Below are 71289 nucleotides of genomic sequence, written 5' to 3'. Positions count from 1 at the left end.
TTTTTTACAGATAACAAAGTAATGGAACAAATCCTTATTCATTTGTTGTTGCAGGTTCTGAAGCCTCTGCTGACTGTCTGAGGATCGCACTGATGGGAAAAACTGGCTGTGGAAAGAGCTCCTCTGGAAACACAATCCTGGGCAGAGAAGAGTTCATGGTCAGGATGAGTTTCTCATCTGTGACTCGGAGCTGTGAAAAAGCAGAGGCTGAAGTGGACGGGCAGCGTGTCGCTGTGGTGGACACTCCGGGTTTGTTCGACAGCACATTGTCTAATGATGAAGTCATTAAAGAAATGACTAAATGTGTCAGTTTCTTGGCTCCAGGGCCACATGTGTTTCTGCTGGTGATACAGATCGGACGGTTAACACCTGAGGAAAGGGAAGCGATTAAAGTCATTAAACAATCATTTGGAAAAGATTCACAAAAATACACCATGATTCTGTTCACAAGAGGAGATGATTTAGATGGTGAGTGCTCTATTGAAGAGTATATACAGAATAGTGACAGTTCTCTGAAGAAGCTCCTCTCCGACTGTGGAAACCGCTACCATGTGTTCAACAACAGAGATAAAACAAACGTCTCTCAGGTGAAAGAGCTGATAAAAAAGATCAATGTCATGGTTCAGGAGAACGGAGGCGACTGCTACACCAACGACATGTTCCAGAACGCAGAGGCGGCAATCAGGAGAGAGATGGAGAGAATCATGGAAGAGACACGTAGGAAGGAGAAGGAGACACTTTTAAAGGAGGAGATGGAGAGAATTATGGAAGAGAAGGAGACGCGTAGGAAGGAGAAGGAGACACTTTTAAAGGAGGAGATGGAGAGAATTATGAGAGATCAAAGGAGACGAAGTTTGAAGGAAGAGCTGTCATGGTGCTCACTGATGTAAAACTAGAATAACAACGGGACCATAATAATGTGTTAACAGTCACATAGCACTAATACTAATCAATCTCTTCTAATACATTTTTTTGATGTATATTACTGTTTTATTTGGGGTGTTTTTGTTTTGCAAATATCATATGAACAGAGGTCCGTCTCCCTCAGGTTCAAAACTAAAGGCAAATAAATTGTAATTTCCCCCCCCCTGACAGAAAGTCACAAAGTTGAAAGTGGTACATCCTGCATTGATTGGAGTTGTCTTTCAAGTGAGGATGTCTTGTACACTATGAACACAGACACTCTCCTGAGTAATGTCTATCTGCCAAAAGAGGCTGTGCTGAGATGGCAACTGCAATAATTCTGATCACAAATCTGTCATCATGTAAAGCTCTTTGTGACCATGTCTGTGAAAGGCGCTATATAAATAAAGATCTTCTTCTTCTTCTTCTTCTTCTTCTTCATCAGTTCTATGTATGAGGATATTGTTAAAGTGTTGCATGAATCATGTAAACCCCTTCAAAGATCAAAATCTAAAAAGAGGCCAGGATGGAACGACCATGTGGCTGATTTTTACACTAGAGCTCGAGAGGCTGCTACAGAATGTTTACTGGCAGGAAAACCTAGATATGGGCCTGTTTTTGAACATTAAAGGCGAACTAATATGCTGTGCGTTATGTCAGTGAGAACGAGAGAGCGCTGAGATGGCCAGGAAACTTTCCTGTAACAATACATACGACTTTTGGAAAGAAGTGAAAGGTATAACTTGAGTAAAACATCTCTGCCCCGTGTGGTGGATGGTGCCTCTGGTACTGAGAACATTTTAGAACTGTGGCGGCAGCATTACCGCAGTTTGTTTAATTGTGTTCCGAACGAATCCGATACTGTAAATAATGTTGACAATGTTGACGTCATTACGACAAATGAGGTCATTCAGGCAATAACCAACTTGTCTAATAACAAAAGTACAGGACTGGATGGTTTCTCTGCTGAGCACCTAAAGTTTGTTAGTGTGAGGCTTGTCCCACTGCTTTCTATCTGTTTTACTGCTTTTCTTGTGCATGGTTTTATAGCAGACTCCATGTTAGCTGTGTTATTGGTTCCAGTCATTAAAAACAAAACTGGGAACTGGCTGTTCAGAAAACTACAGACCGATAGCCTTGGCTAGTATAGTGTCCAAAATTACTGAAACTGTCCTTTGGACAGGATTTTAAACTTATGAGATCTACAGATAACCAGTTTGGATTTAAGACCAGGTTAGGCACTGACATGTGTATAAATGCTCTTAAAGAGACAATTGCTGAACATAGAAGTCAAAATGCATCTGTTTTCATGTGCTTTTTGGTGCTTCTAAAGCATTTGAAAGGGTAAATCATAGAAAACTATTCTTGAAATTAGCTCAAAAAGTTGTACCCAGTTATGTTGTGCGTTTTTTAGCAGACTGGTACTCACAGCAAACAGTGCATATTAAATGGGGGAACAGTGTTTCTGGCCCTTTTAAAGTGAGCAATGGGGTCCGACAGGGGGGTGTTCTGTCCCCAGTGTTATTTAACCTGTATTTAGACGAACTGTCGACTAAACTCAGAGCCTGTAACACTGCCTGTGTCTCTGGAAATACTGTTCTGAATCTTCTTTTGTTTGCAGACGATCTAGTCGTGTTTAGTCCAAGTACGGCTGGTTTACAGCAGCTCCTCAAGATCTGCTCAACCTATAGTTGGAACATGACCTTAAGCACAATAGTTTGAAGAGCATGGGTTTGATTTGTAAAACCAAGGAAGACGAGAACATGACTTTTCCAAACTTTAATTTGTGTAATGATATTTTGCATGTTGTCACCAAAGTGAAGTACCTCGGGCACATCAAATCAAAACAACTTTATTCATCCCAATGGGCAGTTCTGTTCACTGCTCTCTGGTCACAAAAAACAGTAAATGGAGACACAAACGACCATATACAGGCGTCATGAACTGTAAGTGCATCAGGACACAAAGGGGCCGGGAAAAATGAGGGGGGGAAAAAGTACAGGATAAACACTGCCTTCCTAAATGTTGTCATTTCAATTTCTGACAGCAGTCGGCACATCATCACTGAGGACATGACTGATGATGATGACGTCTATAGACAATGCAGAGTGTTGTCTGCCCAGGCTAATACTCTGGCTGTTGTACAGAGAGAGTAAAGCTGACTTTATTTAAAGCGTACTGTACTCTCTGGACTCATTATAAGAAACGTGGTCTATAATGATGCTCTGCGTGTGCTTTTGAAGAAGCCGAGATGGTCAAGTGCCTCAGAAATGTTTGTCACTTTACAGGCCGTACTACGAACTTTGATATACAGCTTTATGTGTCGACTGAACATGTCTGAAAATGAGATGCTCGTGTCCCTCACAAATATAAAATGTGCGACACGTCATCAATCTGACCTGTGGAGACACTGTTACTATTAGACCGGGAGCCAGACCCGCTCCTCAGGCACATTTACCTTTTCCAAACTAGTATCTTTCAATAGAGTATATCTTGGGTCATCACCAGTGGGGACCCCCCATTGCAACTCGGTCCCGTTCGGCTGTGGGACCCCAAAAACAATCAATCCTTCATGATCACAGGCGTCTCTGATCTGAACTTCATGATTTGAACACAGTAAATGATCGTCTACCGGGAACTCACCGCCCACAACATAATCTTTAGAAAATATGATTATTATTCCAGGAAAAGAAAACAGACAGGAAGTACTGGTGCTCACACCTTCAGGTCAGAGGAACTAGCATAGCCACACCGTGCAACAAGCCTATTCCAGTCCAGATCCCTCAATCCACATTCCAGTTCTACATCTGAATAAGATTATTATGATACTTCACAGTAGGGCTGCAGCTAACGATGATTTTGATAATCGATTTATATACCGATTATTTTCACGATTAATCGATTAATCGCTTGGCTGTGAAAGGTGCATGGAAATTGTATTTTTTTCAATTTTTTGACCACATAAGCTAAAGTAAAGGACATGTTGATGGAGTAAACTTAAAGTAACCATTTGTAGGAGGCTCTTTGTGCTAATTCTGCTTTCTGATTGGACGAGGCAAAGACAGATATCTATGAAATTTACAATGTTCAAAACACTGCAGACCCTCACTTTAAAAACAAAGTAGGTTTTCATCCAAAATACATCATTGTCATGTCTTTTTTGCTCTATTTTAGTCTGTGTTTGCTAGAAAACGATTAATCGATTACTAAAATAGTTGACAACTATTTCAGTAATCGATTAGTTGTCGATTAATAGATTAGTTGTTTCAGCCCTACTTCACAGTCAGTAATAATCCTGGATCCTGGTCCATATAACCCTGAAACCTACAGCAGTGACTGAATCCTGAGCTTCTGTTCATTTGTTTGGGACCGAAAGTAAAATGGCGGAGTCATGACGTCACCATAAAAAGAGATCATAATACAATAAAATAAAACTAGCCTTTCCCACCTCCAAAGTGTGTCCAAAAGGATTGGGATAAAAACACAGATTACTGCTGTTTGGGTCAAGAAAACTCAGCTTAAATTAAAGAGATTAAAATTATTAATGATTTTCTTTCTCCTGTTTTGTTTAAATATGTGTTTTTTTTCCGCGTTCATTCATTTCATTGGTCAGTTTGAAGCTCGCGCCCTCATACTCGATGGTGATTGGCCGCTCGTGCGTGAGGGGGCGGTGCTCTTGACCTCGGGAAAGATCCAGCAGACGTTTCTCTTTCCCGCCGGACCGAGCGGAGCCTGGAGCGGGAGATCCGTGTCCTGGAGCGGGAGATCCGTGTCCTGGAGCGGGAGATCCGTGTCCTGGAGCGGGAGAGCCGTGTCCTGGAGCCGCAGACTTTTCCTCTCTGTCCCGGAGACATAAACGAGACGAGCGGGACGAACGACACGCGGCCCGGGGACGTTTCCCGGAGCCCCGGGAGCCGCGGGGTGAGCTTCGGAGGCCGGAGGATCTGAAGAGCGGCTGTGGACGGAGGCGGGCTAATGCTAAGCTAATGCTAAGCTAATGCTAACGCTCCATCGCACCGAGAACAAGCATCCGGACCGGGATATTTCAACGCACTCAATGTTTTGCAAGAGCCAGACCTGGACCAGGACCTGGACCTGGACCAGGACCAGGACCTGGACCAGGACCTGGACCAGGACCTGGACCAGGACCTGGACCAGGACCTGGACCAGGACCTGGACCAGGACCTGGACCAGGACCAGGACCTGGACCAGGACCTGGACCAGGACCTGGACCAGGACCAGGACCTGGACCAGGGGTTTGTGGTCAGAACTTTGAGCTCCGGAGCCGTGAGTAACAACTGTTAACTGTTAACCTATGAACGTTAAAAACTGCTGTTAAGGCGACACTGCAGGTGAACAGGGGGGGGGGAAATGTAGAGATGTCAATTTGAAACTTCTGCTGAACATCACAGATATAAATATGAGAAAAAAATGTATTGCACTTTTTCTGTCATTTTATGTTTTCACATAAAAATAAGGCATTTTGAGCATTAAAATGGCAAAAATTTCCTATATTTTGGGCAACGAAATCAAAATCATGAATTGACATTGATATTTTATTGACATATTAGTAACTAAGACAAAAATGTGACAAAAAAATGACAAAAAATGACAAAAATGTGACAAAAAAATGACAAAAATGTGACAAAAAAATGACAAAAAATGACAAAAATGTGACAAAAATTACAAAAAAATTACAAAAAAATGGACAAAAAATGGACAAAAAATGACAAAAAAATGACAAAAAAATTACAAAAATATGACAAAAAAATGGACAAAAAATTACAAAAATATGACAAACAATTGACAAAAATGTGACAAAAAAATGACAAAAAATTGACAAAAAAGTGACAAAAAAGTGACAAAAATGTGACAAAAAAGTGACAAAAATGTGACAAAAAATGACAAAAAATTGACAAAAATGTGACAAAAATGTGACAAAAATGTGACAAAAATGTGACAAAAATGTGACAATAAAGTGACAAAAAAGTGAAAAAAAAATTGACAAAAATGTGACAAAAAAGACCAAAAAATGACAAAAAAAATGACAAAAAATGACAAAAAAAGACCAAAATTTGACAAAAAATGACAGCGCAGCAGCTACTTCCGGGTCGCCCCCACCTCGCAGACAAAACATCATAAAATAAACATCATGCGGGTGAGTTTTGTCATTTTTATACTGACATGAAAACTAAGATGTGAAGGGAGGAAAACAGAGTTCGGGAAACTCCACAGTTACCATGGAGATCCGCCATCTTTGCAGCTGTTAGCACACATTTCCATTGACTAACATTAGCTAAAAACAGTGTAAAAAGTGGAGAAAAAGTCGGGGGAACAGCTCCGTTAGCTGCTGAGCTACTGCTGGTAAAAACATCTAACTCACTGTGTTTTAATGTGAACAATAACTTAAAATCTCCATTAGTTTATAATTGCTGCTAATCCCATAATGCTTAGCGATATGACCTCACATTCCCGAACTCTATATTTTTTCAGCGACGAAATCTAAATACTGGACCGACCCAGATTTAAATGTATGGTTTTATTTTGTGGTTTTGTGATTAGAAACACAGATTTTTTTCAGAAGGATTTTGGATATTGTTTAGTTTTTGAAAAAACTAATGAAAATCTCTGTAAAAACTCAAATTTCTCCTTGTTTTTTTGGTTCAAAGCTGCATAAATCAGGCTGGAATAAGATATTTAAAAAATCCCTCTAAAAAAAACTTTAAAGGGGGGGTATTCTGCAAAATGGACTTTTTCCAGCTTCCCATCCTGTTATTCTGTCACTCCCTCATTAAAAACATGGCTGAAGTGTTGCCTTGGCACATTCACGTATTTCTGAGTAATCTGTAAAAACTCTGATGGCGGCCATTTTAGGGATAGGTTTGCCTGATGGCGGCCATTTTAGGGATAGGTTTGCCTGATGGCGGCCATTTTAGGGATAGGTTTGCCTGATGGCGGCCATTTTAGGGATAGGTTTGCCTGAGTCCTCCTAGGAACGCCCCCACCTCCTGGAGACGCCTCCGAGCTTTGGTCACCAGCCGAGTAACCAACCACTGCTCCTCAGCAGAACCCCCTCCCCACTGATGCCACAGACAGCGTGTGGAGGGGGCGTGTCTAAAGGCTCAGAGGTTCTTAAAGAGACAGAGGCCTATTTCAAGACATTCACTACAGCCATTTTGAGAGAGACATTTTATACAAGGCAGTTATTCTAATTTACTGCATTTACAGACCAACAGAAGGTTTGTCATCATTGTAGTGAGACATAGACTGGTGCTGTGGGACTGACAAAAGCAGAACACCCCCTCTTTAAAGCAGAACACCCCCTCTTTAAAGCAGAACACGCCCTCTTTAAAGCAGAACACGCCCTCTTTAAAGCAGAACACGCCCTCTTTAAAGCAGAACACCCCCTCTTTAAAGCAGAACACCCCCTCTTTAAAGCAGAACACGCCCTCTTTAAAGCAGAACACGCCCTCTTTAAAGCAGAACACCCCCTCTTTAAAGCAGAACACGCCCTCTTTAAAGCAGAACACGCCCTCTTTAAAGCAGAACACGCCCTCTTTAAAGCAGAACACGCCCTCTTTAAAGCAGAACACCCCCTCTTTAAAATCTTGTCATGTCCAAGTCTGTAAAGTTCAGAGTCTGTAAAGTTCAGAGTCTGTAGGAGCTAAAGTGGAACAAAATCGTCATTTAGAGAAACCAGCCCTACACATTCCTCCTCTCTGACCATATCTGGATTAAAGTGACATCGCAGAGCCTTCAGGACACGAGGAGGTCAAATATGTCCATTTTTGTGAATGAAAACTCTGCCTCACGACAAAACGTCATAAATGTATCATCACACAGGGTAAGTTTGGTCTTTTTTATTCTCTGACATGAAAACTAAGATGTAAAGATTTACACTTCGACCACTGTGTGAAAAATCACTGTTTTCATCTGCAGCGTCTCGCCTTAAAGGGACCATTTGTATTGAAACGTACTCGGCTTTTTGCTACTTTTCTGGGGACATTCTTGAAATCTTTTTGTGTTCTTCAATTTTTCTCGTCCAGTTGATTATTAAAGTGCATGTGACAGGTTTTAGCCTCCTAACCCTTAACCCACCTGAAACGAGCACATTTTCTCCAGTTTGATTTTACCCAAATCTAAAAGCTTCTTGAACAAAAGTGGCAAAAAAGTTGCACAAATGAGATAAAAAGAATGTGAAAAAAGTGTCAGCATGTTTAAATCAGTTTCGTAGGTCTTAGCTTTCAATTGAGGGGTTACTCTGGCCTATAGGCTGAAAAGAACAGTCCAGAGGCAGTAAAGCTGAACTGGAGAAAAGGTGCTTGGTTAAATGTGCAGTCATTTTAGATTCTACTTCTATCATCCTGCGCTCAATAAGACAATGCAACAAGATCTGTTCTTTGATTACACCATACTCTAAAACAACAAAACTCGGGTAGCCCAGCTTTAATGCTTTTGATAATGACTTGTGTAGATGGGTAACATCTGTTAGTAATAATAAACCTTCTGCACCAGAGCTAAAGATACTTCCAGTGTAAAACCTCAGTTAAGTAACGACTTTCCAGCCTCCTTGACAGCTCTGTCAGAAAGAAGACTCTGCAGTGAAGAAGTCTGTATTTACCAGTCACATCTTCTCCACACGACCAAAACGACAGTGATGTTTAAGTCTCACCTTTTAACCAGGTAAGAGCCACACACACCGACACACACATGGCTACTGCCAGTTTCTTTAACTAGCTAAACTATGGATGTTTCCTGGAGGAATAATTTAACACAAAGTACACCATGGATTGATGGATATGTTTCTGTTAGACTGAGGCAAGGCAACTTTATCTGTAGAGCACAATTCATACACAAGGCAATTCAAAGTGCTTCACAGTTGCATAAATATAAGAAAACAAATACAATCAATAAAAACATCAACATAGAATTAATCAATTACAGTAAGAGGCGAGAGTGCAGATAAAATACTTTCAGTTATTTGCATTTTTAAGTCTTGTTTGGACTCGCTCTGTCTTGAGCACTATTTTTCTTGCTCGTTCACACAAAGTTACCTCTGTTTTTGTCGCTCCTTCTCCTCTGGACGTCAACATAGAATTAATCAATTACAGTAAAAGGCGAGAGTGCAGATAAAATACTTTCAGTCATGTACTCGGGCAAAAAGAACTGTTTTCAGCCTGGATTTGAACATTGTCAGAGTTGAGGCTTGTCTCACATCCTCCTGAAGACTGTTCCAGATTTTAGCTGCATGAAACTGAAACGCAGCCTCACCGTGTTTATTATTGACTCTGGGAACCACCAGGAGGCCCCTCCCTGAAGTTCTCAGGGCCCGAGATGGTTCATACGGCTCTAACATGTCATGAAAAGACTTGTAACAAGCAGAGGATATATGACTGTAACTCTGCAAATGGACGTCGGATGAAGGACTTAAGTTTTAGGACATTATTTCAAAGGATATAATGACAGAGCCTCTTTCCTATCAGTGCTTGTGCTAATAATACTCAGTGGAGTCGACAAGTGGATATGGATATTTTGATCACTCGGACTTTGGACTTGGGAGGACTGGGGAAAAGGGGACTATGCTCTGGACTGGGAACATCTCCAAATGGACTGTAGTTTCTGCGTGCTTCTGACTGTGATGTGTGTGCGCCTGTGTGTGATTATTATTGTGTTGCCTGTGCATGAATGTTAGAGATGCACCGATACTACTTTTTCTAAAACCGATACCAGAGTACTTTGATTTAAGTACTTGGCGATACCGACACGAGCACAAGGCATTTTCTTCAACAGACTTTTATTTATGACTTTTTCACAGCAGATTGTTGTTTACTCGTTTACATTTCCTTCAGTAAAGTAGGCGACACTTTTAAGAGAAGTTATATCAGAATTTTACTGATGCCATTTTATTTCATTATTTTCATTCAATATAGTTTTACATTTTTATTGCACTGTCCATCATAGACAGAAGAGCTCAGGTCTATGTCCGAGAGCTGGTACAGTCGTAATAACAGCGTCTTAAGGCGGCTCCTGGAGCAGTCTCATTAATCTGCGGGTAGCAACGACGTGAAAATATTTTGTGTCGTCTGTGGTAGTGCCCCGCAGAGGGAATTGAGTGTTGGCGTGTTGAAACCAGGGCCAAAAATCCGGAAGCTTTACAGTGGCCACAAAAACAGTCGGTGCAGCTGCAGCAGGAGCAGACGAACATGCGACATAGTTAAAACGTCGTCACCAATGTGGAGGATGAAAGAGACGAGCACGTGTGGAGTCTCTGCAAACTTTATTTACTTGTTCCATCAATCTAGACAAGCGGGAAACAACACTTGCCACATTTTAAACTTCTGTAACCGGACAACAGCCCTTCAAAATAAGAGAGGGCTTTGCCTACAGGCCAGAGTGATAGGACTCTGGACTTCCTGTTTGCTAATGTGAAGGACGCTTACACCTCCGCCCCTCCACCCGCTCAGACCACAATCTCGTCTACCTGAGACCGCAATACACACCCAAGGTGCGAAGGGAGCCAGCACAGAAGAGGTCAGTGAAAGTGTGGAGTGAAGAGGCTGAAGAGAGACTGAGAGATTGTTTTTGCAGCTCTCATGGAGATGACATCGATGCCATGACCCACTGCATCACAGACTACATCAACTTCTGTGTGGAAAACACTGAACCGACAGCACATGTAAACGTAAATACATACATACTCCACACCAAAGACACATTAAAATCTGCAAGACAAAAATATCAGGGAGTTTGGGAGTCTCTTAATATTGACAAGCAGATGGTTCTCTGAATAAGACTTTTATGCACAAGATTTTAGATTTCACCATACAAATTCCTGTTCCAAGATTCTGTTCAGATCATTTTAGTTCATTAAAGAACTGTTACATTTGATCATGTCAAATTGAAGGCCGTAAAAGCATACAATTTAACAAGAGAAGCATTAACATTTTAGTGGGTCATAAATTGTATTTTTCTATCCAAGAGTATTGCTGTAATAGGCCACTAGATGGCACCATCGCAATATAGTTGAGTTTATAATGACTTGATCTGACTTAGTAACTTTTTGAAGGAATTGTACTGAGTTTTATTGAAGTATCCGTATTCTTACTTGAAGGGGAAAAAAAGTTCCAGTGTGAGTAAAACTTTAAGCGACTAAAACATAATTTGTACCAGTTCTCAAACGATGGCAACAAAAACTATTCTGATTCTTTTACAAATATATATGCAGATCGTGCTTTTTGTACTGTATTCTTCATATTTATCATTTAATATTTCTACATTAGGATTTCTACATTATGTCACATATTGGATCCTAAATCACACTTTTATACTCACTCTGTGCTCAAAGTACTCTAGTAGCATTTTCTCCAAGTACTTTTTTTAACTCTTGAGTAATTGTTTGAATCACCACTTTTTACACTGGAAGAAAAAACATTTCATATATAACGTTACTCAAATTACATGTTATGTTGTTGTAGTTATTTCATAGATTAATATATCCTTCAAAACCACTGTTATGTGTTCATAAAATATATATGGTTTTGGGATAAATAAATAAATATATAAAAAGTTGCAAGTGACAGTTTAATAAGTCTGACCACCCTGATGTCATATTAGTTTTGTAAACAGAGACACGGCTTTTCTTATCTTTGTGTTGTTGCAGTTCCATAATGTACCACTGGGAGGCTGCGAGATAAAACTGTTGCACAATACAGTGTTTTAAAGTGAACTAACTTTCAATCAAAGGCGTTTATAAAAGGTTAACATGTTAAAGAATTTCAATATGTAATGAAGAGAAAAGGCAAAATACACAACAGCGAAGATGGACTAAAGACATGAACTTTACACACTTCACCAAACTAACATTTACCGAGTCCTTCAGTAAACTCGGAACATGGGGGTGTATACATATTTTGTTTCATAAATGTTTATAACAACGTTTATGTCTTTTTGCTTAAATTGTACTTAATGTAATTATATATTGTCCAGAAAGAATTAAATAACAATTTAAAAATAAAAAGACGTGATCTGCCTCTCGTGAGCTTTTAGTAAAGTCTTGTATTTGCTGATTGGCTGAGCAAGATTTAAAAGTACTGGTTAAAAGAAATCTCATAAACAAACACTTTTTAATTTGACAACACCGTTTGAAACCCACCATGAAGTGAGGTGTGATCGAGTTGGCTTAGTCTTAATGGCTTCACGGGCTGTTGTGACCACAGACACCCGGTAAGTAACATGAAAGCACAGCCTGTTGATTTAATACCATAGCTGATCAATAAATCAATCATTTGGTTTAAAGATAGTTAGTCTTCTTTTCATGTAACACAGATTCAGAGTAAACTGTGTCTTATCTAAGTGTCTAATCTATGGGCCCTGATAAACACTGAATCAAACTGCTGGCAATAACAGTAAGTTAATAATTGACACAGAATCATCAGACCGGATCAAACCGCACCTCTGTAACATCAGACACACTTTGGACCTTTATCGAGCCACATGAAGGTAAGTACGATTACTGAGCTAAGAATGAAGAATAGTTTTAGATCAATATTTCACTCTATGATACAGAGAGATGCATTTCATAAAACAGTGTTTCTATTAGTGTGACAATAACCTGTTAGACGACTGTATCTTATCCAACGCACAGACCTTTACAGAACTAATTTAGTGGATTATTGCCTAACACTTACACATGAACCAAATGTATTTAGAATATTATTTAAATGTTGTATTTTGCAAGTACTTACACTTATGTGATTGTATAACATGAGTCTATATATCATAGTGTATTCTAGTATTACATGGCCTTCGGTTCTATGTAGACCAGACACAGTTTGTGCCTTTACCTGTGTTTAACTTTTATTGTGTTTATTGTACTTATTGTTACTGTTCTTGTCCAGCACTTTGGTCGACTATGGTTGTTTTTAAATGTGCTTTATAAATAACATTGACATTGACATAGACATGAACTGCCATTCTGCTATAAATGTACAAAGGTCTCCTTTTATTAGATTAGAGCTGAACATGTCTCTGCCATTTTGTTTTTATTGTTGGCAATAAAAGTGCAACGAGTCGATGGGACTGTAGTTCCACCTCTTGACTGTTTTTCAAAGGTTTTAAACCAGGGGTAGGCAACATTAGGCCCGGGGGCCAAATCCGGCCCTCCAGCATAGAACCTTTGTCAAGATGATTTTGAGAAATATTATTATACAAATCAGAAGTACTTTAATCGTTCTAGAGTTTAATCTTAACCAAGCACATTTTCTCCAGTTCAGCTTTACCCAAATCTAAAAGCTTCTCATTGGGAGCTTACAGCCTATAGTTGTAATGCCTCATTTAAAAGCTAAACTGACAAAACTGATCTATGATTTTTGATTCACTTTTTTGTTGTGTTTTTGTCACTTTTTTGCCTTTTTGTCCCTCTTGATGCTTTTTTTGCTTTTTAAAGAAGCTTTTTAGATTTGGGTAAGGTCGAACTGGAGAAAATGTATTTGGTTAAGTACTGTAAAAATGTGAGAAACTGTCAATTACTTAAAACCAAATTAGGCCATAAATTATACACAGCACTGGCAATTGTAGAAAATGGTGCTTTACTTTTGGCTAAAATTGTCAGGTTCGACCCCTGGTCCTTATCCCCTATCCCTGTTATTAACCAATGATCTGAGATCTAAGTCCTTTGTTGAAAACTGGGACGACGGCGAGTAAAGAAACAGATACTTAATTTAAATATTACTCAAGTAGAAATAAAAAATACTGAATGAAAAAAACAACTCTCAAAAGTACAGATACTTTGAAAAGGTACTGAAGTAAAAGTAGTTGTGTACTACCCACGGCTGACTCTCAAGTGACTCTAGTTCATTATTGAAAAAAACGCTACTGAAAAACACAACAATCTTTTTTATATAGATGCCCACTTTTACAGATTAAAAAAATATTTATTCTACAACAAAAAAGTCAGGAATAGGGTATTTAATCTTAACACGAGAAACAACGCAGAGACACACAAAAAAGGGACAAACAGTATAATGCAGATAACTGATTCCTGAGCAGGGATTATAAGTCATACAAATTCAATATTATATCCTGGTCAATGCTCCTCTTTCATTTCAACTGTTTTTAGCTTTGTCTTTTTTTTCTTTTTTTCAACAGATGTAAAACTGACCTGTGACAACATGGCCGGGTAAGTTTAAGGCACAAATTCCTCTCTTGTGAACTGTAAACATTTTACTCTTGATACAGGCGGATTTCACGGTGGACAAACATGACACATGACTGATGTGCACGTGCAAACTCTGTGCAGAAACAATGTGTTTCCAATGCCACGTATTTTTTAATCTTCATTTGAATTGGGACAGTGCACATTAATGTAAATAAAGAACATCTTGTGCAGGATCAGCTGAGAGTTGGGTTGTTAGGACTTAGAACTACACAGGTGTTTTACTCACAGCGGAGAGGAAACAGCTCTGTGTGTTCGGGGCAAAGATATTATATGACGCCTTAAATCCAAATCAGGCTCTTTCTCCTTCTTCTGTAGGTTTGTGATGCTGTTAGATTTTAGAATCATTTGTGTATGCAACTTTTGTATATGTTTATTGTATAAAAGATTATATTTTAGTAGGTCTACTTTTAAACATCTTTTTTTCTGCTTTTACAGATCGTCTCCCCTTAAGAGAAGCAGCAGCTATGGACTAATACCACCTGACTGTGAGTTCATCTGGACAGTATTTCAGAACCGGCATTAGTGATTGTCAAAATGTTTTCAGTGAAATGCGTGTTAGTTCACTTAGCAGTAACAGTGGTGTCGTCTTCAGTTTTCTAGTGGGTATACTGTATTTTTTCAGGCACAGGGGGATGGCCATTCATATGCACTGAAAAATGATTTTTGGTGAGTGCGCCGTCATTCCCCTGGTGGAGAGCGGTATAGCTAAGCCACGTCTCCCCAGAGTCCTCCATGGAGTTAGAGTGCGACGCCGCTGTCGGCAAAGGGAGGCTTTTACGCAGGGCACAGCTGATCAGGCACACAGCCAAACTTACTGACACACAATGCCAGGTGTGTAACTTTCCTCTGCTTAGCTTATGGCGAGCGGTGCAACCACGTATCCACGCCGATCCTTCTCCCAGGGCTGCTTCTCGGCCTCTCACGCGTCCACGCTCCCACTTGTTCCCCGTTTCCTGCACCTCTCCTCTCCCTTCCACTTCCTTGCCGCCCACCAGTTCCTCCCTAAAGTCCCACACAACTTCTATGCCCCGGTAGTTTGGGCCCTGCCAATGGTAGTCTATTAAGGTGCGTACAGACCAAACGCGCGTCCACGCCCCATCTGCCTCTCGTTGGACGCCAAACAACGCCGCTTCACATACTTCACACTCGCGACAAACGCCTGTTTGCTGCGCGTGAAGTTTTGCAAGCGTCAGACATAGGAGGCGTGTCTGTTGACTCAGGGCGCACTCACACTTGACATCCGAACCTGCCACTCTCCAGCTCGTTTGAGGAAAGGCCTGGATGCCCCGAACGGCCCGCGCTCACACTTACACAAACGAACCGAGCCGTGGCCGCGAGGAGTTGTTTACAAGTGCACGTGAGCAGCAGCAGCGCAACATAATGCGGAAGGAAAAAAAACTAAACAGCTGCGTGAAATAATGTCTACTATGAGCCCTGTCAAATCTCTTCACTCCACTTTTCTTTGCATTTTACTACAGTTTAACAAAAAGGGCTATGGTGAAGATAATAGTCGATTTTAATAAAGCAGAGAAATAGAGAGTGCGGGTCCCTCTGTCCCGCTCAGCTGAGGCGGGGGGTGGGGTGGAGCAGCACCTGCCGCCCTGAGCCTTTCTTTGGAGTCAAATACAGCCTTCAAAAAAGGCTACGAGAACAGAAGATCTGACGCTCAGTTCATGTCATTCATTGCTGCTTCGGCCACTGGTTAAACAGCTTTATGTTGGTGAACTCCTGGAAGTCTACGCTTTACGTTACAACAAAGCACTTCACATGAACGCGCACCAAAATCACAAGCGATAAATGCACCCGCAGGTTTTATCTGTCCCACTAAAGCCTGCGGCTAAACCAGGTACAGCAGCAGAGAAGCTCGGACACAGGGCGTGAGAAGCGCAGCCGCTCCCCGTATAGTCAGCCCGAGACGAGCGTGAAGCGGCCAGGGCGTCGGGAGTGAGCGGTCGGGGAGACGAGCGGTATGTGGCCGGGGGTCCGGGGAACCGCCCGGGAGCGAAGCGGTCGGGGCCGGGGAGACGAGAGCGAGGCAGCCGCTGCTCTGTTTGATAAATACAGCCTTTTCTCACTGTTTTACGTGACAAATGCACCCGCCCATACAACCGCCGCTTGTATCCGTGCGTGTGCGTATACACGAGCAACCGAGCCGCGCTCTGGCCCCCCTCCTCCAAGCGGCCAAAGTCCGGAACCGAGTCCGACTCGGGCATGGTTTGTTGCAGGTAACAGGTCGTCTGAGCCCAGTCAGCCCTGATTGGTTAACAAGGCATAAATGAACGCACGTGTAGACTGGATTACTTGAGTGCATGAAGCAGTGGGCGTGGCCTCCCTGTTCGCTCGCCGCGCTCTTCTACCTGGCTTTCACACGCGTCCTTCCTCGTCCGCTCGCGTTTGCTACGCTTAATACGCGCGGACAGCTTTGCTTGCATTTTGAAGCGCGTTGAAGCACCTCTACATAGGGTTAACATGGAAGCTGGAGGCGTGGACGCTTTTGGTCTGTACGCACCTTTAGGGGTGTGGCCTATTCACATGGGATTAGAATGACCTCAGGTAAAAAGTATGTTACATCCTCTGAGTTTCTAGTCCCGTGTGGATCAGCTGTCAGTATTTTAAAAGGTCAAAATTCCTTTGATTTTTCCTTTTAGGGTAATTCTGCAAACTCCTCAGTCTCAGATGATTCTCAACATGTTGGAGTTTGGAAAGTTTTTAACTTGCGTAATGAAGTATATATTTGGTCAACATCAATTTAAACGTCTTTACCAATATATTTAAGTCCGCATTTAAGCTGTAGTCATAATATCATGCTACCAAAGCTTTACTCCGACCTTAATGCTGTCTCATATACATTTCACTCACATGGACCACAAACTCAGATAGGATGGAAGTGAAAAGGTTTATTGATGAATAAACATATGAAAGACATTTTGGGGCTTCGATGAGTGCAGCTCCCAGGCTCACGTCAACATACCTGCGGAAGAAGCAGAAAAAAATGAATGAAGAGAGGGATGAGTCGGCCACCTCTCGTTTTCAGGGGAGGAAATACCTGTTGTGAAGTTTGTGCTGGTCTTTAAACGGACAGAAGCGCAAAAGTAAAACTGCACAAATGAGTGATGCGTTTCTTTGCTCAGTTTGTTGTGGTGATACAGTAATCCTGTAGGCCAGTCATTCCCAAAGTCAGGGAGATCACGGCACCCTTATCGATCTGAAAATCATCTCTCACTAGACATTGGTACAATAGACTCCATCACCACATTCAAATCTCGACTGAAGACTGAGCTATTCAGACGCGCCTCCACATTGTCCTCTATAATTATAATAATAATAATGATAATAATAATAGAGATAGATTATTACCTATTCAGCCCCATTCATAGTAATGGTCCCGAGTCGTCTGTTAAACTAATGGCAGCACATTCTCCTCCTGTTCCTCAAAAGGGTGGGCGGAGCCTCCACAGAGCTCCAAAGCTTGATTGACAGGCTCTGGAGCCAGTCAAAATGCTTCCACTTTTTCAGGATGATAAACTAGTAGGATTACAGAGGAGCAGTAATCAAAGCACAGCCCATGATGGCCGTTTGATGCTGCCCGTAGCTTTAGTTTTTACTTATTTATTCATCTATTTATCAGGGAAGATGCCAAAAATAATGTCTTGTGAAGATACGTGAGTTTATATTTTGTCATTTTGTTGTTCCAGTGTCTGAGCTGAATGTGGTTCTTCTGGGGAACAGCTTGAGTCTGAAGAACTCTGTGGGGAACCTCCTGCTGATGAAGCCTGTGCTAAACACAGACACTGAACCACAAACCATTCAGACTCACGAAGAAAAGATGAATGACAAACTTCTGACCGTGGTCATGACTCCAGATCTGCAGCGCATCAACAGAGCTGAGTTTAGAAGCTACATTAGAACTCTGAGTGGTCCTCGTGTGTTCCTGCTGGTTCTACAGCCTGAAGACTTCACTGAGAACCACAGAGACAAACTCCAGTTACTCCTGGAGAGCTGCAGTGAGAAGGCCTTCGACCAGTCACTGGTGCTGATCTCAACGGCACAATCTGTTCCTTATGTGTGGAGATATGACCCACGTATTCTGAACATGATCATTGAATGTAAGAGCAGATATCTTTGCATAAACGCCAAGGAAGATGATCAGAAGAAAAGAGAGCTGAAGCGCAAAGAGATGTTTACAAGAATCAGCCAAATGTTGAAAGAGAACTGTGAACCATCTCAGGAGGAAAACGCTGGTCTGGCTGTCTCTGAGAGGAGGAAGTCATGTCTGAACCTGGTTCTGTGTGGAAGAGCCGGAGCAGAGAAGAGCTCCGTGTTAGAGTCCATCACAGGACAGAGCAGTGAGCGTCTGAGCCTGGACCCGTGTGAGAAGCACCAGATGTGTGGGCGCTGGGTGTCAGTGCTGGAGCTGCCTCCTCTGTCTGGGTCTGATAAACCTGTGGAGGAGGTGATGGAGCAGTGTCTCCACTGTCTGTCCCTCTGTGGTCCTCAGGGCGTCCAGGCCTTCATCCTGGTTCTTCCTCTGGGTTCTCTCACAGATGAAGACAAGTCTGAGCTGAAGATCCTCCAGGACATGTTCAGCTCCTCAGTCCGTCCCTTCACTGTGGTCCTCTTCACTGTGGACTCAGACCAAACTGTTCCTGCTCTGATTGACAAAGACCTCCTGGAGCTGTGTGGAGGAGGACATCTCATATTGAACACCAGGGGGCAGCAGCAGGTCTCTGAGCTGCTGGACTTTGTAGAGACTTTAAGCGCTAAGAATAGACCTCACAGTTTCACCACAGAGACGCTGATCCACGGCCAGAGGACGATGATCTCAGCTCAACTTAGAGAAATTCAAGATCTGAAGAAGAATCTGACAGTCAGCGGTGAGTCTGTTTTATAAACTGCTCAAAACAAGCCTCTAAAGAGGCTCGTAGGTTTGTTCATTGAAAGAGGATGTTCCAAAAATATATGACATTTATTTTATCATAATTGCTTCATTTAGAATCTTTTGTACACATTTCCATTATTTTAAGATCACGGAAGTCGTTCAGTCCATAGTTCATGGTTTAACATTTAGTTTCCAGTTAAAAGTAAAGTCCATACAAACCAGACAGTAAACAAAACAAGGCAGCAGGAGAACAAAAAGCAGCAAGGACATGATCAAACCCCTCAACCTATAAATTTAAAGATAATGTTAGACTATAACAAAAAAGTAGGAACACTTGCTGGTCATACCGTCACACGCCCGCACAAACTACTCAGCCCGAGGACCCCAGCAGACCCCGGACCGCCATCACCGAGCAGAGCCTTGTACGCCACGGAATGGAGCTATTCACCTTATTCCGGAGGTTCGCGTGGGCGCCGCCATGAATTGTCCCGCCCCTTTTCTCCTATGTGTTAACATGGGGCTGGAGAATCCACATAAAATCAGTCACTACAGGAAAACAAAGCCATTTTCAGGCCGCGCAGAGAAACGCTGCAGTGTCGACATGTCGGAGCAAATGAACATCGGACATTTTACACAAATCAATCGACTAAACATCAGATTTGAGCGGAGAATATTTTCCCTCGTTCTCCGTTAAAACGAACGGGCTTCGCGCTCGACCGGAAGTGTCAGGAAAAAGAGGCGCCGAGACGACGCAAACAGTGGCAAAAGTGGGCGGGGCGGAATAAGGTGAATAGATACAGACGCATCTCTGGAATCGCCCATATATGGTCATGTTTGAAAACAGTTAAGGGGGAAAACAATTTTGCTAAAAATGTAAACTTTCTCTAATTATTCAAAAACTACTTTAACAAACGCTGAATTATGAATATAGTTTATGCTAAATAAAGATACAAAGACATGGAGAGGAGCAAAGTGGTTCAACAGCCCATAAATACATGAATAACATGGAGAATGCTAACATAATGCTACATGTTAGCATCGTGCTAATGCTAAAGCTAGCTAGCGCTTGCTATGACTGCCGTTTTTTCACTTCTACTAATAATAATAATAATGTACTGGTTTTATACAGCGCTTTTCTGGACACTCAAAGACGCTTCACATTGCATTATTCATTCACTCCATACTCGGTGGTGGTAAGCTACTATTGTAGCCACAGCTGCCCTGGGGTAGACTGACGGAAGCGAGGCAACCAGTCTGCGCCATCGGCCCCTCCGACCACCACCAACCACTCACTCACTCACTACATTCGCTATAGGCTTCCTGGTGTTACCAAACGGTCTCCCATCCAAGTACCGACCAGGCCCTTCCCTGCTGAGCTTCCAAGGTCTGACGGGATCGGGCAGAGCAAAGGCGGTATGACCACAAGTGAACAATCTGCTGTGAGAAAATATCCATATGGGCCCGATTTACACTGGACTTTATTTCCAGTATGTGACAAATAAGTTCATATTTCACCAGAAAATGTCTAAAAAGAGTGAAAAATTGTGTGTTCCCAGAAGACTCTATTTTCCCCCTCAGCCCCCTTCTATGACGCGATGCAGTCTGTATCTATGAAGCCCTCAACCATCCGCGACACTACAGAAGAGCTCGTATTAGCAGCCATACAAAGTACGAAGATAAATGAACGGCAAATAGCTGCAATGTCTACCTGACAGGAGACGTAAACACAGAGCCCCGCGGACCAAAGGCGAAAGTGCGGAGCATAGCAGAGGACGAATTAATGAAAGGGAGGGGCTTTTATTTGATTTTCCGGGATTTGCGCCACCTGCTGATGTTCCGTATTATACACTGCTCACAAAAACTTAGGGCACACTCAAAAAACACATCCTAAATGTCAATTAATTTGATTTTTCGGATGAAAATCTTTATTCATAGTGTAGCGAAATGTGTTGAGAACAAAATAACATAAGAATGATAAATGTAAATCAAATTCTCAGCCCCTGGAGGTCTGGATCCAAAATTATAGTCAAAATCAAGGTGACAAATCAGGTCACTGGTTGATCCAAATTCTGTAGAAATTCCTCCAAACGAGTCTGTATCATCCTCAGTGGTGTGTGTGGCCTCCACGTGCCTGAATGCACTCCCTACAACGCCTGGGCAGCTCCTGATGAGACCACGGATGTCCTCCTGAGGGATCTCCTCCCAGACCTGGATTAGAGCATCAGTAGCTCCTGGACAGTCTGTGGTGCGACGTGGCGTTGATGGATGGACCGAGACATGATGTCCCAGATGTATCTGTTGGATTTAAGTCTGGGGAACGGGCAGGCCAGTCCAGAACATCAATACCTTCATCATGCAGGACCTGCTGACACACTCTTGCCACATGTGGCCTGGCATCATCAGGCATCAGAAGGAACCCAGGGCCCACAGCACCAGCATATGGTCTTACAATAGGTCTGAGGATCTCATCCCGGTCCCCAATGCCAGTCAGGGAACCTCTGGCTCGCACATGGAGGGCTGTGCGCATTACATATGTCACAACCAAACGCTAGCGAAAATCTGATCCAATCGTTTCAAAGGAGTTCACCTGATAACAGAGCTCAATTGAGAAGTTCCAGACCCTTATATGAAACGAGGGTCTGGTGAAACCAGGCTACTTACTGCATGGTGTCCAACAACAACAACAACAACAACAACAACAACATAGTGTCCAAACAAAGACATTTAAGGAGAAAAAAAATCCAAATAATCCAGACATTTCCCTTTAGTCTTATTTTATCTCAGCAGCTGTTTCTTAAAGCGACAGCAGCAAATGATCCATGTGGGTTAAGTTTCTACTAAATGAAACAAAAGCACAAACTGAAGTGGCTTATGGGACGGCACATAGCTCCTCACCGGTTAGTTAGCACCAGAGGTCCCTATGCTAAAGTGGCTATGATAGTTAGCATACAGGCTCTGACAGGCCAGTTCGGAGGCTTCTTGTCATGGCGGATGCTGACGCATATCCAGTTTGGCGCTAGACCTCTTACCTATTTACTGGCTTCAGACGCAGCATTTGCTTCAGTGGTGGTTGTGTGAAAACAGTGTAACAGACATACAAAACATTTTAAGCTGTTTTCTGTTTGTTTGCATCTTCAAAAATCGTCTGGAAAATATTGTTTTAAAGATGTTGGTCAAAACACCAAGAGAGTTGTTTATTTAAGAATAAATCTGCCTAAACTTTAATCTGCTTTAAACTGAACAAAACGACCAACATCAGAAATACAAATGAACCAAGATGTGTGTTTTTTTTTGTGATGGTTGAAATTCACTTTGAGTGAAAAAAACCTTTTTTTCATAAAAAGTGGGTTTTTCAAATGTCTTACTTTCAAAATATATGGGTGGTTCAACTAACCCACTGGCTCATTTAACCCCACTCTTCACTATGCATCATTAGAGTAAAGGGCAAATGCCTCAAAGGAAGGTCTACCATCTAATCTGGCAACACAGGTGTGGCCTAATGGGCCATCACCTACAGCTGTGTATCTCAGTCTCACACCAGATTCACACCAACAGTAGGGAGCTTCCATTTATTACCAATATTCGCGTGCGTCCGGAAAGTGGCCTCTGCATTTGCATAGCGTTGTAATCAACCAGCTCTATGCAAATACAAAGCCATTCACGACCACCAACCACAGAACAAGATCTGACACCTGAGCGTAATCGACTCACACACTTCAGCTGAGCCTCAAACCTCCACATGCTCCAAGCTGAGCGACAGAAAGACAAATATTTTCACTCGGTGTGAATCCGGACAGCTGCATGACTGTTGAAACATTTTAATAGAAAATACATTGAATCTAAACTGGAAGTCCTGTTGAAATGTATTTTTTCTAAAGCATGTCTGTCTGTTGTTGCAGGTTCTGAAGCCTCTGCTGACTGTCTGAGGATTGCACTGATGGGAAAAACTGGCTGTGGGAAGAGCTCCTCTGGAAACACAATCCTGGGGAGAAAGACTTTTGAGACCAAGTCGGGTTCATTATCCGTGACTGTGAGCTGTGCAAAAGCAGAGGCTGAAGTGGACGGGCGGCGTGTCGTTGTGCTAGACACTCCGGGTTTGATTGACAGCACATTGTCTAAAGATGAAGTCATTAAAGAAATGGCTAAATGTGTCAGTTTCTTGGCTCCAGGGCCACACGTGTTTCTGCTGGTGCTGCAGATCGGACGGTTTACATCTGAGGAAAAGGAGGCGATTAAAGTCATAAAACAATCATTTGGGAACGATTCACAAAAATACACAATGATTCTGTTCACAAGAGGAGATGATTTAGAGGGTGAGTGCTCTATTGAAGAGTATATACAGCAAAGTAACAGTTCTCTGAAGAAGCTCCTCTCCGACTGTGGAAACCGCTACCATGTGTTCAACAACAGAGATAAAACAAACGTCTCTCAGGTGAGAGAGCTGATAAAAAAGATCAACCTCATGGTTCAGGAGAATGGAGGCGGCTGCTTCACCAACGACATGTTCCAGAACGCAGAGGCGGCAATCATGAGAGAGATGGAGAGAATCATAGAGATGAGAGAACGCAGAATCAGGCTCAAACAGGAAACGTCATTGTGCTCACTTTTGTAAAACTAGAATAACAATGGGACCATAATCGTGTGTTAACAGTCACATTGCAAGCAAAGAGTGCTGCAAATTATTTGTCCCGTTTTTCCGCACATTTGTGAAAAACTCGCTTTTCCCGCACTTCTTACGGTCCATGAATGCATCTCACACGCAGCCTCGCTGTTACGTGATTCATCTGAAACTAAAACAACTGCCACGCGGATGCTGGAGCTAATGTTAATGCTTATTTACAACTTTACACACGTAACAGAAGCAGCGATGGGCAGGTGAAGACAGACCTTTTGTTATGGATTAAGTTTTGCCAAATGGACACTATTATGATCCATTCTTTAGATTTATATTACAGTTTTATTTTGCGTGTTTTTGTTTTGCAAATATCAGAAGTTGAATTGAGAACCACCTCCCTCAGGGTCTGCAGAACATCCAGAACGCTGCTGCTCGAGTCCTGGCCAAACAAGGAAATACGACCACATTAGTCCAGTGCTCCGGCCTCTGCACTGGCTTCCTGTCACTCAGAGAATAGACTTTAAAACAGCTCTGCTCATGTAGAAGTCCCTTCCTGGTCGGGCACCAAAGTACGTCTCTTGACATGTTACAGCCGTGTGAACCACCTCGGGCCCTGAGATCCTCTGGGAGGGGTCTCCTGGTGGATCCCAGAGTCAGGACTAAACACGGTGAGGCTGTATTTCAGGTTCATGCAGTAAAGGTCTGGAACGGCCTCAGCGAGGATCTGAGTCAGGATCACCTCTGAGTATGTTTAAGTCCAGGCTGAAAGGACGCCTGTTCACTGCTGCCTATGGAGATTGATTGTATTTTAACACATTTTAATATATACACGTATTTTAAAAATTGATTGATTTGTTTTATTGATTTTGATGTTAATGTTTTCTATTATATTATATTTTTATTGTGTTTGGTGTTGCTGTGAGGTACATTGGGTTATTGTACATGAAATGTGCCATACAAATAAACTTGCCTCAGGTTCCAAACTAAATAAAGGCATTAGAATAAAAGGATTTTTTAACATGTGAAAATAATTCTAAATGATACTGGTGTCAACAAACATTTGTACATTTCACGTGCATGAAGTAAAAGTCACGTACATGAGAGTGTTTGAGGGATAATTATAACTATATTCTGCTCAAAAGGAGTGGGCTGAAGCAAAAGCTTGTGAGTGCCCACCCCCGGAATCATTACAATAAAAAGATCACAATACTACAGAAGAACATATTAAAAGGAAATAAGAGCGTGGGAACACAGCATACACACGTACACACAGCATACCCGTGTACTGGGATTTAACTTCACACACGATCAAACATACATTCAGCAACAAATATGAGATTGCTTTTTTTTCAGGCTCACTGCTGTAATGCTTTTTCACCACCAGATGGCGCCTGTAAGCCTTCCAACACTGCGTGATACATTTATCAAAGTTCATCTGCCCTTTACTACAACAGAGACTCCAAACAAGACAAAAACAATGACAGTATGTGAAGCTGCTGTCAAATACTCCATCAGACCTGTTTAACCCTATTTAAACATGTTAACTTTGGAGTCCCTAAACACACCTGTGTGACTGTGTGTGGCCATTAAAAAAATGTTTAGTAAGTTTTCCGTCTTCTTCATCTTGTTTAATTAACTTGTTTAATTTTTCAACTGACAAATGTTAAGTCCTTGCAGTTTTCATGAATAATCGGCCCATTAAAGACTCAAATGAAGTTGAAATGACTGAAAATGAAGCGTGTCTAAAGATTCAACCCCAGCGGACACACGGTTAGCTCCTGGGCTTTCTGATAATACAGCAGAGGAATGTTTATTATTGGGACTGAAATCAGTGTTCACCGTTCATAGGAGCAGGAAAGTGTCCATTTCAGAGACTTTACATGATGAAAAGCAGAACGGAAGCAGAGGGCAGACATGAACTCTTTGATAGAAGCAAAGGTCGAGTGACTGTACACCCATGTTACACAGACGGACCAGCCCAGCTCTTCTGACTTTGTCCGACAGGCGTTCTGCTCTCCCAAAATGTCATCCGATGGGCGGGGGAGCGACTGAATTTTGAGGTGTTCGCAAGTTCCGGTTCTGCTGAAGTGTTTTCATTGGCTCTGTTTGCTTCATCTTCTGCTAAGAGAGTGTGGCAATAAATTATTTCGTTTCATTTCCTCATACCCAGTACCATAAAAACATACAGTTCACAATCTCACGTTGGTTTGACAAACGTGGGCACCATCGTTCATTTAGTTTGTGGGAGTGGAAGGTACAAAGCAGGAGGACAAAAGGCGAGAAGGCGAGACAGCCATGGTGTTTGGGTGGAGACCTATTTAAAAAAAGAAACGTTACGAAAGGCTACGAAATAATCACGTTGACCACTGCCTTGATCAAAACAAACACGTACCTCCTCCAAGCGCAGAGGCAGCGCTGTCAGGACAACCAGAGGAACACACACATGGACAAAAGCTAGGCCATCGGCCACCATAGCCAGCCTCTGTACACCGCGGCGCGGGCCGGAGCTAAAAGTGATACAATCGCCTGATCAGCAACTAGTAAGATACGATAGTTACTACCCGGAAGAGGGACGGTGAGGCGGCGTATGTGGGGGCGGTAACAGTGAAAGCAGAGGAGCATCTAGTGGCAAGTCCAGCCTGCTACAAGAGGAACACAATTCTGTAGCTGATATTTTGCGATGCAGACTTCCACTGTTCCGACTCCCTACATTTGGGGCTCGTACCTCCCGCCTCCCTCCTGCCTTCAGCGGACACTTTTAAGATAAGATGGTACTTTATTGATCTCACAGATGGAGAAATTGCATAAATAATTAGCCTCGCACTGCCCCGCTGTACGGTCTCCCGCCCGGCTCGGAGTCTCGAGGGCCGGGCCGGAGAGCTAAGCGTGAGAGACGATAGTAAAAAGCACTGACAGCCTCTGATTATCTCTCTGCCCAAAACAACTTTATCGAGTCTGTGTTTTCAACGTGAGAACATCAGCCATGTCAAAAAGCCGAGCTGCTAACCGCTCGCCCGGAGCTAACTAGCTCCTTAGCAGCGCATAGATCCGGTGAAAACAAGTGTTATGCTCTAATAACGTCAATAAAGCAGTAATTTTATAAAGCAGCCTTTGAGATGATCACACACTGAGCCGGGCTTGATGTATTTGTGGTTTATTGCAGACTTTTCATCAACAATGAGCTGTAGGCGACTGTAACAAGCTAACGGGGCTAAGCTGGAATAACCATCATCCACTGGCACAAATAATAGTCCTTTATTCGGACATATGGGCTGGACAAGGGATTAAACACTGGGGAGATCCTTGCGTAGATCGTGTGTAGCTATAGTTGAAGATCCAGAGGACATGGCAGTAACAAAGAGGGACTAGTTAGAACCAAACAGCAGTTCTTTTTTCAGTCAGAGCTCCTTCCTGCTTCAGAACACATTCACTCCTGTCGTCTGAATCAATCAGTGGTTTTGTAAAGCCCAACATCACCACAGGAGTCGCCTCACAGGGCGGCACAAACCATGAAGGCAATAAACCAGAACAGAAGAGTCTCCAACACCTTCAGTCTGAATGCAGTATAACAGCAGCAGGAAGTGCACCCGAATTGCCTGACCTTGCACGACCAATTAGGGACTAGCTCTCACATCCACACTGTTCTTCCTTTCCTCGAGTAGAACTTATAACGGATAGAACTTAACTGAAGTCCTGGTGCTTTATGAAGGAACCTCTGATGACCCTCTCCTCCTGATTCTCCCTCACGTCTCAGACTCATGGGCGGCGTTCGGCCTCCTTTAGCTCACAGACGGCTCACATTACACTCCTCGCCACCAGAGGGCTCTCTACTGCTAAGCTTCAGCCTCCTGTAGCTCACAGAGGGCTCACATTACACTCCTCACCACCAGAGGGCTCTCTACTGCTAAGCTTCAGCCTCCTGTAGCTCACAGACGTTCACATTACACTCCTCGCCACCAGAGGGCTCTCTACTGCTAAGGCCACGTCACAGCGTTCGTGTCCCTCAGACTAAAACAATTCTAGGATTTTATGATTGTTTTGTAAAAGAAAAGAATCGTCAGAATTCAGACCAAACGTTTATGAGAAAAGCTTTATTTAAAACAAGAACAGCAGTGATGTGATTATAATGTAAATGTGGACGTGTAAAAGCAAAACTATAGAACACATGGTCTGTAAAGGAACAAACTATAGAACATATGGTCTGTAAAGGAACAAACTATAGAACATATGGTCTGTAAAGGAACAAACTATAGAACATATGGTCTGTAAAAGAACAAACTATAGAACATATGGTCTGTAAAAGAACAAACTATAGAACACATGGTCTGTAAAGGAACAAACTATAGAACATATGGTCTGTAAAAGAACAAACTATAGAACATATGGTCTGTAAAAGAACAAACTATAGAACACATGGTCTGTAAAGGAACAAACTATAGAACATATGGTCTGTAAAAGAACAAACTATAGAACATATGGTCTGTAAAAGAACAAACTATAGAACATATGGTCTGTAAAAGAACAAACTATAGAACACATGGTCTGTAAAGGAACAAACTATAGAACACATGGTCTGTAAAGGAACAAACTATAGAACATATGGTCTGTAAAGGAACAAACTATAGAACATATGGTCTGTAAAGGAACAAACTATAGAACATGTGGTCTGTAAAGGAACAAACTATAGAACATGTGGTCTGTAAAGGAACAAACTATAGAACATGTGGTCTGTAAAGGAACAAACTATAGAACATGTGGTCTGTAAAGGAACAAACTATAGAACATATGGTCTGTAAAGGAACAAACTATAGAACATGTGGTCTGTAAAGGAACAAACTATAGAACATGTGGTCTGTAAAGGAACAAACTATAGAACATGTGGTCTGTAAAGGAACAAACTATAGAACATATGGTCTGTAAAGGAACAAACTATAGAACATATGGTCTGTAAAGGAACAAACTATAGAACATATGGTCTGTAAAGGAACAAACTATAGAACATATGGTCTGTAAAGGAACAAACTATAGAACATATGGTCTGTAAAGGAACAAACTATAGAACATATGGTCTGTAAAGGAACAAACTAATCGAGGAGAGGAATAAACTTTGTACAGTCGTCCAGAGTCACAGGTTTAATGACACGATCAGGAGGAACCAGTGAAACACACAGATCCTGCAGACCCAGGCCTCATGTTTGTCCTCAGCTCCTCCAGGAGATCCATGAAGCTTCTTCAGCTCCTCCAGGAGATCCATGAAGCTTCACTTTGCCCTTACAGCTTCTCCAGCTCCTCCAGGAGATCCATGAAGCTTCACTTTGCTCATTCAAACAGCTTCTTCAGCTCCTCCAGAATGTGCCTGCACTGCCCAGTGACCTCCAGGAGGCGCTGTACTGTGGAATCTGCTTTAAAGTCAATAAACAACCCAAACAGCCCGTCAATCAGAGTCTGTAAAAGAGTGAACATTTTTTCTACTTTTCCGTCCAGTGTCTCAAACATCTCTCTCTTCTCTCTGAGAACGTCCCTCAGAGGTTGGACCAAATCACAGAACTCAGTGATCAGGTTCTTCACCTTCTCCAGTGTGTCTTTGTCAGTGAATTTATCACAAACAACAACAGCTCCAGCTCCTGTTACAGCACCAGCACTTCCAATGGCTAACAGACTGAGGCCTCCAGTGAAAGGGGCGAATAAGAGACCTGCTCCCACTCCAGCTGCAGCAAGTGTGGCCATTATCGGGACTTGACCTTTCCTCCATCTTGTTTCTTCACAGATCTTGTCCAGCTGAGACACGATCTCCTTCATCCTGGGTTTGTTGGTGAAGTAGATCAGGTGCTCTTTACTGCTGCTTCTCCAGAGCGCTTCTGCCATGTTTTACTCTGAGGGAAGAGTCACCGACACCTGCAGCAGGAGGAAGAGGTTATTATACATTTATCTGTGATATTTTAAAACTCATCTGCCTTTGTTCAAATCAAATGTTTCCAACATGTCCACTGTTTTATGTCCCTCATCATTAAGGGGAGCTCATAGAAATATGAGCTCCCCTGTATATATGTATATAGAAATATATACATGGTAGAGGCATGTTGTCCCAGCTCCTATCTCTTTACATAGAGGTGCTCAGTGGCGCATGAAACCAGTTTCGTCCGCCATTGCGGCCCAAAGTGCCCGTATGACGCGTCACCTGTATCTCTGCTCCCACGGCCCAAGTGGGTGAAAGCAGCGTGAGCGCGCACGGCTGCCGACGAAGCCTCAGAGCGGAGCGGACGCCATTACGCAAAAAGTCAAATCTCTTAATATCATCGTTCTTTAAACACAAAATGTTTTTTTAAGGCCATTTCAGGTGAATAAGCTACTCTGCTACGATGACTTTGGGGGTTAGTTTGTCAGGGCGGGGCTTAAAAAGCTCGTTTAGCCGCTCTTGGAACAACCGGGCGCTTAGCGGCCCTTCGGACGTACGGAGCCGCGCTCATGAACTTCCGCTCGGTCACTTTTCTGGGAAGTTTCGTAAGTGCTGGAAGTCTTGATATTGTGATAGAATTGATAAAAATCGAGTTGTTACTTCACTCGACTCGACTCGACTCGACTCGACTCGACTCGACTCGACTCGACTCGACTCGACTCGACTCGACTCGACTCGACTCGACTCGACTGTACTGGATCCAGGACAGATGCGGAAAAATCATGCATTTTTTTCTGTTTCATTCTACTTACACAAATAATGGTGTAAGTACATAAGTACATTAAATGCTGCTAGTATTTTTTTAATTAATAAAACAGTTACAGGTTATTAGTGCCATTATTTAATTTTCAGAAATGAGTTTAATAACATGTAGACTAGTTGTTTCTTATTAACCATAATCCAATGCTATAAACACATGTTATATTCATCATACAAACGTATTTAGTTTTTGGCTAAACTTACTTGAGATGTTTGTTAGTTGTCGTTTGTCCTTGTTTTTAGTCCAGTTCATTTGTTTTGCTCAGACTTCAGCCGCTAAATCACACGAGGGAGAATCTGCTCGTTCATGAGTCGTCACGCACACGCACATGCACACGCTCACGCACACGCACACGCACACGCACACGCACGTCTGCGGCCCTGGTGACGTCACGTCATTAGAACACTTTTAAAAATGTATATTTGATGCTTTACAATTTTTTTACTAAGAAAAAAAGTCCATGTCCTAAAAATAGTCATTTTAAAGAAATATATTTGCCTCAGTCTGAAACTCCAGATGCCCTGTGGACCATTTTACAGGCTGCTCCTTTTACATGAGTGTCTGTGGGGCTGCTGGCTGCAATACCACGGCCTGCCACTAGCACGCACTGGAGACGGGTGTAAAGGGGCGGACCCCCCCACTGGGGGAGCTCCAGTTTGGTTTTACCCAAATCTAAAAGATTCTTGAAAAAAGTGTAAAAATAGCAACAAAAACAAGAAGAAAACGCTACAATAACAAAATAGAAAAGTAACAACACTGCACCAATAACACAACAAAAAAGTCACAACCAAATGAAGCGTTACTCTGTGTCTCTTTTGTAAAGGCCGGGGTCAAAGGTTAAATGTTTGTAAACTAATAACTAGTTTATTCCAAAACTAAACCAGATCCAAAATCCCTCAGTGCAAATATTCATTACTAATACGTCACAAAATAAAAACAGTTTGTCGGTAAAGACAAGTCATTGTGTCACGGACACACAGTGAGGTCACGGACACACGGTGAGGTCACGGACACACGGTGAGGTCACGGACACACAGTGAGGTCACGGACACACAGTGAGGTCACGGACACACAGTGAGGTCACGGACACACAGTGAGGTCACGGACACACAGTGAGGTCACGGACACACAGTGAGGTCACGGACACACGGTGAGGTCACGGACACACAGTGAGGTCACGGACACACAGTGAGGTCACGGACACACAGTGAGGTCACGGACACACAGTGAGGTCACGGACACACGGTGAGGTCACGGACACACGGTGAGGTCACGGACACACGGTGAGGTCACGGACACACAGTGAGGTCACGGACACACGGTGAGGTCACGGACACACGGTGAGGTCACGGACACACAGTGAGGTCACGGACACACAGTGAGGTCACGGACACACAGTGAGGTCACGGACACACGGTGAGGTCACGGACACACGGTGAGGTCACGGACACACAGTGAGGTCACGGACACACGGTGAGGTCACGGACACACGGTGAGGTCACTGCAGCGTCTCACTTTCAATACTCGACCTGTGTGTTAGTATTTATTATGAGCTGAGTCTGAACCTGGAAAGTAAAGTAAATATAGGAGACAGTTCTTACCTGTGAGAGCAGCCACGCACTGAGCTCAGACTGTGGACTGTGTGTCACATGGAGACTGTCTCAGCCAATCAGAGCAGAGCTGTGGAGGATATGATCAGATTTTATTATTACTTTTATGAGTCTGATTTGTCCAGTGTTTCACCATGTGAGGGTTTGGACGTCATATTTTAGAGTCTGGTCCTGCCCGCTCTCCTTTCTGTTGTTTATTCAGATGTTTGTGTTATTTGTTCATAATAGTGATGTCGTCTTCAGCGAGGGAGGGGAAAGAACTAAAGTCTATCATTAGAGGCAGCTGCTTTAAAGTGATACTCTAGAAGTTTCAATGTTTTACAAATGTACAAATGTGCCAAATGGACCACGTCCTCTAAAATAAGTTATAATACATGTTATTTTTCCAGAGTATCCTCCTGCGTCGACCAATGAGACGAGGTTTTCCTGCGAACCAGCCTGTCAGGTCCAATCAGGAGGAGGGGGAGGAGCTTGTTCCTGCTCTCCTCATTTGACAAACTAAGAAGAGCTTTCTGATTAAAGAGGGAGGAGTTTCACCTTGTCTCTCCTCACCTTGTAGACCCTTCACCCTCCTTGCCTCTGCGTACACTGGTGAGTGAATGAGAGAGTGAAATCCAACCGTTCAAGGCCTCCAGCTCACCTTTGTTATTAAAGTTGTTCTTACTTAGATTTTTCCATTCAAAGTCTATGAGCAGGTTATTTATATATTTGCATGTAGTCCCTCTGACCTCTGGGGGCAGCGCAGGATAAACACACCTGGATATTCTTCTACTTTAGTCAAAAACGTCCTTCTCTCTCTTTCCATAAATTCAATATCATTTTGTTTTTCTCTGATTTTGGATGAAAGTTCATTTTTTCCTTTCTGTCTTCAGTGATTACGTTTTTCACATGTCACACATTGTATTTTCATTGCAATCACACAAACACATAAATTCAGTGAAATAAAAGGTTCAAGGTTCAGCTTTATGATTGTCCTGAAGGAAAGTCTAATGTGTTACTCATGATGCAGTAAAACAATTGTATTTAGAACAAGGATCACACAGTCACAGCTGAAAACATCAGGCTCTGGACGACTGAGAGCCTCAGAGCTGCAGCTTCACTGAGCCACATCAGAGCCTTTATCTAAACGACAGCCTCTGAGATAAAAGAAGCTCCGTGAGTGTCTGTCTGGGACTTTCTCAGCCACGTCCAGAGGGGAGTAAACTAACTAAAACAAAATGTTCCAAAGTTGTAAACAAAAAATATTGTTCCATTATTCCAAAACTTTACAAAAATCCAGAAACTAAATTAGAGCTTGGGAAGAAACATGATCGTAATAATCTATTATCTGTTTTTTATCGACTTTCCTTTTTGTAATGAGCCGCCATTTTGTGTTTAATCTGGTTAATACGAACTCATTATCATTCATTCTCCATGGTAGTTATGGATGCAGTACACTTTTTGGCCACCAGCGGCAAATTGGGGGCGCTGTTTCCCTCCTTTGGCAAAGTTATAGAAACAATGTTGTCGTGTCTTGGTTTTTATCAGAGCGTTGTAGCATCAACTTTGCCATTTTTATAACTTTTATTGCAAAGGCCACTGTGTAGAAGCTGCAGGTACAGGTGGTGGTGTTTACATCTGGCACTATATCGCTACAATAATGGATTTTGTTCTACTAAAACTTGGCTTTACCAGAGTTAACATTTGTTTTAATGTAGCAGGTTATTTGTATATAGAATCAAATGCAAATGTTTACCATAAAATACAATAAAGTCACTATTATTAAATGCGGTTATATGTGTTTCATGCTGACATCGCCGTGTTTGACCCGCAAACCACAGACACTTTTTCATTTTGGCCTCGGAGACAAAAAGTTTGGGCCCCCCTGATTTAGATCGTGTCTCATGTCGTTAGCTAGTTAGTTAGTTAGTTAGTTAGTTAGTTAGTTAGTTAGTTAGTTAGTTAGTTAGTTAGTTAGTTAGTTAGTTAGTTAGTTAGTTAGTGGAACAGTTTTACCCACAGCTGTTGAATGTTTTATTTTCTGTCATTTTGAAAAAAAAACATTTGTGTGAGAGCGAATCAGTTCAGAATTGGTGAAATATGTTCATGTTTTTTGGTTCCTGTTAAAGCCGCGGAGTTCTGGACTAACTGCAGGCGGTGAAGACATTCTGGCTGATTCCTGTGTAGAGGCATCTCAGTCGTCCAGGCGAGTGGAGATAAAAGCACGACTTGTTCAAAGTGTTTCAAACTTAAAAAAGGTTTCACTTTGGCTAAAAGACGAAGGTGATAAAAACTTGATTTAACAACGGCGCCGATCTGTTTATTGAGTTTAAAATCACAGTCAACAATGACGCCAAGGCTGGTGGCTGAGGGACGGACATATTGTTGTCGGGACCCATGTCATTTTGGGGGTCCCAGGGGCCAAACACCACAATTTCAGTTTTTCCCTCATTCAGATTTAAAAAGTTGTGAGCCAACCAAGCCTTGACGTCACTTAAGCACTGAAGTGGGGGTGTCAGGGGGCTGTTGGCATTTTCTCTGAGTGGCATGTAGATTTGGCATCCGCGTAAAAGTGGTAGGAGATGCCGTGTTTTTTAAAGATTTGGCTGAGGGGGAGAATATAAAGTGCAAACAGTACAGGTGCGAGAATTGAACCCTGGGGAACTCCACAATTGAGGGGAGCAAAAGACGAGGTGGAGTCCCCCAGCCTGACTGAGAAAGATCTCCCCGACAGGTAAGACTTAAACCACTCCAGGGCCGTCCCCCTGACACCCACACAGTGTTCCAAACGATTTAAAAGAATTGTGTGGTCGACTTTGTCAAAAGCAGCAGTCAGGTCTAAAAGCACTGGCAGAGTCACCAGAATCAGTAAAAACAGGTCATTAAAAACCTTTAAAAGTGCAGTCTCAGTGCTATGCAGAGCTTTATAGCCTGACTGGAAGGCATCAAAAATATCATGTGCATCTAAAAAAGCTTGAGCAGCTGAGCAAAAACACTTCTTTCTAAAATCTTTGACAGAAATGGAAGCTTCGAGATTGGACGATAATTGGACAAGACAGAAGAGTCCAAACTAGGTTTTTTAAGTCAGGGCTCAACCACAGCTTGTTTGAAAAAACTTGGCACAATCCCTGATGTTAAGCTACAATGAACTATTTCCTGGACACAGGGACCAGTGGCTGTCCAGACCTCTCTATAGAGGCGTGGGGGAACAGGGTCTGTTGGGCTTGATGATGGTTTGAGCTTACTTACAACATTAGTAAGAAACGCCAAGGACACAGGTTCAAACTGCTGAAAAGCTGCAAAACAGTTACTGTCCGTTACTGTGTTGTGGAGAGGGGCAGAAATGTTAGCTCTGATAGTAGCCACTTTGTCACTGAAGAAGGTCACAAAATTCTCACAAGCTGCACAGGAAGATTCCATTATCGTGGATTGGGGAGGGTTCAGCACAGACCCTATAGTTTTAAAAAGCACCCTGGGCTTGTCCAAATTCTGGGACACTATACTCGAGAGGTATTTTGACTTCTCAGCCTTAAGAGTTCTCTGATAGTCTTTCCATGAGTTGGTCAAGATTTGATAAGACACTTCAAGCTTATCTTCGTGCTCCGCTTTTCTACACTCTTGCCGAGCTGCACGTGTGATACAAGGCAGAGGAAGACGAAGAATTGGGAGAAACTAAAATGAGACATTCAATGAGAATAGGAAAAGTGTATTGTGGTAGAAGATTTCAAAATATTCGATTTCTGAAATGTGGTGTGATTGTGTTTAAACAAGAGCGATAAAGAAACAAAAACTTGGCGACGACGCAACATAAAAGTTAGGATCAGTTTTCAAAGGCCTTAGCTTTCAAATGACCTGTTGCTCTCCAGTCCAGAAGCTTTTAGATTTGGGTAAAGCTAAACTGGAGAAAATGCACTCAGTTAAAGCAGGGATAAGAGGTGAACAGAAACAGCAGGATTATTTAAAAATGTATTATTGTCATTTCCGCGCTTCTTTTTACACTGCAGTAATACTCAGTCAGAGGCAGGAAGTACTTAGTTACATTCATGTACTTGAGTAACTTTCTGAAGTAATTGTACTTCTATTTGAGAAACATTATAATGATGTACATGTTTCTTACTCAAGTGAATATTTAAGCAGCAAAAGCTTCATTTTGATCAGATATTAAACGGATGTAGATCGTCTCGTGCTCCTGTTTTTAAGAATGACTTAGTTTTAGTTTAATTTATGTTTTTCACAGATTTATGTATTTTGTTTCACACAGTTAAGTTAATATTTGCTCGTTAATAAACTCCAATAAAAACAGATCTTCCTGGAGCTTTTTGTGGTTTTCTGCTGTAGCTGCTGCCCCCTGCTGGTGTAAGTCTGTACTGCCACACTTGTGTCACCTCAGACCCGGCTCAGGCCTTTTCTCTCTCTCTCTGTGTGTGACCTCAGACTCTAAGACCAAAGGTTTATGAGAAAAGCTTTATTTAAAACAAGAACAGCAGTGATGTGATTATAATGTAAATATGGTCTGTAAAAGAACAAACTATAGAACATATGGTCTGTAAAAGAACAAACTATAGAACATGTGGTCTGTAAAGGAACAAACTATAGAACATATGGTCTGTAAAGGAACAAACTATAGAACATATGGTCTGTAAAGGAACAAACTATAGAACATGTGGTCTGTAAAGGAACAAACTATAGAACATATGGTCTGTAAAGGAACAAACTATAGAACATATGGTCTGTAAAAGAACAAACTATAGAACATATGGTCTGTAAATGAACAAACTATAGAACATATGGTCTGTAAAAGAACAAACTATAGAACACATGGTCTGTAAAGGAACAAACTATAGAACATATGGTCTGTAAAGGAACAAACTATAGAACATATGGTCTGTAAAGGAACAAACTATAGAACATGTGGTCTGTAAAGGAACAAACTATAGAACATATGGTCTGTAAAAGCACAAACTATAGAACATGTGGTCTGTAAAGGAACAAACTATAGAACATATGGTCTGTAAAGGAACAAACTATAGAACATATGGTCTGTAAAGGAACAAACTATAGAACATATGGTCTGTAAAGGAACAAACTATAGAACATATGGTCTGTAAAGGAACAAACTATAGAACATGTGGTCTGTAAAGGAACAAACTATAGAACATGTGGTCTGTAAAGGAACAAACTATAGAACATATGGTCTGTAAAAGAACAAACTAATCGAGGAGAGGAATAAACTTTGTACAGTCGTCCAGAGTCACAGGTTTAATGACACGATCAGGAGGAACCAGTGAAACACACAGATCCTGCAGACCCAGGCCTCATGTTTGTCCTCAGCTCCTCCAGGAGATCCATGAAGCTTCTTCAGCTCCTCCAGGAGATTCATGAAGCTTCTTCAGCTCCTCCAGGAGATCCATGAAGCTTCTTCAGCTCCTCCAGGAGATTCATGAAGCTTCTTCAGCTCCTCCAGGAGATCCATGAAGCTTCTTCAGCTCCTCCAGGAGATTCATGAAGCTTCTTCAGCTCCTCCAGGAGATCCATGAAGCTTCACCTTGCTCGTCCCTACAGCTTCTTCTGCTCCTCCAGCTTCACCAGTTCTTCAGCTCTTCCAGCTCCTTCAGAATTTGCCTGCACTGCTTAGTGACCTCCAGGAGGCGCTGTACTGTGGAATCTTTATTAAAGTCAATGAACAACACATACAGCCCGTCAATCAGAGTCTGTAAAAGAGTGAACATTTCTTCTACTTTTCTGTCCAGTTTCTCAAACATCTCTGTCTTCTCTCTGTGAACGTCCCTCAGAGGTTGGACCAAGTCACAGAACTCAGTGATCAGGTTCTTCACCTTCTCCAGTGTGCCTTTGTCAGTGATTTTATCACGAGCAACAACAACTCCAGCTGCTCCAACAGCTGCTGTAACAACAACACCTGCAGTGGCTAACAGACTGAGGCCTCCAGTCGAAGGGATTAATACGACACCGGCTCCTGTAGCAGCAAGTGCAGCCTTTATCTTGACTTCATCTTTCCTCCATCTTGTTTCTTCACAGATCACCTCCAGCTGAGACACGATCCTCTTCATCCTGGGTTTGTTTCTGTCAAAGTGTGAGGTGAAGTTGATCAGGTGATCTATACTTCTGCTTCTCCAGAGCCCTTCAGCCATGTTTTACTCTGAGGGAAGAGTCACCGACACCTGCAGCAGGAGGAACACATGGTTATTAGAGATTTATCTGTGATATTTTAAAACTCATCTGCCTTTGTTCAAATCAAATGTTTCCAACACTGTTTCATGTCCCTCATCATGAAGAGGATCAGGTATGACTGTCCTCCCCCACTCACCTGACCCCTCCCCCTCTCACCTGACCCCTCCCCCTCTCACCTGACCCCTCCCCCTCTCACCTGACCCCTCCCCCCCCACCTGTTCAAAGCAGGATGTTGTTCTCTCACCACTGCTGCTCCTCAGACTGAAGAGAAGCCTGTAACCACACACAGCACAAACCCACAGGAGCAGCATCAAAAGTTTACTCTACAAACGGCTCCGTAAAGTTCATGTCCTGCTAAAGCACAGCTGAACCTGGACAGATGAACCGTGGGGTGAAACGGACTCACCCGCAGCTTTGAGACTAACGTGAGCAGGAAATGAGCACTTTGGCACTTCTGCATTCAGGAACTTCAAACGGCCACTTTGCTCCTCCCCATGTCTTTGTGTCTTTATTTAGTAGAAACTATATTCATAATTCAACGTTTGTTACAGTTGTTTTTTAATAATTAGAGAAAATATTTTTTTTTTCTCAATTGTTTTCCCCTTAACTGTTGACCATATATGGGCGATTCCAGAGATGCGTCTGTATCTATATAGAGCGTTTGAATGCTAACAATGTGCTGCAAAAACTACTGTAACAAACGCTGAATTATGAATAAAGCTTCTACTAAATAATGATACAAAGACATGGGGAGGAGCAAAGTGGTTCAACAGCCCATAAATACATGAATAACGGAGAATGCTAACTTGATGCTACATGTTAACATCGGGCTAATGCTAACGGTTAGCTAGCGCGCGCAAATTTGGCCCGCCAGAGAGTGACCTACTTTTGTGCTGGTTAATACTAACTCTCTTCCATTCATTCTCAAAGGTAAATATGGATGCAGTTCACTTTTTGACCACCCGCGTCAAATTGGGGGCGCTGTTTCACCCCTTTCACAAAGTTGAGGAAACACTGTTGTGTCGTGGTATTCATCAATCACAGAGCTTTGTAGCATCAACTTTCACAGTTTTCAAACTTTTATTACAAAGGTTGTTTACGTCGACAACTGTATATGTTAAAAAGTGACTTAAAAGAAAAGAATTGATGCTGAACCGACACTTTCAGAATAATCTAATGTGGTAAAGTTACTGTAGGTGCTGTAGATACAGGTTTTTTTGCACTAAATTGCTACAGTTCGTTTTAACCCCTTAACTCCCACCTGAACCGAGCACATTTTCTCCAGTTTGGCTTTACCCCAATCCAAAAGCTTCTGGAAAAAAGCTGTGAAAATAGCGACAGAAGTGAGACGAAAACATTGACGAAAAAGTGGCAAAATATTTATGAAAAAAATGGATGAAAAAATGACAAAAATGTGACAAAACATTGACAAAAAAAGATCCTCTCGGTTCAGGCGGGAGTTAAGAGGTTCATATAACATGTTATTTGCAGAGATAGAATCAAATGCAAACGTGGCTATTGAAAAAATAAAAAGTAAATAAAATAAAGTAACTTTACACTTTGCAGTTATATGTGTTTTTCACGCTGACGTCGCCGTGTTTGGCCACAACCCACAGATTCGGAGACAAAAAGTTTGGGCCCCCCTGAACTAGATAGTCCTACATTGTCCTTTAAAGTCTATCACAAGGCTCTGCACACATACAAGTAAATAATGCAACGGTACCAGACCCTAAAAACATCTGCTTTGTTCATGTCAAAAAAGATCTTAAATCACAATAATCCACACACTGGACTGTTCATGTTCCTCCTCTCCCTCCTCTCCCTCCTCTCTCTCCTCTCTCTCCTCTCTCTCTCCTCTCCCTCCTCTCTCTCCTCTCTCTCCTCTCCCTCCTCTCCCTCCTCTCCCTCCTCTCCCTCCTCTCCCTCCTCTCTGGTCTCTGTCTGAACTGTGTTAAAGTCTGGTCCTGTTTCCACTAAGTTCATCCTCTCTGATACAGAATGAGCTTTAGGAAAATGTCTTTGATAATAAATAAATCTAAAGACTCACCGTGATCTGACGCTCACAGACAGAAGCAGCTCTGAGGACCGTTATCTGGAGTCTGGGTGATTCCTGTAAAACATGTGACCTGCTCAGCCAATCAGAGCAGTGATGTGGGGTGGGCGGGTCTAACGATAAACTCAGGAAGTAACAGGACACTTTTATTACAGCAACAATGGCTGAAGCAGCAGGTTGAAAACATTTCAAACAGAAAACACGACTTTGCAAAGTTGTATTAATTAGTTTTTACTCACAATTTTACTCTATTGTTCATATTGTAACAAAACAAAGACGGCCTGAAAACGGCTTTGTTTTCCTGTAGTGACTGGTTTTATGTGGATTCTCCAGCCCCAGGTTAACACATAGGAGAAAAGGGGCGGGACCAGTTCATGGCGACGCCCACGCGAACCTTCATAAAGTCATGAACACTTTAAACTGACCCAACAAACACTGAAGTGAGCCTGCAGTTCGATTACACTTTTACATCTGAGAGTTTCACCTCTTAACCCTCGCCTTCACCCAGTGCATTTTCTACAGTTCCGGATCGAAAATCTTCTTGAAAAAAGCATCAAAAACAGAACAAGAAAAGCACTAACGATATGACGACAATGCGGCGCCAACGCAAAGAACAATCTTAGCTCAGGTTTGCAGGTCTTAGCTTTCAAATGAGTCGTTGCTCTGACCGAGAGGCTGTGAACTCCAGGCCAGAAGCTTTTGAATGTGCTCAGTTAAGACGGGGGTTAAGGGGTTACTGTATTTCTAATCGACACAGGAAGTCTGCAACACTTCCTGTGTGTTTCTGTGTCAGTTCCTGAAATGAGAGACCAGAGTTTCTTTCACTTCTGGCAGACGCTCGGAGTCTTTAATAACTGAAATAACTTTTCTTTTCTACAAGACCTTGAGTCTTAAAGGACCAGTGTTTTAGGAGAGACTAAACGTAGGGTTAGGCTCTGACCCGGGGCCTCATTTATCAAACGTGCCGAGCACAAAGTGAGGCCAGATCTATAGCATATTATAGCATATTATAGCCACGTGGTAAACGGTCAGTCTGCCCCAGGGCGGCTGTGGCTACAATAGTACCACCATCGAATGTGGACTGAATGAGTAATGACTTTATGCAGCGCTTTGAGAAACATGTGACTCAGGCTGATGAAGCACAATGAGTTTAAGCCGTTGTTTCTGAGGCCACAGTCCTTTACATTACTCTGACCCGCCGTACAAAACTGGGCCATGTGCCGAGCAAAGGCAGGATTATTGTCTGATATATTTGCATTCATATCAACAATAACATAGACACAGCTAAACTTGTCATTTTGACTATGGAGCAAAAACATTTAAAATCACAAAGTCCTTGTTTTTCTGAGACAGACGTAAAGCAACGCACCGGTCTGCATCAGGTCTAATGACACTAACCAGTGAGGCCAGGTTCTTATTCCACAAAAGAGCCACGCCTCCTGGGATCCTCCCCTCTGTCCCCGAGGCTCAGCTCAGTCGATTCTCCAGCCCCGAGGAAACTGTCATGAATTCAGTCCTTTCAGATCTTGCTTAGCAAGAAACGGTTCTTATAGACACAGAATATCACACTGTCCTGAAAGTTCATCCACGACAACACGGTGAACTTTGACCTCCACACTTTGGCCTAGACGCCGGCCACGACAGTTAGAAGATGAATCCTTGATATCCATGACTGTTGTTCGTTCACGCTCAGTCGCTCATGGCTCCAGCGGCGTCTGACAAAGGTTCCCTCTGGCCATAACTCAGGATTATACATGACTTCTACTTCACTGCATGCGGCAGATACTTTGAACGAGGCGTATCTGGTGTTTGCAGTATTGCAGTAGTAACGTTTGTACTTCACATCATTCCCCAGTTTGTCCATGAGATGAGTGAGAACTTTGAAGAACTTACCAATTTGGTTTTGATTTTGATGCCCCCGGTTGCTCCAGTGCCCACAACGGTCTTGCCACCTTTCCTCCCACCAGGTGTGCAGGTGTCTGGGGTTCATCTCTGGGAGCAGCTGGCTGAGCCACCGCTGCCTGTGGCTCTCTGCGGAGACGCCTTTTCTCAGCCTGGTTCCACCTGTGTGATCCGGGCTGCATACTGTTGACTTGTCCAAGGCCGACAGCATCTTTCCCTCTCGTTATGGCTGTGTCCGGCCCCAATATCCAACTCTTCCTCCGCTGTGGTGCTAGCGGCGTTAGCCTCCAGTGCGCCATGGTCTGAGCCGCTTCCAGGGCGCACACCTGGTTACTCACATCCACCGTGACAGCCCGTAGGCCATCGCTGACTCCAGCCTGGAGGTGCACTCGCTTCATGGCAGAGATTTCAGCATGAAGGTTCTCCCTTTGCGGAGCAGGCCTCACTCGTCCATATCTGTAAAAGTCACCGGGGAAAATTCATCCAAGTAGTGGGACACAGATCCGGGGATATTGTCCCACATTCATTCAGCACTTGGAGACAGGCCTGAATGTTGTTGTTCATGAGAGATGTTCCGCTGTGAAGTAGAGGCGCAGATTTCAAACAGCCTTTTGTCTTTGACGCCTCGATCCTTTCTGAATCAAAAGTATTGGCAGCCACAGAACAATCTCATCCTCAGTGTCTTTCATTTCACAGAGAGGAAGAAGTTCATCCTCTACTATAGTTTTGCCGTCTGTAGTTTCATATATTTCTGGTTTCAATCGAACCTGATCGAGCGCAGGAGCTCCAGACATGCCGTCATTATATATAACAGAGTTCGTATGATGATGATTGATTTACTTTTCACTATTTCCAGGAAACATCGCGGCTGAAACCGTTGAAGATGACGAGAGTTTCATTAGAAAGGCACAGACGTATGTGGATAAGTTCAACAGTGTTCCTCTGAACGTTGCCATCACAGGAGAGGCTGGCTCTGGTAAATCCTCTCTGGTCAATGCTCTGAGAGGCATCAGAAACAACACAGAAGGAGCAGCTCCAACTGGAATCATGGAGACCATGGAACCAACCAAGTACATCCACCCAGATCACCCCAATGTCAGTGTCTGGGATCTGCCAGGGATCGGCAGCACCGGGTTTACACCTGACAAATACATGGAGTATGTGAAGTTCGAGAAGTACGACTTCTTCATCATAGTTTCTGATCATCTCTTCAGAGAAAATGATGCAAAACTGGCCACAGAGATTCACAAGATGAAGAAAAAGTTCTACTTTGTTCGATCCAAGATTGACGACGACATACAGACAGAGAAAGACTTTGATCCAGACTTTAATGAGGAGAATTACCTTCAATCCATCAGACACAACTGCACTGAAGGTACCTGTTCATTTAGAATCTAACTGACAATGTGTTCAACTAATATGACTTTTCTTTAACACAGAACTGCAGAAGCTTGGCTTTGAGTCTCCAAAGGTCTTCCTGGTGTCTGGTCTCAGACTCCATCTCTACGAATTCAAGGATCTGTGTAAAACTCTGATAGAAGACCTTCCTGAACACCAGAGAAATGTTCTGCTCCTGACTCTGCCCAACATCAGTCTGGACGTCATCCAGCAGAAGAAAGAGTCATTGGGGAGAAACATAAAATGGTTCACTGCAGCTTCAGCAGCAGGAGCAGCTGTGCCGATCCCTGGTCTCTCAGGGTTGGTTGATCTGATCATGATAACAGGGTTTACTCTTCACTGCCTGACGTCTCAGGGCCTCACTCCTGGGTCACTGAAGAGGCTGTCTGATGTTAGTGGTGTCTCTTTAGAGGATCTCAAGGCTGAGTTAAAATCTCCTCTTTCAGGAGCTGAAATTACCAAAGGTCTTATGCTCAAGTCTTTGGGCTCGTCTGCTACGTACGTGACAGCAACAGCAATAGAGGAGGGAGTCAGGTTTATTCCACTTGTTGGAACAGTTGTTGCAATGGCCATTTCCAGTGCTACCACCTATGGAGTTCTCACACACATATTAAACTCACTGACTGAAGACGCTCAGCGGGTTTTTCTGAAAGCCTCAGGCTGATCTGTGTGAATTACTGTATATCAGATAATTCATATATGTTAGAGACAAATGTCAGAGAAAATCTATTTGTTTCAGCTTTTTTTTACTCATATTGACTCATTTAAATCTGTGTAATAACATATTACACTTAAGTGATTATGGAGGAGGTCTGTGGATCAGGAGGTCTGTGGATCAGGAGGTCTGTGGATCAGGAGGTGTGTGTAGATATTTTATTACTATTGTTTTTCTCCTATTTCCCCCCAATTTTTTCCCAAATTATTCCCCATTTGTCCCACATTTCTCTACACTGGAGATGAACCTGAGCTCTTCCACATTATTGTTCTGTTTTCTGGTTCACAGACGTTAATATCGGGCTTGTTAAAGTTCTGGTGTCATTGGTCCTGTCCGTGGATCTGCCTCTTAAACATTTAAAACCTGCAGAAACATGTACAATAGGTTCCTTCAGGCCTGGGTCAAATCAGGTCTGAAATAAACCTGATGAAAGTCTAAACACCTGAGAAACGGCAGAAAGTTTGTGTTTTTTGTGTTTTTCCACATCTGTATCTTTGGATAATCCACTCTAATAATCATGGTTCGTCTGTAAATACATTGTTTTTGTATCAACGCATTAAAACCTGACGTAGTTTCTTAATATTCCTTCTTTTGAGTCTTTTTTTTTTACTTTTTGTGCTAAATTCCTGGTAATTCTCTTCAGATCAGGTCTAGTTTTGCTCCATCAGTTTATTTCTCAACATAAATAACAGGTTTGTAAACACCAATGAAATGCAAATATGTTTAATCCTAGATGTGCTCACAGGGCGCCACCTGCTGGAGAGGGAGACGCATTACACATGTCCTCAAACATCTCTAAATGAGTGAGAACACCTGAAAACTCACATCAGAGCGGCTCCTCAAACATCACTCATGACCTTCTGGACCTCCTGGATGAAGAATTAGGGACCTGCAGTTACCACGTGTGTCCAGCTGGAGGCGCCAAACTCCACGTTCACCCTGAGAGTCAGAGAAAACCTGGAAACAGAGAATCTCCTGATGATGATGTCACTTTAAACTAAACCTCTGAGTCTGATCATGTGAGGGACGTGTGGAGCTGAACCCGGAGCTTTTACTGTGGAATCCAAACCTGTGAACATCTGGAACAGCTGCAGGAACATGTGGAACAGCTGCAGGGCCTGTTTTAATGAGCTCCTCTTAAACCTTTCCCTCTGTGGTAAAGTGAAGAACAAACTGGTCTGAGCCTGAAACACAAACTGAACCCTTAAAGTGACAGTAACCGCATATACAGAGCCTCTCGTAAGTATTCATACACCTTGAACTTTTGCACATTTTGTCATGTTTACAGCCCTCAACATGAAGATTTTATTTAGATTTTTTTACTGTTTTTATTGAACCATTCCATTGTAGATTTATCTTTGTGTTTAGGGTCATTGTCCTGCTGAAGGTGAAGCTCCGCCCCAGCCTCAGTTCTCTTGTGACTCCAGCAGGTTTTCCTCCAAAATGTCTCTGTATTTGGCTCCATCCATCTTCACAACTATTCTTACAGTCTCCCCAGTCCCCGCTGAGGAAAAGCAGCCCCACAGCATGATGCTCCCCCCCCGTATATCTGACACTGGGGATGGTGCACTCAGGACCATGAGCAGTGTCAGGTTTGCTCCATACATAACGTTTGTCTCATCTGACCAAAGCTCCTTCTTCCACATGGAGCTGTGTCCTCCATATGACTTCTACAAACTTCAAACAGGATTTCTTATGTTCTCCTTTCAATAATGTCTTTCTTCTTCCACTCGTCCATGAAGGCCAGATTTGTGCAGATACGCCTTATAGTTGTCCCATGTACAGTTTCCCCCAGCTCAGCGGCAGGACTTCAGCTCCTCCAGAGTTATCTTGGGGCACTTGGTTGTATTTCTGACCAGTGTCTCCTTGTTCAGTTTGTTAGTTTAGGTGAACAGCCGTGTCTTGGTAAGTCTGCAGTGGTGCTTTACTCTTTCCATTTCTGAATGATGGATTGAACAGTTGCTCCGGGAGATGTTTAAATCTTGGGAAATCTTTGTATAACTTAAGGCTGCTTTAAACTTCTCCACAGCTTTATCCCTGACCTCTCTGGTGCTCCTGGACCTTCATGATGTTGTTTAGTGACCACAGCTCTGAGGGCCTGAAAGAACAGCTGAGATTATACTGAGAGTAGATCATGCCCAACTTTTCTATGTTTTGAAAAATAACGGAATCATGTATCATTTTGCTTTCACTTCACAGTCGTCTGTTACTTGTGTGTGAACGTTCAGTAAAAAAATCTAAATAAAATCTTTATGTTTAGGGTTGTAAACATGACAAAATGTGCAAAAGTTCAAGGTGTATGAATACTTTCGAGAGGGACTGTATGTCTGAAACCCTTAAAGGAACAGGCCACCGTTCTTCCACACTGAGATATGTTCTTACCTGAGCTTAGACGAGTTCTTTAGGACCTGTCTGATCCTTTTCCTCATGTTGCTGCTGCTGCTGTGAATGTCACTTTTTTCACTTTATTTTCATCGCTTGTTTGCCAATTGTTTTTTTGTTGCGTTTCTGTCCCATTTTTGTGGCTTCATTTCGTCCCTATTCTTTTTTGAAGAAGATTAGATTTGGGTAAAGCCAAACTGTAGAGAGCATGTTTTTATATTCATATAAAACATGCTCTATTTCCCGTTGTTTTATATGAATAAAGTTATTTTTACAGCCGTCAAAAAAGTGGCACAAAAAGCCACAAATGGAACATAAGGGTTAATATCTCTGGAATTAAAGGGAAAAAACACAATAAACTTTTGATTTACAAATTTAAATTAAAGTTGTGCATTTCTTTTAAGTTTTGTGAAACACACAATTTTTCACAAATGGAGAAATTCAGCATTTTGGCGGAAGAAATCTATATATAAGAAATACAAGAAAAAAAGAAAGAAAAATATTGATGTAAAAAAATGTAAAAAAAAAAAAAAATAGACTAAAAAAACAGAAAAAATCAAGAAAAATGTGACAAAAAATTTGGAAATTTGACCAAAAATTTAGAAAAATATATTAAAAAAAAAAAAAAGGGTGAAAATAAAAATTAAAAATGATTAAAAAAAAAAAAAAAGGGACAAAAATACATATAATATTTTATATACAGTGGGGAAAAAAAGTATTTGGTCAGTTTCACATAGACTTTGTATTGGATTTTGGCCAAATACTTTTTTTCCCCACTGTATGTACTTTACAAAAATAAATAAATAAAAAAATATATATATATATATATATAAAAGCCAAATTTGATGGAAAAAAAATGTAAAAATAAAGTAGACTAAAAAAAAGAAAAGAAAAATGTGGCAAAAAATTTGGAAATTTGACGAAAAATTTAGAAAAATACATTTAAAAAAAATTCAAATGTGAAAATATAATTAAAAAACATAAGAAAGGGAAAAAAATACATATAATATTTTATATACAGTGGGGAAAAAAAGTATTTGGTCAGTTTCACAGACATTCTATTGGATTTTGGCCAAATACTTTTTTTCCCCACTGTATCTACTTTACAAAAAAATAAAAAAAATATACAAAATATATATATAAAAGCCGAATTTGAAAGAACTGAAAGAAAAAATGAAAAATATTGATGGAAAAAAATGTCAAAATAAAACAGACGAAAAAAAAACATTCAAGAAAAATGTGGCAAAAAATTTGGAAATTTGACGAAAAATTTAGAAAAATATATTTAAAAAAAAAATCAAAATGTGAAAATAAAATTCAAAATGATAAAAAAGGGAAAAAAAATACATATATTTTATATACAGTGGGGAAAAAAAGCATTTGGTCAGTTTCACATAGACTTTCTATTGGATTTTGGCTAAATACTTTTTTTCCCCACTGTATATACTTATATAAAAAAATGACAAATATTGATGGAAAAAAATGTCAAAATAAAATAGACGAAAAAAAAACATTCAAGAAAAATGTGGCAAAAAATTAGGAAATTTGACCAAAAATTTAGAAAAATATATTTAAGAAAAATAAAAAGGGTGAAAATAAAATTAATAATGATAAAAAAGGGAAAAAAATACATATATTTTATATATATACTTTACAAAAAAATAAAAAAATAATACAAAATATATAAAAGCCGAATTTGAAAGAAATGAAAGAAAAAAATTGATGGAAAAAAATGTAAAAAAAAATAGACTAAAAACAAAAAAACATTCAAGAAAAATGTGGCAAAAAATTTGGAAATTTGACCAAAAAATTAGAAAAATATATAAAAATTAATAATAATAATACAATTAAAAATGATAAATGCAGCAAAAAAGGGAAAAAAATACATATATTATTTTATGTATATTTTACAAAAAATTACAAAAATATACAAAATATATACAGTGGGGAAAAAAAGTATTTGGTCAGTTTCACATAGACATTGTATTGGATTTTGGCCAAATACTTTTTTTCCCACTGTATATAAAAGCCGAATTTGAAAGAAATGAAAGATTAAAATGAAGTCCTTTCATGGTTTTCATCCGGGCTCCAGTTTCAGACGCCTTTAAGAGACGCTCATGTGACTTCATCTCATCTGTGCTGAGAAGATCCTGGACTTCATGACGGTTTGATGTGGATGGAGCCGTTACAGAGACATGAACCAGAAGCCGAGTCGAACTCATTTAAATTTCTTTATATTCATCACGTCTTTCATTTAAGGCACGTTTAAAAAGTCTCACAGTTTTCTCCTCTGATTGTCACCGACCACATTCCAGACATTTACAACAGAAAGCGCTCGATTCGTTCGTTTCTTTGGTTCAATCACAAACGGGATTTACAGGAAGGACATTCGGCCTCGGGGGACTACAAACATGGCCGCCGGCGGAACAGAGGACTACAGACACGGAGATCGAGTCAGATCATCAGCAGAATCCCAGGAACTACGAGACACAGGGGCCTGAAGGACTACAAACATGTCTGCCAACGAGCCACAGGGGCCTGAAGGACTACAAACATGGCCGCTGCAGGCTTACAGAGCTCCGTGGAACTTCTGCTGTGGATTAAAGACAGACACATGAGGAAAGACTGATGTTTAAGTGGATTACATGTAAATAAAGTTCAGGTCCAGGTTTGATTTAATGACTCAGAGATCCTGGTTTCTCCGGCGGCGCCGCCTTAAACCCGGCAGCCATGTTTGTTTCCCTCGAGAGCTTTAATTAAATCAAACACAGCCATAAAAAAGTGCAAAAAAACAAGGATTAAACAGGTCTGAGTCCAGCCAGATTCAAGTCCCTCAGCGTCAGGGGGCGGGGTCAGCGTCAGGGGGCGGGGTCAGCGTTTCTTGGGGGCGGGGCCCACGTCCACAGTGATCTTGGTGAACAGGGGGAGTCTCTCGGTCTTTACCACGCTGTACTTCAGAGAGTTAATGCCGTCCGTGTGCATCGTCTCCCTGGTGTGAGCGATTCGGTTAAACCTGAGGAGGAAAAACAAACAACTTTCTATGAATTTAACAGGAGACAAAACTTAAAGATACACTTCTTTAAAGATACCAGTGTTTAGGCTGAAACAGCGCCCCCGTCAGGGCCAAAGCCGCTTATAATGCTGCACTGATCACCCACTCATCGTTTAAACAAGCCTCTTTACCAAATCCATCAGAAACTAACGTGATCTCACAGATCCGTGCCCGTGTTTCAATGATCCGTGTCCGTGTTTATATAGAGTCCATCCGTGTTTGTTTTGCGTGTGGTCCTGTTTGTTTTGGGCTGTGACAGAAACATCGGCTTTTGCCTCTATAGATGTGATTTCTATGGTTGCCTCTACCGACCTTCAATTATACAGTATTTTACTTAAAAACATTGTTTTTAACTTCAAAAACCTTTGGAAAATATTTTTCTGACTAAATGAAAAAAAGTGTAACAATAGTCACTATACATATTTGTGCTGTGCAGAACCAGAACAAAGGCAGGAGGCGTTTCCTCTTTGATGTACAGTTTTAGTCCCAGACCTGCTGTGGTTTCCTCTGGAGCTCCTCCTCCTGTAGCACCTGGAGCTCCTCCTCCTGTAGCCCCTGGAGCTCCTCCTCTGTTTCCCTCAGTGAATGAATGACGTTCTCCTCTCCTGTCGTAGCTCCTCCTCACGGTCCTGAATCTTCTCTCCATCAAATGTCCACGTCCTGGGACATGAGTGTCCAAGTCAGCGAGTGTTTGTCCCAAAGTGTGAGATAAAGAAGCAGCAGCTAAAGCAGACGAGCTAGTTAGCATCGTCATGCTACCTCCAGGAAAGTCTGTTTAGACGTGACTTAAGTCCATGAGTTTGACTAAATCCTTTCACCTCCTCTCAGGAAACAACAGAAGCTTCTCCGTCTTTTCTCTGGTTTTTCCTCTGATCGTCCGTGAGCTCAGAGCTGCTCGTGTTTGTTTACAGGCGGACATCCCGCCTTTGCTCTGCCCAATCCCGTCAGACCTTGGAAGCTCAGCAGGAAGGGCCTGGTCGGTACTTGGATGGGAGACCGTTTGGTAACACCAGGAAGCCTATAGTGAATGTAGTGAGTGAGTGAGTGAATGGTGGTGGTCGGAGGGGCCGATGGCGCAGACTGGTTGCCTCGCTTCCGTCAGTCTATCCCAGGGCAGCTGTGGCTACAATAGTAACTTACCACCACCGGGTATGGAGTGAACGAATAATGCAATGTGAAGCGTCTTTGAGTGTCCAGAAAAGCGCTGTATAAAACCAGTACATTATTATTATTATTACTTCCTCATCTTTCACCTTTTAAATCCCCGATGGCGCTGAGGCCCCGCCCATCTGAGATTTATTATTATTGCGCGTCTCTGATTGGTTGAATTAATGACATACAGTGACGTTTTTATACCATATCAGAGCGCCATTGGTTAGATCGCGTGGGCGCTGTTCCTGCCGCCCCGAGCACAAAACTACACATTTATGAGGCTGTTACAGCGGCTACAGCACAAGGTGAACAAAGCAGACACAATTACACCAGGAGCTCCCTCTAGTGGCAGCAGAAAAGGCTAGTTTAGCTCTTCACAGATGTTTGAACAGTTCCAGGCCTCCGGAACAGGCTCTGATCCTGTTTTTGAGTTTCACTCTGTTGAGCTTTGTTCTGAACCTCTTTGTGGCCTTTGCATTCCTTTTAAATACATTAGAACTTTATGTGGTTTTGTCACTTCCTTCCCTCTGGCAGGGCTGGGGCATATCCACGAGTTTGCCTGGTTTCCAATAATGTTAAACTTTGCTCCTGTGACGACGCTGCTACAGCTAAAGAAACAAAGTTCATTATAGAATCCTGTGATTGCCAGGCCTGACTCGCCTTACAGGTAAACACAGGTTTAAGGGTAAGTTTAAAGATCAGTGAGAGGAAATGACAAACCTCCACGGGGAAAGTAAATAATACATAAAACATAGTGTTGTCATTAAAAAGCTTCACTTATTACAATTTAATGAAGTCACATATTGAAATTTAAATAATATCTTTTTTCCCCCAGTGCATGTGGCCACACCCCCTAACCAGTAACTCGAGGACACACTGGAAACCCATAGTATTGGGTGTGTTTTTCCTCCAGGGCGGGGCTCCTCCAGGGCGGGGCTTATCTAAGTCTGCACTTCATGCCTGCTCTCTTGTATTTAAACTGAATAAAGAGGCGTCGTCTCTGCACATGTAGAACTGTGATCCTCCTCGTGTCTGTGATCACTGCTGCTGCTTTTACTTTCCAGACACAACGTGGATATTAGAGCTGAAATTGTATTTTTTTCCTTTTTTTGACCACTTAAAGCTAAAGTGGCGCCGCTTGAGGACACGTGGATGGAGTAAACTTAAAGTAAACGTTTGTAGGAGGCTCTTTGTCTCGTCCAATCAAAGCAGAACTAGCACAAAGACAGATGTTTATGAAATTTACGATGTACAAAACACTGCAGACCCTCACTTTAAAAAACAAAGTAGGTTTTCATCCAAAATACATAATGGTCATGTCTTTTTTGCTCAATTTTAGTCTGTGTTTGCTAGAAAGCGATTAATCGATTACTGGAATAGTTGACAACTATTTTAGTAATCGATTAATTGTCGATTAATCGATTAGTTGTTTCAGCCCTAGTGGATTTTCATAATAATTAGATACAGGAAACTTTTCAGATAATAAATGTGAAGCATTTCAGCTAAAACTGGAGTTGGATGAGTTTAAATCTCAAACTTGTGCCGTAAAAATATCCGAGAAATGTCATTGTTTCCAAGTGAAGGTAAAGTTTAACACTTCGATTCAGACGGTGATTAAATATACATTCTAAAGGCGGCGATAACTCGGCCCGGGCCCCGCTGCACTCTGAGCCTAAACTTCTTTCGTCGACTAAAATATTTAGTCTTAATTTTAGTCAAAGTGATATTTTTGTGACTAAAATTGGACTAAAACTAAATTAAAAGTTTCTCATGAGACTAAAACTGTGACTAAAATGTCCAGATATTTGAGTCGACTAAAATCAGACTAAATAAAAAGTAAAAGGAGAGACTAAAATCATCCAAACTTGTATTGAGCGTCTGAAAGAGCCTCAGATCATGTTTAAAGGATCAGCTCTGAGCTTTGTTCATGTGGAGCAGAAACATGAAGTCAAGGACCATGATTAAATATGATTATAATCAATATTATAAATATAAGTCGACTAAATTAGTCTTCATTTTAGTCGACTAAAACTAGACTAAAATTGAAACGTTTTTTTTAGACTAAATCTCGACTAAAATTCAATTACATTTTAGTCAAAAGACTAAAACTAAAATAAAATATGTTGTCAAAATGAACACTGCCTCGATCTCGCACTGGTTTTCACTTGCCTCTGAGGGTTGGGGTCGTTCTTCTGGTCTCTCTCGTGCCGGATCATCCTGCACTTCCCGACTTCGCCGCTCGGTCTGGAGATGGACATGCCTTTGGACGCCAGCCTGCAGCGGTCACACGTGTCACATGAGGAGCTGAGTCTAAGTCCGGTCCGGTCCAGTCCGGTGCTCACCTGTTGAAGATGTCGTCGTCCTCCCCTCCCCAGCCCCAGTAGTTGTTTGGGAAGCCGTTGATCTTCAGATACTGCTCTTTGCTCATGGACGACACTCCTCCAAAGTACTGGTTATACGGGAGTCTGCCACACAAGGATTACGTTACCGGATCTGACCGGGGCGAGAGCTTACACAGGCTAAGGCATTTACAAACAGAAATCAGAGATAAAATACATACTAGAGGGTCATGTGATCCTGTGAGTCAGAGCTGAGGCCGATCCAACTCAATGTTTCCCTGGTCTTGATTCTGAAGTGACTGGATTCGCTTTAGCCCCAGTTTAGCCCCAGTTTAGCCCAGGGTTTAGCCCCAGTTTAGCCCCAGTTTAGCCCCAGTTTAGCCCCAGTTTAGCCCCAGTTTAGCCCCAGTTTAGCCCTAGTTTAGCCCTAGTTTAGCCCTAGTTTAACCCTGCTTTAACCAGTACCTGAAGCCAAATGTGTCCATAAACAAAGACAGGTGGCGGGACCGGCTGAAGCACTTGATAGAATAGAATAGAAAAACTTTATTGTCTACCGTGCACAATGATTGGCCCTAATTGGGTCCGCCATAGCTAGGTTTGTTTAGCTCTTGTTTAGCCCTTGTTTAGCTCTTGTTTAGCTCTTGTTTAGCTCTTGTTTAGCCCTTGTTTAGCTCTTGTTTAGCCCTTGTTTAGCTCTTGTTTAGCTCTTGTTTAGCTCTTGTTTAGCCCTTGTTTAGCTCTTGTTTAGCCCTTGTTTAGCTCTTGTTTAGCCCTTGTTTAGCTCTTGTTTAGCCCTTGTTTAGCCCTTGTTTAGCTCTTGTTTAGCTCTTGTTTAGCCCTTGTTTAGCTCTTGTTTAGCCCTTGTTTAGCCCTTGTTTAGCTCTTGTTTAGCTCTTGTTTAGCCCTTGTTTAGCCCTTGTTTAGCTCTTGTTTAGCTCTTGTTTAGCCCTTGTTTAGCCCTTGTTTAGCCCTTGTTTAGCCCTTGTTTAGCTCTTGTTTAGCCCTTGTTTAGCCCTTGTTTAGCTCTTGTTTAGCCCTTGTTTAGCCCTTGTTTAGCTCTTGTTTAGCTCTTGTTTAGCCCTTGTTTAGCCCTTGTTTAGCTCTTGTTTAGCTCTTGTTTAGCCCTTGTTTAGCTCTTGTTTAGCTCTTGTTTAGCTCTTGTTTAGCTCTTGTTTAGCTCTTGTTTAGCCCTTGTTTAGCCCTTGTTTAGCCCTTGTTTAGCTCTTGTTTAGCCCTTGTTTAGCTCTTGTTTAGCCCTTGTTTAGCTCTTGTTTAGCCCTTGTTTAGCCCTTGTTTAGCTCTCGTTTAGCCCTTGTTTAGCCCTTGTTTAGCTCTCGTTTAGCCCTTGTTTAGCCCTTGTTTAGCCCTTGTTTAACCCTTGTTTAGCCCTTGTGTAGCCCTCGTTTAGCCCTTGTTTAGCCCTTGTTTAGCTCTTAATTAGCCCTTGTTTAGCTCTTGTTTAGCTCTTGTTTAGCCCTTGTTTAGCCCTTGTTTAGCTCTTGTTTAGCCCTTGGTTAGCCCTTGGTTAGCCCTTGTTTAGCCCTTGTTTAGCTCTTGTTTAGCTCTTGTTTAGCTCTTGTTTAGCTCTTGTTTAGCCCTTGTTTAGCTCTTGTTTAGCCCTTGTTTAGCCCTTGTTTAGCTCTTGTTTAGCTCTTGTTTAGCTCTTGTTTAGCTCTTAATTAGCCCTTGTTTAGCTCTTGTTTAGCTCTTGTTTAGCTCTTGTTTAGCCCTTGTTTAGCTCTTGTTTAGCCCTTGTTTAGCTCTTGTTTAGCTCTTGTTTAGCTCTTGTTTAGCCCTTGTTTAGCTCTTGTTTAGCTCTTGTTTAGCCCTTGTTTAGCCCTTGTTTAGCTCTTGTTTAGCTCTTGGTTAGCCCTTGTTTAGCTCTTGTTTAGCTCTTGTTTAGCTCTTGTTTAGCTCTTGTTTAGCGCTCGTTTAGCGCTCGTTTAGCTCTCGTTTAGCTCTCGTGTAGCTCTTGTGTAGCCCTTGTTTAGCCCTTGTTTAGCTCTTGTTTAGCTCTTGGTTAGCCCTTGGTTAGCCCTTGTTTAGCCCTCGTTTAGCTCTTGTTTAGCCCTTGTGTAGCCCTTGTTTAGCTCTTGTTTAGCCCTTGTTTAGCTCTTGTTTAGCCCTTGTTTAGCTCTTGTTTAGCCCTTGTTTAGCTCTTGTTTAGCCCTTATTTAGCGCTCGTTTAGCTCTCGTTTAGCTCTTGTGTAGCTCTTGTGTTGCTCTTGGTTAGCCCTTGTTTAGCTCTTGTTTAGCTCTTGTTTAGCTCTTGTTTAGCGCTCGTTTAGCTCTCGTTTAGCTCTCGTGTAGCTCTTGTGTAGCCCTTGTTTAGCTCTTGTTTAGCCCTTGTTTAGCTCTTGTGTAGCCCTTGTTTAGCTCTTGTTTAGCCCTTGTTTAGCTCTTGTGTAGCCCTTGTTTAGCTCTTGTTTAGCCCTTGTTTAGCTCTTGTTTAGCCCTTATTTAGCGCTCGTTTAGCTCTCGTTTAGCTCTTGTGTAGCTCTTGTGTTGCTCTTGGTTAGCCCTTGTTTAGCCCTTGTTTAGCTCTTGTTTAGCTCTTGTTTAGCGCTCGTTTAGCTCTCGTTTAGCTCTCGTGTAGCTCTTGTGTAGCCCTTGTTTAGCTCTTGTTTAGCCCTTGTTTAGCTCTTGTTTAGCCCTTGTTTAGCGCTCGTTTAGCTCTCGTTTAGCTCTTGTGTAGCTCTTGTGTAGCCCTTGTTTAGCCCTCGTTTAGCTCTTGTTTAGCTCTTGTTTAGCCCTCGTTTAGCCCTTTTGAACCCGTACCTGAAGCCGAACTTGTCCATGGACACAGACAGGTGCCGTGGCTGGCTGTAGCTCTTGTTTAGCCCTTGTTTAGCTCTTTGTTTAGCTCTTTGTTTAGCCCTCGTTTAGCCCTCGTTTAGCCCGTACCTGAAGCCAAACTTGTCCATGGACACAGACAGGTGCCGTGGCTGGCTGAAGCACTTGTAGGTGTTGCGGTCGTCCATGGGGATCAGGTCCACGTCGCTGAAGATGAAGCACTCGTAGTCGTAGTCCTTCAGAGCCTCCGCGTAGCCGATGTTCAGCAGTTTGGCCCGGTTAAACGTGGCGTCTCCCTCCTCCATAGAAGAAAGAAAACAAACTGTCTCACACTTAAATCAGAAGGACGTTAAATATACCGGATTGAGAGTTAAGCCTTTTCAGATGTGACTGAAGCCAAACTGGAGAAAAAGTGCTTGTATTGGTTTGTACAAATGTCCAGAGTAACCGGTTTTCCGTTGCTGCGTTAACAAAAGCTCTCGGTAGATTAATATAAACTGTTACAATAACACTTTACAGAAGAGTATAATCTGACACTTTGACCCAGTTCAAGCTGCACCAACATTAAAGGATTAAACGTTACGGTTTCACAAAGTTTGACACAAAGTAAATGTGACCAGTTTAGCTCACGTTTAGCCCCAGTTTAGCTCACGTTTAGCCCCAGTTTATCTCACGTTAAGCCCCAGTTTATCTCACGTTTAGCCCCAGTTTAGCTCACGTTTAGCCCCAGTTTAGCTCACGTTTAGCCCCAGTTTAGCTCACGTTTAGTACCAGGTTAGCTCACGTTTAGTACCAGGTTAGCTCACGTTCAGCCCCAGTTTAGCTCACGTTTAGCCCCAGTTTCGCTCATGTTTAGTCCCAGTTTAGCTCACGTTAAGCCCCAGTTTAGCTCACGTTAAGCCCCAGTTTCGCTCATGTTAAGCCCCAGTTTAGCTCACGTTAAGCCCCAGTTTAGCTCATGTTAAGCCCCAGTTTCGCTCATGTTAAGCCCCAGTTTAGCTCACGTTAAGCCCCAGTTTAGCTCATGTTAAGCCCCAGTTTCGCTCATGTTTAGTCCCAGTTTAGCTCACGTTAAGCCCCAGTTTAGCTCATGTTAAGCCCCAGTTTCGCTCATGTTTAGTCCCAGTTTAGCTCACGTTAAGCCCCAGTTTAGCTCACGTTAAGCCCCAGTTTCGCTCATGTTTAGTCCCAGTTTAGCTCATGTTTAGCCCCAGTTTAGCTCACGTTAAGCCCCAGTTTAGCTCACGTTTATTCCCAGTTTAGCTCACGTTTAGCCCCAGTTTAGCTCACGTTTATTCCCAGTTTAGCTCATGTTTAGCCCCAGTTTAGCTCACGTTAAGCCCCAGTTTCGCTCATGTTTAGTCCCAGTTTAGCTCATGTTTAGCCCCAGTTTCGCTCATGTTTAGCCCCAGTTTAGCTCACGTTAAGCCCCAGTTTCGCTCATGTTTAGTCCCAGTTTAGCTCATGTTAAGCCCCAGTTTCGCTCATGTTTAGTCCCAGTTTAGCTCATGTTTAGCCCCAGTTTAGCTCACGTTAAGCCCCAGTTTAGCTCATGTTAAGCCCCAGTTTAGCTCACGTTAAGCCCCAGTTTCGCTCATGTTTAGTCCCAGTTTAGCTCACGTTAAGCCCCAGTTTAGCTCATGTTAAGCCCCAGTTTCGCTCATGTTTAGTCCCAGTTTAGCTCACGTTAAGCCCCAGTTTCGCTCATGTTTAGCCCCAGTTTAGCTCACGTTAAGCCCCAGTTTCGCTCATGTTCAGCCCCAGTTTAGCTCACGTTAAGCCCCAGTTTCGCTCATGTTTAGTCCCAGTTTAGCTCATGTTAAGCCCCAGTTTCGCTCATGTTTAGCCCCAGTTTAGCTCATGTTAAGCCCCAGTTTTGCTCATGTTTAGTCCCAGTATAGCTCACGTTTAGCCCCAGTTTAGCTCACGTTAAGCCCCAGTTTAGCTCACATTTAGCTCACGTTAATCCCCAGTTTAGCTCACGTTAAGCCCCAGTTTAGCCCCAGTTTAGCTCACGTTAAGCCCCAGTTTAGCCCCAGTTTAGCTCACGTTTAGCCCCAGTTTAGCTCACGTTAAGCCCCAATTTAGCCCCAGTTTAGCTCACGTTAAGCCCCAGTTTAGCCCCAGTTTAGCTCACGTTTAGCCCCAGTTTAGCTCACGTTAAGCCCCAGTTTAGCCCCAGTTTAGCTCACGTTAAGCCCCAGTTTAGCTCACGTTTAGCCCCAGTTTAGCTCACGTTAAGCCCCAGTTTAGCCCCAGTTTAGCTCACGTTAAGCCCCAGTTTAGCCCCAGTTTAGCTCACGTTTAGCCCCAGTTTAGCTCACGTTAAGCCCCAGTTTAGCCCCAGTTTAGCTCACGTTCAGCCCCAGTTTAGCTCACGTTAAGCCCCAGTTTAGCTCACGTTTAGCCCCAGTTTAGCTCACGTTTAGCCCCAGTTTAGCTCACATTTAGCCCCAGTTTAGCTCACGTTTAGCCCCAGTTTAGCTCATGTTATCTCATGTTTAGCCCCAGTTTAGCTCATGTTTATCTCATGTTCGGCCCCAGTTTAGCTCAGGTTCAGCCCCAGTTTAGCCTTTGTTTAGGTTAGGCTTAGTCCTTGGTATCCCATGGTTTAAGCACTTATTTAAACGTGGTTTTGCCCCAGTTTAGTCCTTGTTTAGCCTTTGTTCTCTAACGACCTAAATTAAAAGACTTTCGTACAAAAGCTCTACATCGTTACTGCGTCATTCAAAGTAATAGAATATTCTCACTTTGTTAGTCTGTGTTTAGTTTTTCGTTCTCATGAGCAGAAACGTCGGTGTTAGCGTCATTAGCTTCGTTAGCGTCGTTAGCGGAGACAGAGCAGGAGACGGCGGTGCGTTTTAACTGTGACGTGAAGCAGTAGAAGAAGAAAAGAAAAAGCCCGTTACCCATGATGCCGAGCGGCTGAGGAGTCGTCTGCCAAGAACATGCAGATGCAAAGAACAGCAGCCAGAGAGAAGAGACAGAAGAAGTTAGAACCAGGGTTAAAACGAGGCATTAGACATTTACACACAGCTTCATTCATCATAAACCGTTAAACCAAACAGGCTGAGCGGAATAATGAAGACTAAACAAAACACAATCTTTATATTCAAGGTTTGATGCTGTTGGTCATTAAACTGGGGGGAAACAGGGTAAAAGAAGAAAAATGTTGGGAAGAAAAAAGTGGGAACAATGAGAAAAAACTTTAAAATTGGGGGAAAATTTTGAGGAAAAAATACACTGCTCACAAAAACTTAGGGCACACTCAAAAAACACAATGTAACTCCAGGTCAGTCAGATCTCTGGGATATCAGACTGTCCAGTTAGGAAGCCACGCTTATTGTGAATCAGTTTCACTTGGTGTTGTGGAAATTAAACAGACACAGGTGGAAATGAGAGTCAATTAACAAGATCACTCCAAAAGAGGAACCACAGAGCATTTCCCTGTCTTCATCCTTTGGACCGTATTTTTGGAACACTTTTGCATTTGTCCAGTGTTCTCACCACTAGAGGCATCATGAGGAGCATCTACAACCCACAGAAGCTGCTCAGGGAGTGATGCTCATCCAAAATGGCACGTCCAGTCGTGCTGTGGCAAGAAGGTTTGCTGTGTCTAGCAGCGCAGTGTCCAGAGCCTGGAGGAGATACCAGGAGACAGGCCAGTACACCAGGAGACCTGGGGGGGGCCGACCGAGGTCAACAACCCAGCAGCAGGACCGCTATCTGCTCATCTGTGCACGGAGAAACAGGAAAAGCACTGCCCGAGCCCTACAAAATGACCTCCAGAGGGCCACAAATGTGCATGTGGAGAAACGTGGAGAACGTTCTGCTGCTGCAACATCATCCAGCATGACCGGTTTGGTGGTGGGTCAGTGATGGTCTGGGGAGGCATTTCATTGGAGGGCCGCACAGCCCTCCATGTGCGAGCCAGAGGTTCCCTGACTGGCATTGGGGACCGGGATGAGATCCTCAGACCTATTGTAAGACCATATGCTGGTGCTGTGGGCCCTGGGTTCCTTCTGATGCCTGATAATGCCAGGCCACATGTGGCAAGAGTGTGTCAGCAGCTCCTGCATGATGAAGGTATTGATGTTCTGGACTGGCCTGCCCGTTCCCCAGACTTAAATCCAATAGATACATCTGGGACATCACGTCTCGGTCCATCCATCAACGCCACGTGGCACCACAGACTGTCCAGGAGCTGACTGATGCTCTAATCCAGGTCTGGGAGGAGATCCCTCAGGAGGACATCCGTGGTCTCATCAGGAGCTGCCCAGGCGTTGTAGGGAGTGCATTCAGGCACGTGGAGGCCACACACACCACTGAGGATGATACAGACTCGTTTGGAGGAATTTCTACAGAATTTGGATCAACCAGTGACCTGATTTGTCACTTTGATTTGGACTATAATTTTGGATCCAGACCTCCAGGGGCTGAGAATTTGATTTCCATTTCTCATTCTTATGTTATTTTGTTCTCCACACATTGCCCTGCACTTTTTGAGTGTGCCCTAAGTTTTTGTGAGCAGTGTGCTTTGGGAAAATGAAATTGGTTGAGATTGCTTTGACTTTTATAGTCAAAGAGGGGGTTTCACCATTCAACCATTAAATGATACCGAAGTAAAGAAGGGAATAAATGAACAATACTATCTGTTTAATTGGTTAATATGGCAAATGTTTTAGTATAGGTATTGAAAAAACTATTGTTCAGGTATCAGTATCAAAAACCAAGGATCTTTAAAGAACTGGTATAAAAAAGCAACACACACGACATTACTCTGAGACAAACAGATAAACCAGGACTCTGCATGGATTAAGAGCTAGAGCCAGAGACAAATAGAAACTGGATACAAATGTAGGTATTAATCTAGGAGTGAAAAAGTAAGGAAGAAGAAAAGGCTGCAGCAGACTTTATATCACCAGGTGAGGCGAGAGCTGAGGCGACTGAAGCAGAGGAAAGCTACAGGACCAGACGCCCTGACCTCCTGCCTGATGAAGACCAAGGAGCGGCTCATCCTCACCCACCTCCGCTCTGTGGTGAGCCCCACCCTGCATCCCAGTCCAGCTGCTGCCTCTGGAGGATGGAGGGGGTGTTCGTACCTGGTTGATGACGTAGACGCCGTAGTCCAGCTGCTGCCTCTGGAGGATGGGGTGGAGGTGTTCGTACCTGGTTGATGACGTAGACGCCGTAGTCCAGCTGCTGCCTCTGGAGGATGGGGGTGGAGGTGTTCGTACCTGGTTGATGACGTAGACGCCGTAGTCCAGCTGCTGCCTCTGGAGGATGGAGGAGGTGTTTGTACCTGGTTGATGACGTAGACGCCGTAGTCCAGCTGCTGCCTCTGGAGGATGGAGGAGGAGGTGTTCGTACCTGGTTGATGACGTAGACGCCGTAGTCCAGCTGCTGCCTCTGGAGGATGGAGGTGTTCGTACCTGGTTGATGACGTAGACTCCGTAGTCGAGCTGCTGCCTCTGGAGGATGGAGGAGGTGGAGGTGTTCGTACCTGGTTGATGACGTAGACGCCGTAGTCCAGCTGCTGCCTCTGGAGGATGGAGGTGTTCGTACCTGGTTGATGACGTAGACGCCGTAGTCCAGCTGCTGCCTCTGGAGGATGGGGAGGAGGTGTTCGTACCTGGTTGATGACGTAGACGCCGTAGTCCAGCTGCTGCCTCTGGAGGATGGAGGAGGTGTTCGTACCTGGTTGATGACGTAGACTCCGTAGTCCAGCTGCTGCCTCTGGAGGATGGAGGTGTTCGTACCTGGTTGATGACGTAGACGCCGTAGTCCAGCTGCTGCCTCTGGAGGATGGGGAGGAGGTGTTCGTACCTGGTTGATGACGTAGACGCCGTAGTCCAGCTGCTGCCTCTGGAGGATGGAGGATGGGGTGGAGGTGTTCGTACCTGGTTGATGACGTAGACGCCGTAGTCGAGCTGCTGCCTCTGGAGGATGGAGGAGGTGGAGGTGTTCGTACCTGGTTGATGACGTAGACGCCGTAGTCCAGCTGCTGCCTCTGGAGGATGGAGGTGTTCGTACCTGGTTGATGACGTAGACGCCGTAGTCCAGCTGCTGCCTCTGGAGGATGGGGAGGAGGTGTTCGTACCTGGTTGATGACGTAGACGCCGTAGTCCAGCTGCTGCCTCTGGAGGATGGAGGAGGTGTTCGTACCTGGTTGATGACGTAGACTCCGTAGTCCAGCTGCTGCCTCTGGAGGATGGAGGTGTTCGTACCTGGTTGATGACGTAGACGCCGTAGTCCAGCTGCTGCCTCTGGAGGATGGGGTGGAGGTGTTCGTACCTGGTTGATGACGTAGACGCCGTAGTCCAGCTGCTGCCTCTGGAGGATGGAGGAGGTGTTCGTACCTGGTTGATGACGTAGACGCCGTAGTCCAGCTGCTGCCTCTGGAGGATGGAGGGGGTGGAGGTGTTCGTACCTGGTTGATGACGTAGACGCCGTAGTCCAGCTGCTGCCTCTGGAGGATGGAGGATGGGGTGGAGGTGTTCGTACCTGGTTGATGACGTAGACGCCGTAGTCCAGCTGCTGCCTCTGGAGGATGGAGGGGGTGTTCGTACCTGGTTGATGACGTAGACTCCGTAGTCCAGCTGCTGCCTCTGGAGGATGGAGGGGGTGTTCGTACCTGGTTGATGACGTAGACGCCGTAGTCCAGCTGCTGCCTCTGGAGGATGGAGGAGGAGGTGTTCGTACCTGGTTGATGACGTAGACTCCGTAGTCCAGCTGCTGCCTCTGGAGGATGGAGGTGTTCGTACCTGGTTGATGACGTAGACGCCGTAGTCCAGCTGCTGCCTCTGGAGGATGGTGGAGGTGTTCGTACCTGGTTGATGACGTAGACGCCGTAGTCCAGCTGCTGCCTCTGGAGGATGGGGTGGAGGTGTTCGTACCTGGTTGATGACGTAGACGCCGTAGTCCAGCTGCTGCCTCTGGAGGATGGGGTGGAGGTGTTCGTACCTGGTTGATGACGTAGACGCCGTAGTCCAGCTGCTGCCTCTGGAGGATGGAGGTGTTCGTACCTGGTTGATGACGTAGACGCCGTAGTCCAGCTGCTGCCTCTGGAGGATGGAGGTGGAGGAGGTGTTCGTACCTGGTTGATGACGTAGACTCCGTAGTCCAGCTGCTGCCTCTGGAGGATGGAGGGGGTGGAGGTGTTCGTACCTGGTTGATGACGTAGACGCCGTAGTCCAGCTGCTGCCTCTGGAGGATGGGGTGGAGGTGTTCGTACCTGGTTGATGACGTAGACGCCGTAGTCCAGCTGCTGCCTCTGGAGGATGGAGGAGGTGTTCGTACCTGGTTGATGACGTAGACTCCGTAGTCCAGCTGCTGCCTCTGGAGGATGGGGTGGAGGTGTTCGTACCTGGTTGATGACGTAGACGCCGTAGTCCAGCTGCTGCCTCTGGAGGATGGGGTGGAGGTGTTCGTACCTGGTTGATGACGTAGACGCCGTAGTCCAGCTGCTGCCTCTGGAGGATGGAGGAGGTGTTCGTACCTGGTTGATGACGTAGACGCCGTAGTCCAGCTGCTGCCTCTGGAGGATGGGGTGGAGGTGTTCGTACCTGGTTGATGACGTAGACGCCGTAGTCCAGCTGCTGCCTCTGGAGGATGGGGTGGGGGTGTTCGTACCTGGTTGATGACGTAGACGCCGTAGTCCAGCTGCTGCCTCTGGAGGATGGGGTGGAGGTAGTAGAGCCAGTATTTGAGATGCTCGTCTCGGTTCCTGAAGGGGATGATGAGGGCCACTTTCTGCAGAGCCACACAGTCCGGCGGCCTGAAGCGCCCCCCACTGGCCACTCTGGGGTTGTCCTTCTTCACCTGCTCCAGGTCGGGGCCGGGCTTCATGAACTCCACCCTCAGTGGGCCGACTGCGGACGAGAGGACAGTCGCTAAAAATCAAACTTACTGTTTCTTCAGACATTGTACACCTCATTTAAGGCGAGACACTGCAGGTGAACAGGGAAAATAAATAAATGTAGAGGTGGCGATTTAAAACTTTTGCTGAACATCACAGATATAAATATGAGAAAAAAATGTTTTGCATTTTTTCTGTCATTTTATGTTTTCACAAAAAAATAAGGCATTTTGAGCATTAAAATGGCCCAAATTGCCTATATTTTGGGAAATCAAAATAATGAATTGAGCCAGATTAAATGTTATGGTTTTATTTTATTGACATATTAGTGACTAAGATTTTTCCAGAGGGATTTTGGATATTTTGTTTAGTTTTTCAATAAACTAATCATCAGTGAAAAAATCTAAAAACTCAAATTCCGCCTGTTTTTTTGGTTTCAAAGCTGAATAAATCAGGCTAGGAATTAGATATTAAAAACTCCCTCTGAAAAAAGCTTCAGAATGTTGTTGTGTCTCAGCCTGTAAAGTGTGGAGTCTGTGGGAGCTTCTATAAGGGCTCAGGCTCTGCCCGAGTGCGGCTTCTCTCATTCAGAGAAAACCAGCCCTGAAGTTTTGTAGCGAGTGCGCATGCTCGGCCCGTTCTTCCACTTTTCCGCTCCAGCGTCTCGTAGGAGGAAAAACACCATATTTGGGTGAAAGCGTCATCACGGGGCCCCTTAGCAGGACACGTGGATGTCAAATCTGTCAATATTTATGAATGAAAACCCGCGGGAAAGACGGCCTTTCTACTTCCGGGTCGCCCCCACCTCGCAGACAAAACATCATCAAATAAACATCATCATTTTTATATCTGACATGAAAACTAAGATGTAAAGGGAGGAAAACAGATACAAATCTCCACTTCCACCACTGCGGGAAACATCAATACTTTCACCTAAAGTGTCTCGCCTTAAGTCATTATTATTAGATATTTGCTCACGGGCCGGATGTGGTAGAATTCTTCTCGTCCCTAAGATAATTCAGTAATAAAACAGTTTATTACTTCAAAGATTGGGGAGGAATGTGCCCTGTTGTCGTCTGCTCAGGACAATTCTCTTTTGAGTGATGTAAAGCTGCTCTCCAGGGTCTGTGTCAGAGCTGAATCAGAGGAACTAAAACGTGGCTCAGTCCTGATCAGGTTAAACCGGTTCCTGAATCGGAGACGAGCTGCTCCTTTGCTTTAGGTGTTTGCCGTAAGTCTTAAAGAGATTTCTGGGAGATTTCAGATGGAAATGTCACCAGATTATGCTAAGGTTGTACGTTCTGCTCTGATGCTCCCGACCCCGGTCTGAGAGCAGGTCTGAGAGCAGGTCTGAGTGAGCGTGAAGGGGCCGTGACCTTTAACCTGGGTGCTGTTTCAGCTGAAGAGGAAAAACAAACGGAGAGTGGACTGTGGACCCACTCAGCGATGAGACAATCACAGCAGCAGAGGCCAAAGCACTTTCAAATCTCACACAAAAACCCTTAAACCAACAGAAACGACACACCTTCAGGATCTGTGTGAGACAAACCAAGGATAGGGGGGGGCGGAGCAGCTGCCGACACTTCACTAACACATATGGATTCACAACATATTCAGCAGTTTGGGCACTGGTTTTGCTAAGGATCATTTCTCTCACGGTTGTAAAAAATCTGTCATGAACTAATCTCTCCTTACCCTACATAAAGGCTATTTAAGAATTACTGGATAAACGAATGATAAACTAAACATGACCTGATCAGAAATGTGTTTAACTTGGAAGAAGGAGGAGGACTTATTCAGAGCCTCATCTGCTGCTCAACATGTTACACTAAAACAAATGGAAAGGAGAGCTTATTATTTGCAGTTCACGTCATATGTTTTGAAGCTGCTTCATGCTCTGCCCGCTCCGTCAGCTCTTCCCTCCACACGCCTCTCCTCTCCAGGTCCTTCACGTGTAATATTTATCCAAACCCACTAGGGCTGCAGCTAACGATTATTTTGATAATCGATTTATCCACCGATTATTTTTACGATTAATCGATTAATCGCTTGGCTGTGAAAGGCGCATGGAAATTGTATTTTTTCACTTTTTTGACCACATAAAGCGAAAGTGGCGCCGCTTGAGGACATGTTGATGGAGTAAACTTAAAGTAAATATTTGTAGGAGGCTCTTTGTGCTAATTCTGCCTCTGATTGGACGAGGCAAAGACAGATATTTATGAAATTTACAATGTACATAACACTGCAGACGCTCACTTTAAAAATAAAGTAGGTTTTCATCCAAAATACATAATTGTCATGTCATTTTTGCTCTATTTTAGTCTGTGTTTACTAGAAAACAATTAATCGATTACTGAAATAGTTGACAACTATTTTAGTAATCGATTAGTTGTCGATTAATCGATTAGTTGTTTCAGCCCTAAAACCCACTGGTTTCGCTCGGGATCATTTCTCTCCTTCATGAAGAAAATCCGTCATGAGCGATTTTTATCCTTGATGAATTAATCTCTCATAAGCGTTTTTTTTTAAACTTTTTTTAAATAAATGTATATATATAGGCAGCATGTTATTTATGTTAGTGAAAATGTGAGATTGCAGGATAAATGGAGCTAAACTAACCCTGATCTGAACAGTCTTGGTACATTTTGCAACAGAAATGTGGATAAACTGGTGTGTAAAAGTCTGAGAGGAGACGACTTTCAGAGTCACTGCTCATCAACATCAAGACTCAGATTACGCTCATACAAATGTAAAGTGGAGTTTATTATTTGCATTTTTTTCAATTTTAGCGGAATGTAAGAGACGGTGGGTGAACGGGACAATGTTTACCAGTTCACATCACTGCAGTACAGGCCACTACGCACATGGGGAGGGAAAGAGAGAGAGGGAAATAGATGAGCTCGTCCTGAGACTGACATGAGAAGAGCAGCTCCACATGGGAAGGATGTTATTAGTCTTTAACCGCGTTTGCATCGTGGTTTTCCTCCCCGTGTTGTTGTTAGGAAAGTTAGCGAGCAAAGGCAGTGATACAACTGGTAAGAGCTCATCCAAGACAAGACGCGGAGTGAAACTATAGAGAGAGAGAGAGCCGAGCAGAGCTGCGGCTTTATTTTCATTACAGTTTGATTTTCAATCCTTCAAAATGACGGACGGCCTTTGAAATATTGAGATCCGCTGCGGCACTAAAAAGCTGTTTAGTTCAGAGACAGAGCTGCTGCGTCCAAATGACAGACAGCCTTCAACATTTTCCGTCAGAGCTAAAAAACTCCGTAGAGGAAGAGATGGGTTAATGCGACCTCCGAGCTGAGGTCACATTAACCGAAAATTCTCCGTCATTTACGGAATATTTTTTACTTTGACGGAAAATATCAAAGGCCGTCCGTCATTTTGAAGGATTGAAAATAAAGACGCAGCTCTGCTGTTTTTCAGAGCGCGGGTTTCTCTCTCTCTGAAGTTTCACAGCACGTCTTGTCTTGGATGAGCTCTCACAAGTTGTGTCTCTGCCTTGCTTTCCTAACAACAACACGGGGAAGAAAACCACGATGCAAACGCGGTTAAAGACTAATAACATCCTTCCCATGTGAAGCCGCTCTTCTCATGTAAGTCTCAGGACGAGCTCATCTATGTCCCTCCCCTGAATTGAAAAAAAAATGCAAATAATAAGCTCCACTTTACATTTGTATGAGCGTAATCTGAGCCTTGATATTGATGAGCAGCTGACGCTCTGAAGTCGTCTCCTCTCAGACTTTTACACACCAGTTTATCCACATTTCTGTTGCAAAATGTACCAGGACTGTTCAGATCAGGTTTAGTTCAGCTCCATTTATCCTGCAATCTCACATTTTCACTAACATAAATAACATGCAGCCTGTATATATATATACATTTGCCTCCGAGCCACGTGGTACTTCGTAGGGATGCAGAGATAGAGCCGATACTGGAACAAATAAAGTTCTGAGACTTTCTGCAGCTGGTGAAAACAGCTGTACTGGCCAAAGTAACTTTCTTCACATGTGTTTTAGTGAGTTGTAATGACACTGACACTTCCTGACCAAATGACAAAGTAATAAAGTGCGTGTTGTTATGAGATGTTCGATGTTTGGACAGGTCAGAGACTCATTGATGCCGTGTCCATTTCAGTGAAAACTCTATCCCATTGATCCAACGTGATCCATGTCTGTGCCATGACGACAACTCCTCACTCTCACTTCAAGATCAGTGCGTGTTCCTGACAGGAGGGGGCGTGGCATCGGAACAACCCTCCTCTGAAACAGGACTAACCCAGGAGAGGCTGCACCGCAGAGGAGTTAACCTAACCCAACACCTGGACCACATGTTAACACACCTGTACAAGGACTAGTGCCCTGACTAACACCACGCTTATCTAAACCACAGAGAGAGAGTTCAGGAGTGTGAGGTCACAGCGCTGAGCATTATGGGATTAGCAGCAGTTATAAACTACTGGAGGTTTTGAGAGGTAAAATACTGCAGTTATTGTTCACATTAAAACACTTAGACGCCACAGTGAGTTAGATGTTTTTAGCAGCAGTAACGGAGCTGTTCCCCCGCCTTTTTCTCCACTTTTTATACTGCTTTTCACTAATGTTAGGCTAAGGCAGGGCTTCTCAACCTGGGAGTCGCGAGACAAATTTAATATTATTATCATGGCGTCGTAGCAAACATGCTGTTTTACCAGGGTGCCATTGTTTGTTCTAAATTTAATTCATTTTTGTTTTAGCCATTGTTTTTTCTTAGTTTTTAAGAGTTATACAGGTTGACCTCTGAACTCCCGCCTGAACCGAGAGGATCTTTTTCCTCACGGCATCAGATTTTTTTTTCATTATTTTTTTGTTGGGTATTCAACTCATTTCTGTAACTTTTTTGTCAATTTTTTGTAATTTTTGTGTCACATTTTTGTCAATTTTTGTATCACTTTTTTTTTCTTCATTTTTTCGTAAATTTTTAATCTAATTTTTTGTCACATTTTGTCACATTTTTGTCCTTTTTTTGTCCTTTTTTTTGTCCTTTTTTAGTCTTTTTTTAGTCATTTTTTTGTCACATTTTTGTCCTTTTTTGGTAATTTTTTAGTCTTTTTTTCGTCCATTTTTTGGTCATTTTTGGTCATTTTTTTATCATTTTTTGGTCATTTTTTTGTCACATTTTTGTCATTTTTTGGTCATTTTTTGTCATTTTTTGTCATTTTTTTGTCACATTTTTGTTCTTTTTTCGTTCATTTTTTTTTATCTTTTTTTGGTCATTTTTGGTCATTTTTTGTCACATTTTTGTCTTTTTTTGTGTCATTTTTTGGTCACATTTTTATCATTTTTTGGTCATTTTTTTGTCACATTTTTGTCATTTTTTTGTCACATTTTTGTTCTTTTTTCGTTCATTTTTTTATCTTTTTTTGGTCATTTTTGTGTCATTTTTTGTCACATTTTTGTCATTTTCTTGTGACATTTTTACCACTTTTTCATCCATTTTTCTCACTTTTTTGTCACATTTCCATCATTGTTTTCGTCTCAGTTCTGTTGCCATTTTCTCACCTTTTTTCCAGAAGCTTTTGGATTGGGGTAAAGCCAAACTGGAGAAACTGTGCTCGGTTCAGGTGGGAGTTAAGGAGTTAAAGTCCCCGTTTTTCCCATGGTCTGACCCGGGTGGGGGTCACGATCCTAATGAACTGTTATAATGGGGGTCGCGGCTCTAAAAGGTTGAGAACCACTGGTCTAAGGGAATGTGGGCTAACAGCTGCAAAGATGGCGGATCTCCATGGTAACTGTGGAAGTCCGCCCTGGGGCAACCTGCCACACTGACAGGAGCCACGGTCCTGTCAGTGTGGCAGTCCGCCCTGGGGCAGCCTGTGAGTGGGTGAGAGGTTCCTTCATGTAAAGCACTTTGAGGGACACAAGTCATAGAAAAGTGCTCTTTAAATGTGACTCACTCGCTCTCATTGTACATGTTTTAGCTGCACTGTCACTCACCCAGCAGTGGAGATGTCTCGGGGCACTTCTCCAGCTTCTTCTCAGGCTCTGGAGCTTTCTTCTCAGGCTCTGGAGCTTTCTTCTCAGGCTCTGGAGCTTTCTTCTCCTCCTGTTTCCCCGTCTCCTCCTCCGCTACGGGCGTCTGGAGGCTCTGGTTCCAGCGGCTGTTGGAGAAGAAAAACTTCGGGTTCTGCTGCTGGTTCTGGGCGAAGGCGAAGCGGTCGTCGGAGGAGCGGACGTAGAAGAATAAGGTGACCGAGATGTGGAGGAAACAGAGCAGCACCACCAGCTTACAAGTTCTGTTGAGCAAGTTGAAACTGAGTGACGCGTCCGCCGCCATTTTGGGTCCAAGTGACAGGAAACAGATGTGTCGGATGTGACTTTTCTTAGACCCCAAAGAGCCTTTACAAACGGCGCTATCTTCTCCTTCTTGGCTTCATCTCACTCCCGGGGCCTCCGACTGCCCCCAAAGGAGTCAAAACCGACAAAACGAGTTACTTACGAGCCGGAAATCCACAGCACGTAACTGATAAGAAGTTAGCGCAGTTAGCAGAGCGGCGCGCGCGGCTTCCTGGTCCGTTTAATGGAGGAAAAACATCCAAAAAGTGGCGTGAAAAGTGTTGGAAAGTGCCCGCGGAGTCGGTGTGGAGAGGGGGGAGTCTGTCGGAGGTTTGCTGAGCTGGTTTGCGGTTTGTTTTGAAAGCACAGCGGTGAGAGCGAGGCGGTGGGAACACGGTGATCTGAGCGGCTCCCGGGGACACACTGCTCCTCCCGCCGCCGTCAGGGGCGCGAAACACGGCGTAACCCCGGGGACAGCAGGAAGTGACGGGAGAGACCGGCCGGTGTAGCGGCGGAAAGTGAAGCCCTGTCAGAAACCGCTTAACCCCCGCCTTCACCGAGGGCATTTTCTACAGTTTGGCTTTGCAAAAGTTCTTGAAAAACATGTCAGTGACAAAAACGAGGCTGAAAAAAGTGACAATAAAGTATTGAAAAAAAGGGACGAAAATCCAGGACTAAATGACAAAAACACGACGAAAACATGATAAAAACGCTTAAAGAATTGTGACATTAATGTGGCAAAGCAACAAAAATAAACAGTTTTGTAGGTCTTGAGTTTTTGTCACATTTTTATTGAATTTTTGTCACATTTTTGTTGATTTTTTATTGAATTTTTGTCACATTTTTGTCACATTTTTGTCACATTTTTGTCACATTTTTGTCGAATTTTTGTTGAATTTTTGTCACTTTTTTGTTGAATTTTTGTCACTTTTTTATTGAATTTTTGTCACTTTTTTGTTGAATTTTTGTCACTTTTTTATTGAATTTTTGTCACTTTTTTATTGAATTTTTGTCACTTTTTTGTTGAATTTTTGTTGAATTTTTGTCACATTTTTGTCACATTTTTGTCACTTTTTTATTGAGTTTTTGTCACATTTTTATTGAGTTTTTGTTGAATTTTTGTTGAATTTTTAATTATTTTTCTTTTTTTTTTGTGTTTTTTATCCGTGTTTCTCTCATGATTTCATCCTCTTTTTCTCGCTATTTTGATGCTTTTCTTTT

General features: G+C 43.0%; 4 protein-coding genes across 4 annotated transcripts in view; 3 read left to right on the top strand and 1 right to left on the bottom strand.

The window, feature by feature from the left end:
- LOC306982530 (GTPase IMAP family member 8-like) overlaps positions 1–4851 on the top strand; it is a gene marked incomplete at its 3' end in the record, with an annotated part of 5579 nt that extends 728 nt beyond the window's left edge. Inside the window, exons 2-3 of the mRNA XM_079582491.1 lie at positions 55–783; positions 4568–4851. Of these exons, the coding sequence (XP_079438617.1) occupies positions 55–783; positions 4568–4851 (1013 nt within the window). The remainder of the gene's footprint in view (positions 1–54; positions 784–4567) is intronic.
- An 11811-nt stretch (positions 4852–16662) lies between these two features.
- LOC306982529 (GTPase IMAP family member 8-like) lies at positions 16663–23610 on the top strand (the record flags this gene model as incomplete). The annotated part of the gene is made up of 3 exons (XM_079582490.1): positions 16663–16672; positions 17815–18993; positions 22898–23610. The coding sequence occupies 3 exons, from the start codon at positions 16663–16665 to the stop codon at positions 23608–23610; spliced, it is 1902 nt and encodes a 633-aa protein (XP_079438616.1).
- An 18417-nt stretch (positions 23611–42027) lies between these two features.
- On the top strand, positions 42028–44124 carry LOC306982528 (interferon-inducible GTPase 5-like; the record flags this gene model as incomplete). The annotated part of the gene is made up of 3 exons (XM_079582489.1): positions 42028–42217; positions 42919–43437; positions 43502–44124. 3 exons carry the CDS (start codon positions 42028–42030, stop codon positions 44122–44124), a joined length of 1332 nt encoding a protein of 443 aa, XP_079438615.1.
- Positions 44125–49245: 5121 nt separating this feature from the next.
- Positions 49246–70531, bottom strand: b4galt1l (DP-Gal:betaGlcNAc beta 1,4- galactosyltransferase, polypeptide 1, like). Its single transcript, XM_079582545.1, has 6 exons — positions 69730–70531; positions 63526–63764; positions 56005–56192; positions 53104–53226; positions 52931–53035; positions 49246–49570 (listed from the first exon to the last, which is right to left on the bottom strand). Exons 1-6 carry the CDS (start codon positions 70067–70069, stop codon positions 49429–49431), a joined length of 1137 nt encoding a protein of 378 aa, XP_079438671.1. The 5' UTR covers positions 70070–70531; the 3' UTR covers positions 49246–49428.
- Between the last annotated feature and the right edge of the window lie 758 nt (positions 70532–71289).

This window comes from Gobius niger (assembly GCF_951799975.1).
Source record: "Gobius niger genome assembly, chromosome: 24".
NCBI lineage: Eukaryota > Metazoa > Chordata > Actinopteri > Gobiiformes > Gobiidae > Gobius > Gobius niger.
Note: the sequence above shows the minus strand (reverse complement) of the source record. Positions and strands in the feature narration are given on the sequence as shown.

Excerpts from the sequence above, each read along its gene's own strand:
- b4galt1l (XM_079582545.1), bottom strand. The coding sequence starts at position 70,069 with ATGGCGGCGGACGCGTCACTCAGTTTCAACTTGCTCAACAGAACTTGT. Across the intron at positions 56,193-63,525 it reads GCGTCTACGTCATCAACCAG|GAGGGAGACGCCACGTTTAA; the intron begins GTACGAACACCC and ends TCTTCTATGGAG. Across the intron at positions 53,227-56,004 it reads ATGGACAAGTTTGGCTTCAG|ACTCCCGTATAACCAGTACT; the intron begins GTACGGGCTAAA and ends CTTGTGTGGCAG.